General features: G+C 40.3%; 1 long non-coding RNA gene across 2 annotated transcripts; it reads left to right on the top strand.

The window, feature by feature from the left end:
* Positions 1-30,921: 30,921 nt before the first annotated feature.
* LOC137152833 (uncharacterized) lies at positions 30,922-53,957 on the top strand. Of its 2 annotated transcripts, XR_010919618.1 has the most exons (5): positions 30,963-31,027; positions 43,197-43,296; positions 48,892-48,987; positions 49,994-50,061; positions 53,779-53,957. It is a non-coding gene; the product is annotated as an uncharacterized lncRNA (long non-coding RNA). The 2 variants fall into 2 exon arrangements; XR_010919619.1 differs by lacking the exon at positions 43,197-43,296 and having other exon boundaries at positions 30,922-31,027.
* Positions 53,958-72,089: the final 18,132 nt, after the last annotated feature.

Genomic DNA, 72,089 nt, shown 5'->3' with positions numbered 1-72,089 from the left:
TCTGCAGTCCATGTATATGGATCAGGTGTCTGGCATCCTGACTGGTATCCAGTTTAAAGAATACTATGACAGTGTTTCCCTTTCTAAATATATGCTTTGTTCCATATAGTGTTATATCCCTCCTAGACAAGACTGAGGTTGGAGCTAAATATCCGGCCACTACAAATCAATATAACACCATTAACGGTAGTGGAGGATCCAACCCTTAATTCCTATTTCATCTGCAGACCTCAGCTGTAAACTTAGATCTCAAAATCTAGTCAAGATGAGTTCCATTTCAGTTCAACAGCAGCACAGTGGCCCACCTTAATAACAATGGCAGCAAAGGAGCAACCGAGAACCAAATCTGAACTTTTTTCGACTTTCTAAATAAGCTCGGTTCTGTTAGCTCTGATGCCCATGCCAGCTGCAACCCCTTCCAACACATTACACACACTATTCAATGCACAATTCAGGTCTGCTCTTTATTTTTAAACTCCCAGGCAGATAAAAATAGAGCCAATCCTTTTCATTCTGTGTTATAAATAAAGAGCACGTTTTAATAATGTACTAAACAGCAGGCTTCAACCTTTTTTGAAATGGCTCTGCATGGTGTGCGTCAAATGGCAGAGTCCTCAGGAGCCCCCACCCACACAGAAATTGGGTGAATTAAGAGTAGCCTGTTAATGTATTAAAATGCAGGAAGTAGATAGGGCTATAGAATTTCAAGTTAATAGCCTGTAGTACTTATTAACTAAATATGTGTATTGAAAAAAACCTCAAAGACCGGGAAGTTTTGTTTGGATCAACAAATATGCAGAAGGTCAGTGGGAATGACTGGGATTTTCAAATGCCCATGCAATTAGGTGGCAACTTGCATTTTTAGGCACCTAAATGCTTTCGAAAATCTGGTCGTTAAGTCACTTTTGAAAATGGGACACAGGACAAAGTATCTTTGAAAAATCTTACCCTAGGTCTCTGCACGTGGGAAATTGTTTTCCCTTTAATTCAAAGCCAAGCAAAGTTCCCGTTGATGCCACATCAGCCAGTGCCATATAAATGCTTACAATAAATAATGCTAGGACAAAGCAAAATGGTGAATTGTTCAGCTCAAAACAATATTCACAGCAGATGCGAGCACAGAAACAAGCAAAGGGAAAGGACAGCAGCATTGAATTTTAGAATCATCAGAAAGGTTTTTTGTCTGAATCAAAATAAAGAGTAAATAATGTGAACCTTTCCCTGGAAACTCTGAAAGCCTCTTTTATAGCAGTGACTCCTTCAAATTGAAATGTCAGACAACGCATATTTGGACCAATTATTGAAATCTAACTAAGATCTTTTTCCAAAGGTTGTGGGTATATATATTTACTTTGTAATGTAGCGCTGTGTGCATAGCGTGAATTGGTCCTTGTTCTGCCAAAAGCCAATCTGAAACTCAGCTGGACCAATGTAATTAGAGACAAAAGCAAAATATGAAAACATTCTGATAACACAGTCCCGCCCACTAGTTAAATGGATTTGATAGCCATATGATCACTTTTAAAATCACCACATTCACATAAATGGACTGTGTTAAACAAGACTAATATTCAGTTTCACCTTTCACATAAAAAAACATGTACAGAAGGGGACACAATCAGCTGCACGGATGCTTATTACACTAGATGTAACCACAGTGCTAATGGGATCTCATAAATATATCAGTATTATTCATTTTCTAGAGTTGCTGCCTCCTAAATGAATGGGTATTAGGTGTTAAAAGCCCTCAGGGAGTTTTGAAAATATTACCATAAATATCTAAAGTGATATTCTCTCGATCTATTTCTAGCGTGTGAGTGTGTACATGTACACACACCAGATTCCCAGCCCCTTGTCTGCCTGCTTTGTGCAGTGAAATTCATGTAAATAAATTAAATGAGAAATATATCCGCTGCTCCTAAATTATGAGGAGTTGGGAAGAGGTTAAGAAAGAGAGAGAGAGAGAGAGGGAGAGCGAGACCCCAGTGGCATAACAAAGTCTAAAATTGAGTAGACATACAAATACTTACTTTTGCACAACTGTGATGTACTGTGGACATCATTCAGATATTAGCATTTGTTTACTCAGTTCTCTTATTAAAAAGAACTAAGTGGTAATGTGCAATAATGGCCCAATTCACAGCATCATATCTGAGTTCTATTCTAGTGTTTTGGTGATTAATAACTGATCAATTATCTCATTTGAGAGAGCATAATATTTCCCATCACCTTAAAAATATCTGCTGTATCTAAAATGTAACCATTTTGTGTTAACTGTAAATATTGACGGTCTACGCCAGTACCGAAGAAGGGCCTGAATTTTTAATGATGTAGTGAGGGCCACTTTAAACTTGATGTTTACCTTTACCATGATATCCCCTGTCTTCCCTATCCTTAGAATGGGAAATACTATCCTACCCAAGGACTGCAGTAAATTTAGCTGCTGAGACTGGTAACTGGCCAGTTTTTGTTGGCACCCACTCTTTATATGTGCACTGGTTTGTATTTCCCTGTGTGTCTTAAGTGTCTGCTTCTGTTTGTGTGCAGTTGTACACTGTAAATATAGATTTTTAACAGAGAACTCAATCCAAATCTTTTCCCCCTAATATGTTTTAAGGAGAAAAGGTCAGAGTATTCCAGTCAACTGACGCACTCTGTCTAATTTATGCAGCAAGAAGCTTAAAATTGTGCGTCATTTGACCATTTTCCATTTGTTCATGCTGAGATTAAGAGATGGGTTTATTGTTGAGCTTATAGCTGAAATTACAACTAAAAGGGGAAAGAAAGGGTTGTGGGAGATCAGTAGCTACAGCTGGGCTTTGATTTAGTGCTGCCCAATTGTGGGCAAACTAAACTGGAAAACTTGAAAAAAGCAGCTACCGGGGACTGAAAGGAGCCAAGTAATTAACCATTTGCAAGGTAATATTTTCAGAGTAGAACTGGGCACTCACAACTTGCTGTGAGGAGAATCTGCTTGCATAATTGCCAAGAAACAGCTGTGACGATGGAGGAGTGAGCCCTGCAGTGCTAGGATTGCAAAGAAGACAAGCCCAGGTGTTCATCAGAAAGAGTTTGGCCAACTGGAAAGCACAGCAGCTAGCTCATTTTATCCCACTACCTCACTTTGGAACGGAGAGATAACCAGCACTCCTAGGGTGTTAGGAGAGGTGGGACCATTACATGGCGCACTAAAAGAAGGCTGTTCAGTTACATAGCTTTCTAGGCCTTTTTTCTAATCCAGAAGTGGTTATATTAACTGGATCTATGATCATTTCAGGCACATGGGCCAGGGATCAAAGTGGTCTCATGACAAATAAATTGGAAGCCAATCCTAACACAAGTACCAATAAAACTGGTACTTATACATTAGAACCAATCAAATAATGAATATGTGTATATATTTACAAATGTAGGGCCAAATCCTCAACTGGTGTAAACTGACATAGGCTCCATTGAAATCAATGCCACTAGCTTGATTTACACTAGCTGATGATCTGGCCCACATTTGAAACTAAACACTTTGACATTGTTTTTGCTGCTATTTTTGAGATTCAATATTTGTCAGTATTCAGACAACTATTGGAAATTTATGGAACATTTGCAAATTCCAGAATGTCACAAATTCATACCATATTGCACTTATATAGTGAATTCATGATTTACTCTTCATTAGTCACTATTCTGTTAAAAAATCCAGTAACCAGTCACAAAGAGCATAAATAATGGCATGTCACTGATCTCAAACCATGAAAAACAATAGCACATCGCCAAAGTTCATGAACAACGCACTGTCGGGAGGAAAAATTGCCAAATTTTCATCAAAGGTTTGGTTCAGTAAACACTATTTCATCCAAAACAGGATTCCCTAAATACCCTATTAGAAAATAAGAGGATCTGTGTCAAAGCATTCTCCTGTTAGGATAAATACAAAAATATGACAAATCAATCTGGGCAAAACGTATCTTACAGTCTGTATAAGTAGTAAGCAAGTGAGTAGGAAATGTGGTAATAGAACCCAGTAGTCCTGTCCTGATCCTCTACCCTGGAAGTGTGGTTGCTGGTTAGAGCATTTTCATCAACGAGAATGAAGGCAGATAGTTTTTGTTTTTTTATGCTAATAATTTTGCCATTTAAATGGTGCATTTCCCCTGGGACAACTTAGCAAAAAGTTAACATTTTGCTCAATGACCTGAATGTTTTCATATTCACCACAGAAAAAGCCCAGCAGTTTCTGGATGAAAAAAGGCATTGGATTTACCCTGGAGTAAATCTGTGAATACCTGTGAAAAGTTAAAAGGTGAAAATAAATAATTTCACATAGCTTTAATGCCAAAGTCTCCATTACTGGTTAGTACTTTTGAGTTTCTGATAACTGTAAATTTCCAGACAAAGTGGGTATTTTGCGGTTCAGGGAATGGTTTATTATGAAATACCCATTACAAATATTCTTTATAATTTTGGAATAATTTATCCTGAGATTAAGCAAACAGCATTGATCATGGACTGAAGCACTATAGGGATCAAAGATGTGAAGGCTGAAAAAGACGTAACAGGTCATTTAGTTCACCCCGCAGATTGCAAAAAATTGCCTATATATTTTACTCTACCTTATCCTTTCTTATTTCAAAAGGAATTCCATTACTTCCCTGGGTAACTATTTGACTCTCTAAAGCCCCAATCCAGCACAGCATTTAGGAATGGACCTCTGATTAGACTCATTGAGTTTGATAGGACTACTTGTGCTAGCAAAATCACTCACTTGCTTACATGTTTGCACAACTGGAATTTATTTTTATTCTGTTGTGCAGCCTAATTTTTCTCTTTCAAAATTCATTCCATTATTTCAATGTTAAATAATAGAACTGAAAAGAATCAAAGATTATTTTGATTGCCAGATGTGTTTTTGATCCGCCTTTTTGTTGGATAGATCTGGCTGCTAGTGGACCATGGAAAGATGTTTCTAGCTACGGATGCACCAGTGTAAAAAAAGGATAAACTTTAGTGTCTAAACTTACAAAGACTGAAATATTATGACATTGATCACATTGTGCCAATTTTCCAACTTGAGTGAACATACTAATTGTCATTGTCTTTCTAAGAAGAAAGGATTTATTCATTTTATTTTGACTGAGGAAGATTAAGGGTAATCTCACTAAATCCTAAACCACCCCACATGTTGGTTTAAGGGTTTTTTTTAAACAGCGCTGAGTCATTGCAGAATATTACACTGAAATAATAAAGAAAATTATTTCTTTATTTGACCCCTTTTTACTTCCCTGCCAAAAAAATTCCACCTACAACTCCTCCATTTTTGCCACTCAACAAGACTAATTTGAATTTGCCATTGACTAGCAGATGGCCAAGGTCATTGTATTTTACTTTAAACACTTAAACATGTCCAAAAAGGAAAACAGCCGACAGCAAGACATTTCCTTCCTGCCTTGGCTGCAGGGTAGAAAGCCAAATTAAATTTGCCTGATTAGTCTCCCCCCGCACAAAAATACATAAATAATAGAAAAAAAATCCAAAAGCTAAAGGGCAGTTCCCCAGAACCAAAGAACAGGTGTAGCTGTATTAGCTCAAAGATGTCTTTAATTATCCTTCTTCTTGTCTTTGTGGCTGTGTAGTCCGATTGCTTCAGGAAATATCACACAAAGACAAGATTCGTTGGACAAATATCTAAGATGATAAATGATGATCTTATTACTAGAGTGCTGGGAATTTAAAAGCTATACCTTAATCAATCAAAGGAATAATCAGATTAGTTGTTTGTGCCATACAAAAACTAGTAACAAAGGAATATTCTTAATTATTATTAGGATTGGACTTCAGCCATAAAACAGGAACCAGTCAAAATTGTAGCAGATCCTTTCAGAAGGTTTGAATTAGTTTGTTTTTTTAGTTTGCCTCTCAGCTCACAGAATAGGCCAAATTGTCTACTAGTGTAAAAAAGCTCATTGAACACATTGTTTTTCCCCCATCTCTCTCCATCAGACATTTGGTCATGCTCCTACTCACGTAATAGCAAGGATTCTGCATTTCTGAATGACCTCTTTAACTTTCTTATAAAGGCCTGATTTAAAGGCTTTCAAATCTTTCCAATTTGACTTCAATGGGTTTTGGATCAGGCTCTAAATCATATCCTTCTGAAACCATAAATAGAATCAGATAGTGAGGGCTGGATTGTGGCTAGCTCTGCACAGATACACAGGGGCATTGTTGTGGTGGTAGTAGACAGCTTGTATTTTAGAACTAAATAATTTGTATTCATGCATTGCATAAAACAGAAAGCAGAGCCTGCTGCCCTGAAATCTGGAGTCCTGACTTCCTACATGGAAGATAACCTTTGGTCTCTGAAGCCAAACACCACATCCTTATACAACAGCTGCTTCCCAGAGGGTTTGGGAAAAAGAGAAAGCAAAAATCTCCCTCCACCCTGTTCATCTTCTCAGGGGCCAGCCAAAATTAAAGTTGTTGTGATCTCCAAGTGGAAAGACCACTAAAAGCTAACACCAGCAAAGGCATTAGCTACATCAAAGAAGGCAGGAAGGAGACATGCTAGGGGCACACACTTTTAAAGAGGGCAGCAGGAATCATTCTGGCCTATATTTACCCCCTGTTCCTGCAGGCATTGTAGCATGATGAGTCGAAGAGTTCCTACTCACCAACTCTATCTTATAGTGACAAGATTTTGGTTCTACCTTTAGGAATGAGAAAATGATGATTAGTGGTTACTTTCTTCACCAACCTCACTGTACCCCTGCATCACTTCTCTCCTGCCTTATCCCCCCTCCTTTCCCTTCCTTTTTTTGTTCCATTTAGCTGATTCCTTCCAGGTCCTAAGGAAACTCCCCCTGCAAAAACTCATAGAACTAACATGACATTTGTTGCCATCACATAGATTCACTCTGCATGTATGTTCTACAGCTTCCCCCATCCTGTGTCCACCTTGTCTATTTAGATTGTAAACTTTCTGGGTCAGGGACAGTTTTCTATTGTGTATTTGTAAAGTGCCTAGCACGGGGGGGGGAGGGGGTGTTCCATTCTTGGTTGACTGTTAGGCACTACTGAAATAAACATGATTAATATTAACAATACTCTCTATCTCCCTGGGGGCCCAGCAACACTGAAATTCGGGAAATACATGCAGCGAGCAGCCTTTTGGTGGCACAAATCCAGCACAATGGAATAATTAAATACAAAGGGCTGCATTCAAACGTTAGGGGCTTAGCCTATCAATATCATAACACAACAACAACAGCTATGAACATGACAATGTGAAATACCATGCAAAGACAGGTGCTATGAACTCCTGGGAAATGAGGTCAGTGCTTTTCATACACGTTCTCCTTTGACTTTGAAGGTCAGGTCTATTACTTATTTAAATACTGTAAACACCCCCTCCAAAAGCAACCTCCTTACACTTGCAGAAGTGAAGGGGGAAAAGCCAAAATCAAAACCCTCCAACAAAAATATCCCACAAAGCCCTCAAAGGTAAACTCTACCCAAGCAGAGAGTTTGTAACTCATAGAGACAGTAGAGCCAGGCACTCCAGGATATCACTACAGACCTTGCTATTTCCAATATATTTAACATAAGAGGGGTTCCCAAATATTAAGATAATGGGTATGAAACCTTAAGATAGCAAAATACTTCAAAATAAAGGGCCAAATTCTACAGTCACATACACACAGACAACTGTCCTTGACTTCAGCAGGAATTTTATATCAAGTATCTAAGGTCAAAATGTGGAGTAAGTGGCCAGTGTTTGCAGTCTTCGGTCGGAAAAGAATGGGAGTTTAGTCTGAGTTATAACTGCACTATTAGTCCAAAGGAGAAAAGTCAGTATAGAACAAAACAGTCCTAATAAAGCAGTTGCACCATTTGTTTTGTAACCGATTTATTTTATTAAATTTAAAGACTAGCAAAAAATCAACAGATGTCTATTTCTTTCCAGAGAATCATGTACTTTCCTTAAGAAAAAGGCAGCAGTAGGGAGTTCTTTCAAATAATTTAGTTTCATGTCCTATAGACATATGGTAGTTCCACACAATTTAATTAGAGTCTTTTTGTTTTATTATTTTTATTTAAAAAAAACCCTGTTTTTGCAATTACCATGAAAATCAAATGTTCCTTGGACTGAATCAGAGCTGCGCATTTTGCTAATAGTCTCCACTCTGACTACATGTAGCTTGCATTTATATGAGGCACCTAGGATACAATTTAATGTTCCCAGGTATTTCAAGCACAATGCATCTTAACTTGGTACAAATTCATTATTCTTAGAAATGTGGTAGCTTGTTATAAGCGACAGAGCATCACTTTTTTCTTTTAACTTAATTATAAAAAGAGGAATGGAAAAGTAGACTTGTACTCATCTGAGCTCATCTTCTCCGAAGTCTGACCTACAATTATCCAAAGATCTTTAAAAGAACAATGACAAGAACTGTCTTTATAGGCCTAAAATGTATATAACCCACTTTACAATGGTCATTTAATGGGGATTATCCTCTGGCTTCTAAACATCTATTTTTGCACAAAGAAACTCACACTTATATTGTGATTGTTTTATTATTGAAAGAAAAATGGTCAGTAGACATGGTCTGTGTAGGATCTAGTGTGGTCCGTGCAAAGCCTGCCACCCATCACCTTGCTTGGAGCACAAGCTATTGCAGGACTAAAGTAGTGATTGATCATTCATGATGCTGGCTAATACAGCAAAGCCTTGTCATTAGGTGCTCCATTATATGAAATAATTATTTGGTTCCCATTTGAAATCAACAGCAAAAACTCCTGCCGTCTCACCCCCCAATTTACTTCAGCTGGAGCAAGGTTGGGCCTTGTGTCTGCCCATTACCTGTAGAAAGAATAAGACAATTAAAAGGCACTAGGATTTCAAGCAAAGTATTCTTTGCTGCAACTAGACAAAGGGCAGGAGAGATGATACTTTGGGGCCTTGTCTGATTGTTTGAAATAAAACAGTCACAAACCTCTGTAAATGGCAGGTAATTTGTTTTCCTTAAAAGTTGAAGCCGCACAGCTTTCTGATTAGGTGTCCAGAGCAAGGCAAACAGTGCGGCTTTCCATCAGAAAAGAAAAGCTATCTTCATATCCTGTGTTATTTTAAACAACAACAAAAAAAGCCATTTCCTCTTAAAAGGAATCACTTCACAATACCTTGAAAATCCTGCATCCCATCACATTTAAATCATGTAACTGATGATTCACAGCCATCACATGATGGCAAACTCTTCCCTTCTGTTTATGTTTAGGAAGGGGATAACCCCCACAAAGAGATGCCTGGGTAGGAAAGTGACCTAATGTCTAGATTATATCCTCAATAACCAGGTGTTTTGTTACGGCAACAATCTCCTAATTTAGGATTCCCTGATTCCAGGGGAATAGATGTATGTTCCTGTCCTATAGGACGCCGAGCTGCATTCGGCTTTAGTGTGATTTGATGGTGATTGGCAGCTCACGAGAAGTGAGTGGGGTTTTCCAGGATGCATAGCCCAAATGAGGATGTTGCTATGTACATGCTTCTTGCTCACCTGAGCAGTCTTTACTCATGGAAGAAGCCCCATTGAGTTCAGTATGTGAATAAGCAGTCCACAGGTGAGTTCAGGATTTTCAGCATCAGACTTTATATTTTTTTGTACCTGCAAACAGCAGGTGCTCCACTGTTTTTCATAACATCCAGACATTATTTAGGTTCCTATTGGTATTGCACTGGCTTTGTTTTTCTTTTGTTATACCAATATTTGTTTTCATGGTATACAGTGTTTTCTGAAAAAGTCTGATTGCCTGTTCACCTCAGATTACACTCCTATTTTTATTGCAGGTATTTGTTTTTGCCTGCTGATATATGTAAGTTAACCTGAAGGACAAAAGCCTTATTGTAATAGCTCAGTCAGAATTTGCTACAGACACTGTGCTCAAGCTTTTATAACAGACTGTTGACCTATGCACTGAATGAAGAAGAAAGTACATTGATATTGGATTACTGTAATATGAACAACAATATATATCATAAAAAGTGCAGGGGTATCAAGAGACAGTTCACAGCTGCATATTCACCATGAATGTACCCTGCCTACAATAATAGACATCATAAATCCAGAAAGATTTGGCAACCTGGATTCAACTGGGAGATACACCCCAAAGTCTGAGTAGTCAGCCACTGAGTAGCTAACTCATCCGTGGGATCTTTGGAGCAATTCGTTCTGAATCCCACTTTATGTTAAAGATTTATTTTTATTTTAACAAAATTAAATAAATTAAAATGAGTTCAAATGCAGTAAAGACAGTTGATTACAAACACCCACACAAGTTGCTGAACACATTGGAAGAATATCATATTCATGAGCAAAAGTCAATATACACAAACACCGTAGATGAGGTAATTATGTGCCGCACTACAGACCCTATTGCTGTTTTGTGGGTTGGAATGAAAGAGAAGGAGTGGAGGATGGTGGGAGAGGGGTGACAGAAAGGGAGAAGTCAAAAGTTAGACAGGGGGGGGGGAAAAGAGAGGAAAGTTGATAGTACCAATATGGGGGATGGAGGAAAAAGAGATGTAGCTACACTTTGTAGGAGAAGCTTATGGACTGTGATATCTGAGCCTCAAAATTTGGTGTCCATGTTAGTGTCAGGATGGGGGTGGAAAACAAGAAGATACCAATAAATAGTTTAAAAGTTTTGGTCCATCTCAGTTGTACGTGATTTTTTTTTAATATATTTTTTCTAATACAGCTCAACAAATAAGCCCTAGCTGCAACCTGCTGTTTTGTGAACCAGTCCTCAGGCTCTCTGAAAGCAGCATACAAGTATATCTGCCAATTGCCATTCCTGTTGTTACCCAGTTATCTAAGGATTTGGCATCTAGGTGAGACATGGTCATCTTTACAGCCGCTCCAACTTGATTCCATTCCAGCTTAGTAAACCACCCGGATAGTTACAACGTGTTATAGGACAGGGGACTGCACGCTCAGAATGGGTCTGTGTGAGAGGGGGAAGCATTTCATGCTCATCCTATGTCGTTTCCCCATTTGCTTAGCCTTGTCTAAACACTGAAAGCAAGTGAAATTACATTGAAACTCATTATAGCCTTCTGAGTTTAATTACTTAAGAGATTCCCCATCCTCGTCAAGATTATCAGAGCAGCCTCCCTTTTATGGAGCCATTCTTGGGAACTATCCATTACGGGATTGTTTATGAACATCAGTGTCTTTAACAGGTTATATAAGGAGTAAATCACAGCCATTGCATTTCAAATTGCCTTGCTTCGGCCAGGGATTTTTTTTGTTTTTTAATAAGGGTAAAGGAACAACTGAGTAGCTGAACTGGCCCATTGCAATGCAAGTATAGAATCCGTGACCTTTAGCATTTCTGTGTTTACACATTTTGCATGACGTATTTCTTCAGAATGTGCTGCTTTGGTGAAAGGAATGCTGACTGAGAGACCCTGTGTCATGAGACCTCTGAGCTACACTAAGATGAAAAGAAGCAGTCGTTATTCTCCCCATTAAACCAGTAAAGAGGCAGGAATGAGGTTGTGAATTAAATATAAAAGAAAGAAACCAGGATCACAGGTCACAAGTAGAAGATGAGTAGTCCTGAAATTTCAGAGCTATTACTTGTGTCTTTGAGCCGGGAGACTGCTAATGTTATGTGTACAAAGGCCTTGCTTCAGCAAAGTTAGACAGGTGCCTAATTTAGAGAGACAAGGCGGGTGAAGGAATATCTTTCACTGGACCAATTTCCGTTGGTGTCTTTCTCACCAACAAAAGTTGGTCCAATAAAAAATATTACCTCACCCATCTTGTTTCTGTAATATCTTAGGACCGACACAGATACACCTACACTGCATAGTCTGAGTATGTGAGAAGTCTGATTGAAGCCAGTTAGACTACTCCTATTCTTAGAATTAGTTCTTCAGTGCCTTGGCTTAAATTGGGCCAAAGGATTATATGACCTTGATAATAACATCTCAAAAGAGAGCTGAACCCATTTTGCTCAGCACACAATTATGAAGGTTTCACTTCTTTCCATGTAGACCCTTGCTATTGGCTGTCTCCTTCTGAGACTATTTCTAGTCATACATTTTGAAGCCTTTATAAAAGTTTTTCAATATATGTGATGAACTATCAGATTCGACACTCAGCATCAGGCTGAAAGTAGCTCCTGATGGTAACTAAACTATCACATTGTGTGCCTGAACATGTGCACATAATGACAACCTCTAGTCAAATGGTTGTAATGAGAACACCGCCTGAAAACTTGCCACTTGTTCAGCTTTATGCATGCCAAAAAGAAAAAGACAACCCGCCTGCATGTGAAATACTGGACGAGCCACCAAATGATAAGTCAGATAAGCAGGGTAACTAAAAACCGCTGATAATGGGAAGTCAAACATAAAGTAGACCAATCCAAAAGCTGCAGGTTGTCATCATACATATATATATATATATATATATAAAAAACTCAGTCTAGTTACTAGCTCACAACACATCTGGCAGATAGCTCAGAGGGGAATTCATTTCAGTGAGCAAAAGAATACAGGACCGTGACATAGATAGAAATATTTCTTTCAGCTCTCTTTCTTCCAGTCTCAAGTGGCTCTGCCCAGGAACTCACTAACTTGCACTACTGTGATATAAACAACAATAATACATTTTAGTGACCTGAAGACTAGTTCCGTGTAACTCAAAAACTTGTCTCTCTCACCAACAGAAGTTGGTCCAATAAAAGCTATTACCTCACCTTGTCTCTTTAATAATATATTACACATCACTGTTTGACCCTCCCCTCATTTGGAAATAGCTTAGAAACGCATAGACTGCTGAACGACTGGAGCGAAAAGGACCATCTTGGTAAAAGACCAAGTTGTTCCCAAAGCTTCTTGGTCTCTGAAACTATACACAATGTCTCTCCTCCCTATCTATCTTAGGTACTTATATGATCCCCATCACCAAAGTATCTGACTACTTCACAGTCTTTAAGACATTTATCCTCATCATGCCTCTGAAAGGTAGGGAAGTACTATTATCCCCATTTTACAGCAAGGAAACTGAGGCACAGACACCACAAGGGCCTCATCCTCCAAGGCATCTAGGATCCTAACTTCTACTGAAATCAAATACCTTTGAGGGCCTGGGCCAGAGTGACTTGCCAATGTCCCGCAGGAAGGTCTGTGGTGAAGCTAGGAATTGAATCCAGGACTACCAAGTCCCAGGGAAGCAACTGCATGACTGGACCATCCTCCCTGAGTAGCATTTTGTCCCCTATTGCTCCCCATAGCAGAGGATACCACGTAACCCAGTTTTGTTATTCAATAATCTTAGCTAGTTTAATGGTGTCTTGTTGGTTTATATTTTGAGCCTGTCTTTATGAAGATCCTTGTTTCCCATCCATTAGGTTAAATTTCTAATAAAGAGAGAGGAAAAACTTAGGCTGTAAGAAGTTCAGGGCAGGCACTGGTCAATGCTCGAACAACTCTGCACTACCAAAATAGTAGTTAGCTATAATAAAGACATTTAGTAATAGTAATAGCAACTGACAAGTCACTTTGCAACTTCTCCAGACTGGGAAATACAAGTGATGCTTGCTATTTGGAATCTGATTCCAAACAGTCACCTACAATCCCAGCGAATGGCAGGTATCTAATGCTTTGCATTGGAACATTATAACATGTATGATATACTGTATTTAATCACTTCAGCTGGCATCACCACCCCTTGTGAAAGAACAGTCATGCAGGCTTCGGGGGATGGGAAAATCCATTTAAGCTGTGTTTATTGCTTTTTTTTGTTTGTTTAACAGATTACGGATAAATTGGTGAAGGGCCTGAAGTGAAAAAATACCCCACACAGTCAACTGATTTTTCTTTGAAACCAAAACAAAGTCTCAGATGTTGGGCTTGCCTTTATATCCTGAGTTACTATGAAGTGAGTTTGGACATAAGCTATAGGAGTTGATGGAACATAAAGTCCTGTACTAGGAGCTGGACTTCTCCCCTTTAACTGACCTGGATGGGGAGGAGCACTGAGTCTAAACTTGCTGATATGGTGTGGGGATGGATGGGCAGTAAAACAAAAGGAACTAGAAAAGAAATGCTGCCTAGAGATTGGGAGATCTTTAATCTGCTACTTAGCTGGGGATTGACCCATGGCAAAATAATATTAAAAATAAGTCTCTAAGCACAATATTTATCCCTAGATTTAAAATGACAAACAGCAACCTCATATCTGTATTGGCCTGAAAATAAAAGAATCTGTCAAAGAAGGATTAAATGGACATATCTAATATCCTCAATGATGTAAGCTAATGTCAATATCATAAAATGATTTTCTTTTTATCCCAGAGGTATAGAAGAATATGAATCCTAATAAAGATAAATAGACAAATAAAACAAAGGAAAATGAAGTTCAAAGCAGAGAGCAGGAAACACTTGACATAGAAAATCATAAATATTTTATTGCGGCACAATTGTTGTTTCACATTCAGGAAACTATTTGATACCATCAAGGGGTGAATAAAGTTGGTTGTAGGGAATGAAGCCTGACAAGCTGCGTGGATTTATTTATTATCAAAACCAGACCACTTTATCTAAATCAGCAAACACCATCCACTGAATAACATATAAGATTTTGATTTTTTTTGTCAGTGCAATATTACAGCACTGAAGTTGTTTGTGTTATAATCTGATGCACAGTATATGGTGGGGCATATTGGCTAAGATTTGTGGGGATTTAGACACACATCTTGTGTTAAGTTCAGTGGTAGATTGCTTATGGAATCTCAGCTATTACTTATGTACCAATATGTAATAATAATGCTTAGGACGTATATAGCACATTAAACCAGGAACCTCAGGTCTCTCTACATATAAAGATTCAGTTCATGCATTAGGACCAATTACCCTTGCTTGACCAATTACCCTTACACATGAAATAGTACCTATCCCACAAGGTACTAATTATTCTCTGCTACAGGTACTGTCACACTCAATTCCCTGTGACTTCACTGGGGATGGTGGGTGCTCAACACCCATCGAGATTAGATTTAATGTATTCAAGAAGCAATAATTTACCAGTTATGTAGATGGGGATACTGAGGTACGGAGATATGAAGTGGAGGATATCCTCTGGTGCAACTGGAGCCAGTTGAATGGGTTTTAAGCCACCCAGTCACCCTGTAGCCAGCATTTGGTTGGGCACCTTTATGTTTCATGCCACCTTTGAACATTACCCCCTCAGCTCTGTGCTCTGGGCACGGATGCAATAATCAAGGCTCTGCCCTATAATTTTGATGGTGTGAATGGGTGAGTTTTATGAAGGGCGCTGTCTTGTAACTTTGCTATAACAATAGCAATCATTCCCCTTGACGTGCACAGGCTCCAACAGCTGTTACGTAATAAGAAAAACACTTTGAAATGATGATATGCCAGTCGTTTCCAATCATTTACTTCTGTCACTGGTGGCCCACTCAAAGGTGAGTGAGGACTGCTCTGTGCAAATATGATCGATACCTTCTCACTGTCTTAAAAGGAGCTGTTCAAGTGACAAGACGGTTGTTTCTGAGATACTCCATGGCCCATTTATTTTTATCTTTGCTAATGTTACCACCTCCCGCAACCAGGGGAAGGGCGTTGTGATGTCAGATTGCTTAAAAATCACTTTTTAAAAAACAAAGTGGGTTGAGAAAGGAGACAAGAGCATTACTTCCCACAGATTTCACTCTCTTTATCCCACAGACTCCCATATTCTTACCAAAAGGAAAATGCTCTAATAATCAAAGTTAATAAAATTCTACACCTGTCAGAACTATTGACCATGAATAATATTCACAGTGAATTCCACCGCTTTTCAGGTTAGCAAATCATTTAAGGACCGATCTTGATTTTCTTGGGACAGAATAGTTATTTGTACGTATGCACTAGGAAGTTTAGAAAAAATCATTTTCAGCAGACCTACAATTCAAATCCACCCTCGTCACTGAATGTAATGCTGTTGAAGATATTGAACTAACTTTCCACAGTTCTGTTAATGTGCCTTACTCCTAACCTGCAGAAACTCTCACCTGTTATAATCCAGCACTGCCTCAGAGCAGAAACAGTGGTGGTTTCATGATACAAATAAGTGGGAGCTAGGAGGAGACCAGCCACATTCATTTTGTGTATCACCTTCCGTTTGACTCAAACTCTGATCTTCAGTAGTGAAAGACTGTCGGAGAAAGGACAGGTCAAACCACAATGCTAAAAAGGAACAAATCTAACAAAAAAGCTTGTGTTCTGTTTGGTTCTTTTAAGCTTGATGTTGTTCAGATACATTACTGAATAAGTAGAGAAATATTAACAATGAATATGGTAATATTCACATGGTGAATGGGATCCTTCTGCTCTCCGACTGTGAGCTACACAACTGCGGTCAGATTTCTGGCTTGCAAATTATAAGGGGCTTATTTAAAGGAAAGAATACAGGGACCTTTGCATTGTTCATAGGAACAGTAAAACAGATTACAATATGCATTATTTGTAAGTGAATGTGGATGTCTTCAGAATTTCCACAGGAATTCCGTGAGTGTTAGTATCAACGTTGCTAAAACAAAATGTCATTCAATCCTCTGGTAATTGTAATGATATGTAATCAGTCTGGAATATAAAACCAACTGCATGCTAGTTGTCAGCCTCCTGAGGTAAATCAGCCCTGTTTCCAGCATAAGGTGTGAAGGGAAATGGAAAGTGAAATTCAAGGGCTATATTTGTTGCAGAACCACTCGTGCAATGACCAATTGTACGATACAGCAACACTTTATTACAGTGGAACTCAATTAATAGGTTGGCATCATGCTCATTTTTTAAGAAGAGAACCATCAGAAAAGAAATTTGTTCTCACTTTCTTGTTATCAGAAAACTGTTCTATGGACATGGACATTCTCTATCCATTGATTATAATAGTTCAGAAAGTATATTCTGCTCTAGTTTTTAGTTCCTTAGAAAATAAAGGACAATAACGTATTATTATTTTTGTTAGTTTAGGAAATGGGCTTAAATTTTAAGGCCGGTTCTTTAGCTAGCCTACATCAGCATAGCCTCAACAGATTTGCACTAGCTGACGATCAGGCTCCTTGAGTCTTGTGGTTGCTGTTTACTGTTCAGGCGATGAAAGGCGTGACCCAGGTGTCTCCTCGGTTACTGGAAGGCTTAAGAATATGTTATATTATTTATTCAAAATGCTGACTGAGGCCAGCCTGCATTGATTTCAGAGGAGGAGGCCAGTCATTTCTCATTTTCCAAATCACAGCTATGACTCCCAAACAGAGATAATCCCTGGGATTAGGGGAGATGGATTAATGGAAGAGGGATGGGGAAGAAGTAAGTGGTGCATAATAAATGGCTCTGTTATTAATCACGTGAATATTACCTGCCTCATAAATGGCATCTGTACATCGGACATATACTCTAGGTAAAATGGTCCGAGAAAATATTCCTGATTTTGCGTATTGTGTTTATAAAGTAAGCATCTGAATCTGAATGTTAAATGAGCACATATGAGCATTGATTCTGAAAGTGCTTGTGGCGTTAGGGGAAAGAAACAGTGCCATGTGACTTATCTGACCATTTGCAGCTAATCAACAGAGTTCGAACACCAAATGACTATTTTAAGAATGAAACTGGATCCCTTGAAATGAATGGGAAAACTCTCCTGGACTTCAGTTGACACCCCCAGAGAATTGTTGATGATTGTGACAAGCTGCTGGGGGGTGAACCCCTTGTCAGCCCCTTGCCATGCTAGTTTAGATAGCTCAAGGGCAGCAGAGCGGATAGCTGGGCTGGGGCTTGATTGCCTGAGGGGATGCAGCTGTGTATAGGCACATGCTGAGCAGCCTCCCAGGGGGTTTGCTTAGGCCATGAGCTGTAGCTGCCCGGCTGGCCCAGCAGGGTTTATAAGCCAGGCCCCAGATGGTTTGGGAGGCCAGAGAGGAGAAAGGAGTTTGGGGGGAGTGCTGTGGTGTGGACTGTCTTCCTGGACCCTAAACAGCCCCAGTGACGGTTGGCCTAGGCAAGGTCCTGTTTGGTAGTGGGAGATTCCTGTGCAGGCTGTAGATAAACCACTGGTGGCTACAAGCTTGATGGTCTCCGCATCCTTTCTAGTCCAGAGGGGCACCAAAGAGAGGGATGGGGAGAGGACGCTGCCTTACAATGCACATCTAGCACACGGAGTAGCTATTAATCCAATGGTGCTTTGACGGCTGTTCATTCCACAGTTCATAACGATCTCACTGTTCTTTGTCATACATACTTGCAGTTTTGCATCTAAAATTTAGACTGTAAGCTCTTTTGGGAAAGACTGCCATTTTGTTATGTTTGTACAGTTCCCAAGCACAATGCGTTCCATGCCTGTTTGTGCTACCACAAAGCAAATACAAATACATAATACATTTATGTCGGTCTGTAGAAAGAAAATTGATTTTACAATGCAAATTGCAATTTTAAAACAAGTATTTGCATGCTCCTTCTTCTGCAATAGTCAAGCCAGTAAAGCTGGAAAAGTGAATGTACATGGAATGAAACATAAAAGGAATGTGAAATGGTCAAAATGATCACTTTTGCATCCTAATGAATGTTCATGGACGTTGATCAATACTCAAGTGTCTTCACGATTCGTACAACTGTTCTCCTATGTACCAGTCTATAGACAGCCATAGTCTCAAATTGGCATAGTTCCATGGACTTTAATAGAGCCCTGACAATTTACTCTAGGTGAGGAACTGTCCCATAGTCATTATATGCTACTGAATGTGTAGAATATGTATACTTCTGGGACCAAATCTTGCTCACTTATGTGTGTAATCCCATTTGGCCAGACCCTGAAGTTCTTACTCATTCTTACTATGGGAAAGCATCCATTTAAACTACATATACACATTTATGTGTACTGGTCAGTCAAGATTTCAAATTGCCAACACACTTTCCTTAGTAACGACTGATGGTGAAGAGATTGTACCCTCTCTGTTTTCAACCAATTAATTGAAAGAACAACTCAGATCATAGCCTTTAAGGCCAGAAGGGATTATCATGACCATCTAGTCTGACATCCTGCACATCGCAGGCCACAGAACCTCGCCCAACCACTCCTGTAATTGACCCATAACCTCTGGCTGAGTTACTGAAATCCTCAAATCTTGATTTAAAGACTAAGTTACAGAGAATCCACCATTTACCCTAGTTCAAATCAGCAAGTGACCTGTGCCCCATATTGCAGAGGAAGGTGAAAACCCCCCATGGTCTCAGCTAATCTGACCTGGGGGAAAATTCCTTCCCCACCCCAAATATGGTGAGAAGTTAGATCCTGAGCACGTGGGCAAGACTCTGCAACCAGATACCTGGGAAAGAATTCTCTGTAGTAACTCAGAGCCCGCCCCACCTAGTGTCCCATCTCCGGCCATCGGAGATATTTGCTACTAGCAGTCACGAATTGGCCATATGCCATTGTAGGCAATCTCATCATACCATCCCCTCCATAAATTTATCAGGCTCAGTCTTGAAACAAGTTAGGTTTTTCGCCTCCCCACTACTCAACTTGGAACTCTGTTCCAGAACTTCACTCCTCTGATGGTTAGAAACCTTTATTTAATTTCAAGTCTAAACTTATTGATGGCCAGTTTATACCCATGTGTTCTTTCAGGAACCTTTCAGGTTGTTTGGGCAGTTTTATTATAATCAGTGTGGTAAGGGTGTGTTGAGAACAGGAGATCGGACAATGAACACAGCTGTTGCCCTGGCAGAAAGTCAGAGGCAACCGGGGTGTTCTGGGAAATGTACTCAAGAAAGTAGTGCAAGGTTAATAAGCAGCTCATGATATTTAGATTTCCTCTGTTTAAAAGGGGTTTGCTGCCAACTGCTTCTTACGTTGCAGCATGGAACTTTTTCTTCTACTGACATTAATAGTATCATTGTGATTTCCCAAGTGGACATTTTCAGATGCAATTTATTATATTCTCTTTGATTCTGTGAAATTATTGAGACCCTTGGGACAATTCTTTTCTATGCAGTATTCCAGGAACTGACATTTGGCTGGATAATTGCAAAACTAAGTTACAAGATGAAGCAGGAAAGCGTGTGATTTGAACATCTCACCTATTTTATCAGCACTTGGTGCAGCCCTGGATCCGGATCCTGGCCTTGACGTTCAGATCCCGATTCAGATCTGGAGACCAAGTTTACTAATGTTCAAGAGGTGTGGTATCCAGGGTATTTGTTTTGCCTATTAGAGACAAAGAGGCCAAATCATGGACAGTGTCAGAAGAAAGAGTAACGTGGGGAAACAAAACCAGCTATCATTAATCTCAGATTTACAAACACTCCATATGGTCCCAAAGGGCCATTCCATCAACTGGGAGTAGCAGGGCATAGAGGTGTTCAGACACATACCTTTTCCCCCAAACATGCTCCCTGTGCCAAGGGTTGGAATTAGACTTGATAATGCACTGCTAAGGTGTCCCTATACAACCGGAGGACTCCCCCACACAGAGGCGAGACCCAAAGTACATGGCTGTTTGGAAACAGGAGGTTTTCTTCAGATTCATCTGAAGTACTGGGTTAGTCAGAATATTCCAGGTATAGAAACGGCAATACAAATTCTCCTATAGGCGAATTCTCCTCTTCCTTAACTAGAGTAAAACCAGGATAGTACTCCATTGAAGTCAGTTGAGTTGCTCTACTCTTAAACTGGTCTCTAGCTAATGTAAGTGAGAGGCAAATCAGGCATTATACATTATTTTCATTAGAGCAATCTGACAGCTAGAAACAGTTGGGCACTCTTTGTCCTCCTGTTAGGGTTAAGAGAACAAATTACACCGCCCGTTCACTAGCAAAGAGCATCAACTCTGCCATAGTTATTGGCTGCAAATCCAAGTGTGTGAGTATAGGGGGGGAGAATACAGCGCTCCGGAGTCACAATGTAAAAGTTAATTTACCAGCCATAAAAAAAGTCAAAGGTTGTACATTCAGATTCCTGCCTAAACTGAAAGCAGCACTATCAAGATAGGGCAGTAAATGAGGGTATTTTTTGCCCAGGTCAAAGTGAGAAAGCACAGGAAATCCTTATGATTGGAAAGCCATGTTTTACAATATTTCCAGCACAAAGAGACACAGAAATTCTGGTTTATCCCCACTGACACTCCAGTTCCTTTGAAGTTCACCCAACATGGCCATGTGATCAGAGCAGGGGAATGGGAGTCAGGAGAGCTGGGTTCTATTTACGGTTTTACCACTGATCACTCGGTACCTGGACACATCACTTCAAGTTGTACGTCTCAGCATCCACCTATGTAATTTGGGCATACTTTATCCACCTTTGTAAAGTGCTTTCAGCTCGTCAGATTAAAGGCATTATACATTCCAGTTCTCTATAAGAAAACAAAGTTGCAATTACTGTAAATCCAATTGCTTTGGAATGGTATGCATATGCCTGCATATACTTGCCAGGACTGTACTGCCTACCCTTTCATTCTTTATTGTATCATTTTCCAGATTCAAATTATAGCCACCACAAGATGAATGCAGGGCATGCCTGGCATAATCTAATTTTTGATAATGGGCATATTTGTGGTTGCTTTTTTTATTACCTTGTCAAAGAAAATATTCTCAGTCTTTCTCTCTTCCCTTTGACATATACACATATATTCAGAATCATGATAGTAAGGTAAATGATTGCTCATGGTGTTTTCTGATATAACTAAATGTATAAAACAGAATCAGAGGTCAAAACATTCAAATGCTCATTGATTTGATCTACTCTATAACACCATTCCTCAATAAATGCATTATATAGAGCTGGTCAAACATTTTCCATTAAAAACACTTCCCACCCCCAATTGAATACAGCTTTTTGATTAAATGGAAACTCTTGTGGAAAAAATATTTTTGTGTCAAAAAAGTTTATGTGTGGGAAAATAAAAAAAGAAATTTCCTGGCCAGCCTTATGCTCAAAACTTATAACTGAAAATCTAAAAAAAAGAAAAGAAAAGAAAAAAAATTCAGATTGAGGAGGTGGGTTTTATGTATAGCAATCTGGTTGCATATTACACCAATAAAAACACTTTGCCATTAATTATCTTGTGAAACTTTACTTTCATAATTTGACTTTTGCCCAGCTATGTGTAAAATAAATGCGAGCCTTTTTCACCGTTTTATTTCATATGATTTGAAACTCAAAATTCTGATTCTTTTAGTGTATGTGAAATACTGAGTGATTAGAAGTATTTTTATGTGGAAACATCACAGCACTTTTGCTTGAAAGCTTGCACTTACATATTTTTTGACCCCAAGTGTGTGTATTTATGGAGTTTTAAGGCCTAATTCAAAACCTGTTGAAGTTAGTAGGAGTATTTCGATTGATTTCAGTGGACTTTGGAACAGGTACTTAGGAAACACATATTCTAAGTAGACCAAACAAAAGGTTGGGGGTCATCATCCTTAATAACACTTTGTACTTATATAGGATTTTAAAAACATCATTCACTACATCCCTGGAGGTAGAATGCAGTTAGATCAGTGACCATTCATGGATTTAAAAAAAAAAAAAAAAAAAAAACCAAAAAACCACACAGGTGGAGTATTTGAACATATAGAAGGCAGGATAAGAAGAGAATTTCCCAGCATGATTCTTCATTTTGCCAAGCTCTATTATATAACATGCTTTACAAGGAATTTACATTCACATCTCCAGACACATTAAATCTTCTTCCTTACAAAGGACATAATGAACTTCTAGAGAAAATACAGACACAGCAGGAAAAGGCAGGTATACACACACTCCCTCAAAGAAATAATCTTGGAACTATACTAATTGCTACTTTCACTCCTCCTGCTTGCTTGGAGAAAACTGGAACTCATGGTTGGTTACCTTAAGGGGAAAAGGTCTAATTCTAGCTACTGCAGATTGACCTGTAACAGCTAGTGCCCTCTGGTGCCTGAAGGTACAAAACTGCAGCAGCCTTTAAAAATATTACACTGCACTGGTTTAAAAAAGCAATATGAGCTCAGGAGTGAAAATGAAACTTCCCAAAACAGGAACAGTGTGAAAAAAGTCAATAACACACGCCACTGGAAGGGACATTCATGATGAGCCAACCGAAGATTAATGGGAAACGTACATCATTAATGAAAGGGCCAGTCCTTGACCTACCAGTGGTTGGCTGATGTAGTGCATCTGTTTACTGACTTCTGGGATTTCCAGTTCTCAATACTTTTCAGTAACTTCCTTCCGGCTAAATCCTGACCATAAACAGGGATTTCCCCACACATCACATTGTGCTGAGAAATCAAGCCCCCACATTCTGGTTTGTCTTCATTAAAAAAAAGTAGTTAGTTCAAAATAAATTATGAAAGAAAGAAAACTGTGATATGAAAAATTGCCACGAAAACTCCATCTCCTCCTTAGAAACTCAGACAGCAAAACAAATGAATGATGGAGGGAGAGCCTTAGTTCTTGCGGTGCAATATTCTATTAACATGACATTACAGTAGAACCTCCGGGCCTCATCCGAAACAGCACTAGTGGCTGTAGAGACACACAGCTAGAGACAGTCCCTGCCCTGCTCTGAAGAGCTTGTAGTCTCAGGAGATACAGAGTGGGAGGAGAAACAGAGGCACAGACATGTGAAATGAAAAGGAGGCTTCAGATGTCTTGTCATCCAGAAACCCAGCACATTGCTCATCAGGAGACAATTTTAATCTAAGTGACTTGTTCAATATTAGAAAGGAAGTCTGTGGCAGGGTCATGGACAGACACCTTAGATCTCCCGACACTTGGGTCTGTGCTCTAACTGCATCACCATGTTTTGTATGCAGGCTTGCCTGTCTACAAGCCAAAGGAGCATATGCTTGCACTGGAGCACAATAACAGTGTCCATGCCTGGGGGAACAGAGACTTGCACATCAGAGAAGGTAGTACTGCCTTCTTCAACACAAATGGCCCAAACCGTGTTTTCCATTATGCCAACAGCCATAGTCCCATTGGATTCAATGGGAGGTGGGACAACAACAAAAGATGCATGAATTTTCAAGTGTCAGCATATAATCCAGACCAGGCCAATACAGAAACGTTCTGAGAATCCATTACAGCCTGACAATGGCACACAGGAGCCATTCCTTTAAGACCTCATCCATAGTGGTTATCATGTTGCAGAGTCTCTCCTTCACACTTCTGGAAGGAGTTCCCAGAATTTGAGCCTCTTCACGGCTAGTGTTTCCCCACAGAGGCATTCATATTGCTATCCATTCTTTATGGTGTGGTTCATGAAACATGGACCTTTCAGAGGCTGGGGCTGTGATGAAAACATCATCTAACCACAGTGTCATCGTAGGACATCACCTCACAATGCCAGCCCTAATATAAACAGAAAGGGATGTTGCTGGAAGAGCTGCACATCATGCAGGCACACAAAGCAGCCCTTCTCCCAAAATGTCTAAGTGAGAGAGCTGAAATTTTACCCATTCCTTTATTCAATTAGATTGAAAGCTATTCTGATCTTCTGGCAAGAACTACGGCTGCTCAAGTCTGGGAGCAGGACTATGTTTGCTAGCATCTGGTTCTAAATTTTGCCTTAGCTAAGGCTTGGCTGACATTTTTCCCTTTGTGGGTGAAACAGTCTGCCCTCATATTTCATTGAGTAGAGACACAATACCGCCCGTATCCTGAGTGCTTTGCAGAGAGCATTTCATCTACAGCAGTGCCCTTTTGGCATATGACATCAGAGCTCATTTCTCAGCATTTGGTTCAGTAGAAAATTGATTAGGCATTTAATTTTAGTTCCAGACAAAAAAGGATTTGGGGACTTTATAAACTCTGATGAATGTTTCAGAAAAGAGCTTGAGAGTTCACCCAAAGTGCTGGTACACTGAGTTCTGCCATCATAGTAGGGTGACCAGATAGCAAGTGTAAAAAATCAGGACAAGGCATGGAGGGTAATAGGCACCTATATAAGAGAAAGCCCCGAATATCAGAACGGTGCCTATAAAATCAGGAAATCTGGTCACCCTAAGTCATGGTCAACATGAACCAATGTTTGCAGATAAGCAAATAAGTTTAAAAAAATTCAACACTGCACAGAAAGTTAGCAAGACAAGTATTGCATCTCTTAGAACCCACTTTAGTCCTTCTAAATAGGTTTTGTCTTAACCCTTTGACCGGGGTATATTTCTCCTATAAAGTATTTGTGGAAGAATTTTCATGTTTCCTGACAGACACTCAAGCTTTTGTTGCTTAAGAGCCCAGTCAGGATGAGGCCCCATTATGGTTACCACTGCACAAATATATGTTAAGGGAATATGGAATGAAATATATCAATGTCTGAGTTTAATTTTCTGCTCTAACCAGAAGGTGAACATTGGAGCCTGGTACAAAAATAATCAACAAAAATAACACCTGTTTTTACCATAAAAAGGGGGTACATTTCCAAGTTGTTTTAATTTTGAAATATTCAAAATGGACCTATTTTCATGGTTTCATTAATTTGTTTGATTTTTAAAAAAAATTATTTAATCAGAAACATCAAAATGGTTTCCAAAATTGTTCATTTACTGAAAACCTGGTGTTTGGTAAACAAGAAATGTTGATATCCATTTCAGTAATTTTATGTTTTTGATAACATGTTGACAAAAAGCACTGGATGTTGCGGAAAAAACAAACAGTTTTGACACTGACATTTTTTCATGAAAAATATATGCTTTCTACTGAAAAACCTTTTCATCCAAATTTTTCAACCAGCTCCCGACAACCAAAGGCAATTGTAGTGTTCTCAAAGAAATGACTTTGTTACGCTTAAAGACAATACATGTGTTGAAATTCCAGTTAGCATTTGATTGTGATCTCTGAGGATCCGAAACACAGTCCCAGGAATATGCTGTGCCTTATTTTATGTGTCATTCTAATCACTGTTGCTTGTGGCCAGCTATATATAAAGACTTGCAGGTTGTAATAAAGAAGCCTAACTAAGCAAACAGGCACTACTCCTTAAGTAAAAGATTTCTTTGGGAAGTTAAGGGACCTGTGTGCTACGTCAACCAGCAACATTTCACACATGACAACTTAATAATCAAGCAAGGCATCTGTTTTCTTAAGGATATTGTAGATTGATTGTAGCTTCTACAATTGTTTTTAATCTAATTTGGAGATAGACCAATGAATGATTTCACTTAATTCATTGTACCTTGATACTTACAACCATCAAGGTCTTTGCATGTTGAAGGCCACAGCCCATTTTGTTTAAACCTCTGAGTGCTAGCCTACAGATCTCTCAGGTCCCAATGCTGAAGCTTATAAAGGCTTGTTGAAATCAATAGACTATTTAAAACTGATTAAGAAACAGAGTTTTCAGTAAGGCTTCAGGATAGAGTCATCATCATCATGAGAAATCCTAAAAAGGATGTGGCATTCTTGCAAATCAAGTACCACCCAGGTTGATCTCTGGCAAGGAGCTTAAGGTTGTCTGATTGTATGAGAGTTTATGTCCATCACTGGTAATCTTGTCGCATCACTGAAGCTTTTTGTGCCCAGAGGATCACCTGCCATGCAATGCCATTTCTTGGTACACAGGCTTCAGAATTTCTTGGTACACAGGCTTCAGAACTCATTGGAAAAAAAAAGCCATCAAAATCAAACCAGTGCTGACAGAGGTGGTTGCTGGGTTTAGTTTTGACTATCCTTGTTTCTGATCTTGTGCTGCCACTTGTTATGGAGCAGCTGACGAAGACGACGAGAATTGAAAACAACAATCCGGTGATCTTCTGCCTTTCTTGGTGACCATGTTTCACTTCCATACAACAGAGCTGGTATAACGGTGGTTCTATATGTTCACATCTTTTTGAGCATTCTCTAACACTGTCTATGAAGCTGCCCAAATATTGGACAGCTGCCACCTGCTCAATGTCCCATCTGGACTGAGTACTAAGTGCTACTCTATCTACATCAATATAAATGGCTGCACTGAACTGTATATGAATAGTTTTTATCGACAAGCATCCTGCATCTCATGGCCATGAACACGCCCACATTTCTGAGGTGTGCTTTTTATGCAATTTCTGTAAAAGGAGGCTTATTCATTCTTCCAGCTGAACTCTGATGTTTCGAGGAATGAATTTCAATGTCTTGATCATATTAACAGCAATTAATGTGGGTGTGTTCGTTTTCCATCCATGAAACCTTATAAATATGTGCAAATTTAATAAAACAAAATCTCCAATTGTTTTGTGTATTATGTGTATGTGTATCTGGGTTTTGCAGAAAAAATTAGATTTATTTTATTTGAGAAAAATTTAACTCAGAGAAAGTGGGAACAGGAATAGAAACGATAGAATCATAGAAATGTAGAAAGGTAGTGCTGGGGCAAGACCAAGAAAACCTACATCATCCCTGACAGGTGTTCGTCCAGTCTGCTCTTAAAAACCTCCAAAGATGGTGATTCCACAACCTCCCTGTGAAGTTTGTTCCAGAACGTGAAAGGATAAAGATGGTTAGGTCAAAAAAGTTCAGATAAAATTTAGATGTTCATAGAGTCTTGGGGTATGTCTACACTGCAATTAAACACTCGTGGCTGTTGTTATTACTTTCTCCACTAGATTAACGAGGCCTTCAACACCCAGTATTTTTCCCATGGAAGTCCTTGTACAGTAATCAAATTACCTCTCAATCTTCTTTTTAATAAAATCTCTCTCATTGTAAAGCATTTTCTCCAGCCCTCAAAACATTGGTGTCTCTTTTCTGCACCTTCTCTAATTTTTCAACCTCCGTTTATTAATGTGGATACCAGAACTGTACAACAGTATGCCTGTTTCAGTTTCACCTGTATATGAAGCCATAATCACCTTCCTATTCTTACTTCCTACTAAATATCTGTTTATTCAAAAATTATTTCCAGTTTGGATGTAGCTGAAATCTTGCAAAAACACAAGTTTTCATGAGATTTCTTCCCAAAATGTCATGTGAGAACAGTTAATAGAGTGGAATTTCCACAAGTCAGTATGTCAAACATCTCCCTGGATCATATAACACAGACACAAATTGTAGGCTTCCCCCATTAGAGCCTTGATCTCCACAGCAATCCCTAGTCTACCCTGATCCAGTTTCATATTCTGAACACCTGGCTTGAGTCTACAATACTTGCATTTGTGCGTTCATTTACCCCGTGTAACATGTAAACAGGATGGATGTAAAATGTTACGCAATCAACTCATTTCTAGTTTGAAGTTGCAATACCCATGATATTATACATAGAGATCAAAAGATGAAAAGCAGATTGGTGCTAATCCAATAGAATTTCAGACCTCTCATATCCAGTAATGTAGGTACCTCATTAGAGATGCCAGGTGGTCACCTGTATGTGATATATATCTCTAGCAAGAACTAAACAGTGTGTGTCATTAGAATAAGAATGTAAAACAAATTTAAAGTGTCCATGTTTGCAATGGGATCACTTTGTCACTGCCTGATTCTTTATCTAGTATATCACTCCTCACATTCTGCTTTTACTATTTTTCATAGGAGCTTTGGACTGTAAATGAAAGCACAATTTGATTGGCAAAGTATAGAAGAGCCCCTGGAACTGACACCATTAGATTTGTCTCATACCGTACCTGTCAAGCTCCTACAAGACTGCTTCGGGCATAATCTTTGGAATTCACCCTTTCAGAGTGACCCCTGCAATCCCTTTTTCACTTTTGGCTGGGTGCCATCTCTTCTTGACCATTTAAGGAAAATACTGCTGCCACTCTGCTTGGCTCAGAGTCAGTTGCTTTTCTTGCCATAAGGAGTTCACACAACTCCATTTTCCATCAGTTGTCTTGACGGCCTGCAAGTGGGAAGTTATATTTTGACAGACTTAAAAACATTGCAGACAGATTTGTTCCCTCTAGGAAAAAAATGAAACTGAAACAACTTTCCCCTCTAATTTTATTCCTCATTAAAAAGTTTCTGTCCTGCACTTTCCTAATTTTTTAAAGTAGCACAGTTGTTCAGGAGTGGGCAGTTGACCTTTATTTGTTTTGCCCGTAAGTCATATTTGGTTATATTCTGATCCTGTAAACGTTACGTAAAGTAGTACTTACTACCATGAACAGTGCTTATTGATAGGAATACATGTGATAGGGAGCATTACTCTTGATTTCCAGGATCACTCACTATAAGGATAGTTACATGATTTCTTATTGACCAAAGTAGGTGCTATGAGGTAAAGACTGAAATCTTTTCTTAGGGATTCGATTGTGATATACTTCTTCACACAGAATAGTACCTTACTCCTGAAATATGCCCATCAATTTCAGTGGGACTTCTTGCAGTGGAAGGGTCTATTGAGCATTAGTAAGGGCTGGAAAATCTGGCTACCAGACAATCTTTGTTTTTTCCTAAACCTTCAAATTATACACGGAGCTTAACTGGCATTGACAAAGACCTTGCTTATTTTACTTTAAACCTTCAGAGTATACCCTTGAAGTATTTTGCAGAAAATGCTGGTAAATAGTGGGCCAAAACCTATTCCTGTTACTCATGTGAGTAACTTCTCTGAGCAAATATTTTCCAGTGAAACAGCAGCCTTACAACACTGTACACTCATAAATCAGTGAAGCCATAATACCATGCACGTAAGTACTGTTGACAGTGGTAACATTCCATTGGATGGATTTTGTTCACAGTGTGCTCTCCCCTTTACGAGCCTTTTTCTATTTCTGACACACACACACTGATTAGTCAAACCTCCCAAAAGAAAACACAAGAAGATTGAGACTCAAACCAGCAATAAAAGTAAAGTCAAAACTGAGTTATAGCAATAGTAAAGTCTTAAAATCACAGGGCTAATATCAACATGAGTGAGAATTATATGTTCAGGTCAAAAGTCATCTATGGCCACCAGAAGGAAAGAGACCATGGCTTTGATTGATGGATTAAGGGCTAAATGCTCAGGTGGCTACCTAGCTCCACTGACCTCAGTGACCATGCCATGGTTCCCATTTACACCAAGCAGACATTATTATTTAATTAGGATATTGCAGTAGAGTCCAGGGACCTCAGTAAGGATCAAAACCCCATTGCACAGATACTGGACAAACACATAGAAAGTCATAGCCTCTGTTTGCCAGAAGCTGGGAATGGATGATAGGATGGATCATTTGATGATTCTGTTCTGTTCATTCCCTCTGAAGCATCTGGTATTGGCCGCTGTCGGAAGACAAGAATGGGTATACTGGGTCAGACCAATGGTCCATCTAGCCCAGTATCCTATGTCCTGAAGAGTGTAAAATCTCCGATTTACACCAGTGCAACATAGAACAGAATCAGACTTCCTTGCTCCTTCTTGTCCCAGCTGATGTCCCTGCCATTTACTTACAAAAAAGGAAAAAAGAAACATAAAAATTTCAAAAAGTTGAAAGATTAACGCTTGCCATATTTTACTACTTAAAATAGCCATTCCAAACTGAGATGAACCACAAAAGTGCCTGAAGCTGACAAATGTATAGGACTACATTTGAATGAAGACAGACAACATGTAATGAAGGTATTGTGGCCCTGATTAGGCGAAGTATTTAACCATGTGCTGCAGCCTTAATGAAGTCAGTGGGACTTAAGTATGTGCTTAAGTGCTTTGCTGAATATGGATGAGGCTATTGATGTGTGCTCTTGAATCAGAGCCATAAAGAAGAACTGGTTTTCAGAAGCGTTAAGCACCCACAACTCACATTAGTTTAATATTTTATGCTCATGTAACCTAAAAATGTCTACTTTGTGGAAATTCACAGTTCCATGGGATGTTGAATATTCTCCACTCCAAGGGAGGTCAGTGGCAGTGAATCTTAGATAGGAAATTTTAGATCCTAAGACATTAATAGCATCAGTCTTTGTGCACCTAATATTCCCATTTGGATTTTAGTCACAGATTTGGGAACCCTATCCAGGACTCACTGAAGTCAACAGAGAAACATCCACTGATTACAGCTGGAGTTGGATCAGCCCCTGGGTGAAAAAAAAATGTAAGCTTCATATAATTTTTTTTCTAGTGTCATGAAACTGATGGTATAGTAGATTTAGTCCAGCTAACCCAACCTAACCCAATTCATTGCAAGTGATGATGATATAATTCTTGGCAGCCTGCTGCAGCAACTGTCTCCAATTTCTCTTAGCAAACATTTAATTTGCAATCGGCTAATTAACTGAGTAGCTGGCATGTTTTGTAAAATGCGACAGCATGTAACAAAGGAGATTTCTAAAGCCCTTCAGGCTGGCATCTATTTTAAATCTGACAATGGAAAGTGACTGTCTCTAAGCTTCAGTAAGAAAGTGTTGAGGGGAGGAGGGAACTCCCAGCTAAGCCAGGCAGAGTGAAATTTGCCATTTCATTATGTTTACAGACGAGCAGGAAGGAATACTGTCACACAGATACATTTGCAGTCTTCAATAGCTTGTTTTTGTTGGTTGAACTTTACAGCATTCAGAAACTTGCTGCATTTTAATTTCTATATTTCTCTTGTTGAAATATGCAGTGCGCACTCTTAGATATCACCTTACATTGCCCCTTCAGTAAATATACTTCATATGTTTTCCATTAGGAAAGACAATTTAGACCAGTAGCTGAGAAATGAGTATCATTTCACTCTAGCTCTTTTTTCAAGGATCTGTCATGGAAAATGTCTGACTTGGTTTATATAGATTTGTAAAAGGTGCCTAACCAAATCCAACTAGACACTCCACATTTTAATTGGCAATTTTTGCCCTGAGAGGTTATTTCTAGTTCTTACTCTCCTAATAATTTACCTTTGGGGTTGTACATTATTTGATTGAAGATTAATCCAGTTATTATATAACACGACTAAACATGAATTATCCTCTGAATTAAAGGTGGGTGGCAGCACTTTTGCCCCTGATCGGTTTTAATGAACATCTGACATGAGTCCTCGGCACTGCTGAGTCCCTTCACTTCCCAGTTAGCAGAAATAACTGGGAATGAAAGAGGACTGGTTTCAGTCTTCCACATGTTTTCTGGCAGCAAATCCATATTCACAGCACAACCTGGGATCTATGGCTTTTTTTCAAACTGTAAAGACAGAAAAAAAATTGAAATGGAAATTAAAAATATGCGAAAAAATGTAAATGAATTTGTTGAGTATTTTGGCACAGGAACACTGAAAAGAAGAAGCATTTATATTAGAAACCAATTGTCCTTGCCAAACACTTTCTCTGTTGCCTTTGTTATTTCAGCTATCTCTGCCTGACTAAGAGCGTTCTCTCTCATAGCCCAGCCTCACCCAGCAGCGAAGTTGTATAACCCTGAACTTGTGGTTTTAAACACTCCTGCCATGTATATAGCAGCTTTCATCAAAAGTTCTCAACACGTATCACGCTTTTTAAATGAAGCCCCTCTGGAAAGTGGGCAAGGTTAGCTCGTTTTACAGATGAGGAAACTGCTGCACAGGAAGGGTGAATGGCTTGCTCCTGGTCAGAGCAGGAATGGGACACAATATCTGACTGTGAGACTTATGCTGTAACTCCTAGGTTCAAGGGCTACTTTAGGATTTCACCATCCTTTTCTGCTGTCTAAAAGGCCCAGGGGATGCCCAAGTCTGAGACCATTTAGGCAGAGATGGCATTGAATGCAATGGGTACAGGCTATATCCATGCTTAGGTTATCATAGGATTGGTGTAGTTCCCTGACAATGGGAGAACTTATCTCCTTGCAAAGGGAACCCTCAAAATACAGCTTGCATCCACACTCTGAGGAGGAGGTCAGCCATCTCCACAGCATCTTCTTTCCCTGCCATCCCACCCTGGCCACAGCAGAGAACTTTCTCTAGGTCTGGGGACCTGCATGTAGGAATTGGGTAATCGCTCTCATCAGTGACCGGACTAAATGTACTAAAAAAAAAAAAAAAAAAGGGAATGCAGCCTGAGGTTTTTCCATTGGCCCCTTTCCCTGCTGAGGATCTATCCCGTAAAGGGGGAATGTAGTGGTGGTTGTGGATAAGGGAAAGCCCCACATTGCCAGGGGACTTATGGAAGGGGGCAGAGACCTAGAGTAGGGACAGAGACCAAGAACCCTTGTAAAATCTGCAAGCTTTGGGGGCTGACATGCTCCCCATCCCAACCCTAACTTTCCCGGAGATAACCACTCCCCTAAAAGCCGAGTTGGTATTGTCCCTTTCAGACACTGAACAGAGTGGAAGCAATTAGAGAATGGGACTGTGAACCAGGCATACATGGTACTATTCCCAGCCCTGCCATTTTGTGACCTTGGAGAGAGCAGAAAACGGGTTCCATTTGCTCAAATGCTAACTGAGGCGGTGTGAGAATTAATTAATCCACGTTAGCAAAGTGATCTGCGATGCTCTGATGAAAGGCGCTATGAGTGCAAGAGATCATTCGTAGTGACCACAAGGTCATACTACACTGTCTGTGGGTACTCAGAGACTTCAGAGACCAATAGAAAAGCAGCTAAATTAGAATGGATTAGGCACCAAATTTCGTATGCGAGGAACAGCGTGACATCTGCACCTCACCTCCCTCTGCATCTGCCACAGGGGACCTATGCCAGTCTATGTTATTCACTTTCTGTGCCTGAGTAAATAAACACAATACCTATAAATATACTATATGCTAATTGTCCTGGCCTTTTAGGTCAGTTAATAGCTGTGTGTGTCATTATCATATAACTATAAATCTGATTGGATTAAAAATTGGGATTCATTCATCAAGCAGCACTGATTGCACCTGTTCATTTAACTGCTGTTGCAAATGTATTTAAAAGGGTTAGCAGCTTGAACTGGAGGCGGCTATCAGTGTCTGAAAGGGAGATGTGCTATCTCCTTCCACCTCACTTCTGGCAACTGAATCCAGGGCTCCTCTAACCGTAGGCTGATTTCACTTCATTGCAAAACGGTCTTAATTGTGAATGCACCTAACGGACAAGCTAGTCAGTAATGATTAGCCTAAGTATAATGGAACGGCTAAAACAACAAAATAATTGCCTTGTTACCATTCACTCATCTGAACTGAACTGGGTTTCTGTCACATTACTGTATGCAGGTACAGAACTGAATTTAAGTATTAACGTTTGGATAATTGGAGAAATGTGGTGATTTTTTCCATGTAAATGGATTCATTTTTTAATTCAGAGCCAAGGAAATAGGGTGACCAGATATCCCGATTTTATAGGGACAGTCCCGATATTAGGGGCTTTTTCTTATACAGGTGCCTATTATCCCCCACCCCCATCCCAATATTTTACTCTTGCTATCTGGTCACCCTACAGAGAAATGCATCTGATTTTAAATAATTTCATCTTTATTGTGAGATGCACATAGCCTTACCGTGCCTTTCTTCTCCACTTATGAAACTTCCTTTCTACCACCCTGTGTCTGTCTCATCTATTTTGATTGTAATCTCTGTTGGAGAGGGAGCGTCTCTTGCTATTGGTATGTATAGCACCTAGCACAATGAGACCCCGAACTCAGCTGGGCCTTCGAGGAGCTACCACAATGTAAAAAATAACAAGGTGATTTCATTTGTGCAAAGGAATCTTATTAGATTTAGTGAGAGTAACAGACTTCCATTCACTCAGTGCTTTAAATGTTCGGATGCTAGCATTCCAAGCTGAGATGCCCAACGAAGAATAAAACAGACTGATGCCCAGATGTATTGCTGAGCCTCATTCACAGCTGGAGCAAGTCATGCTGAGCAAATCTAAATGTAGATTTGTGGGTCTCCAAGTGACAGCACACACAGAAACCAACTGTGGTTTTGGGTGTTTTTTTTTTAAACCAGTGCATTACCTTTTCAGGCAGTGATAGTCTATACCTTCAGCAGCATTAAAGTAAGATAAATCCTTCTCCCACTGAGCAACTAGTAATAGGATTTAGACAGAGTTATTGCCAGTGAGGACTTAGGTTCAGATCCAGATGCTTAAGAAAGTAACCAGCCCTGCAGTGCTGTTAACATTGGAAAGATCTCAGTGGAAAACTCCCTTTTTTATTTTCTTCACTCTAACACAAGAGAACTCCAACTGATTTATTTCACTATACAGTTATATACTAGTCCAGTGAACTTTCTGGGGAACGTACTCAAGCATTTGTTTGTGGTTCATAAGAGGAGCGTAGGGAAATTCCTCTTTTGTAATTAGGTGTTAGTCAGTCAGTCAGTCTGCAGACTGACATATAGAGTTGCCAGTCTGCTGAGTAGTATCAGATGTCCAGGAGCTTAATAGGACAGAGGAGAAATCAGTAATGCAGTCTCAGTATGGTCTAGCTGTAACTTGTTTTATTTACCCATGTACACTAGTCTCAGAACAGAGATGATCACAACCAACATGTAGGCAACTCCTTCTTCCAGGATTTCAGCCCAATGCTTAGTTCCTAGACAGCACCTCTGCTTCAAAAATTGCCTTCAGCACTTGTACAACCAAGAGCTAACAACAACACGTGTGTCTTCCCAAGACGGAATATTTGCTCACACATTAAAAACAAAGAACATGGAAGACTATGTGTAACACCACCACTGGGTGATGGCTGCTGTATCACTATGGATTATTCATTGTTTGTATTGTTTCTTGCTGACAAGGCCAGGTATTATCTCACTAGAGAACACTCTCTAGGGGCAGTACAGAATTGCAGAATCTCTGAGGGAGCTCCAAGCAGGAGAAGTGTAATGGTGTTCCTCTATGCAGGTAGATCTGTGGTTCCCCTGCAGTCTAGAGCCCTACCTTCTAAAACGGCAGATGACCTTTGGTCTCTCCAGCTGCACCCACAATTTTCACACAACAATTGTAGCACAAACAAGATCACCTTAGAGGAAGATCCATAGCCAGCCGTATGTATAAAAAGTAACGTGCTTGTGATCCTGAGTGGCAGACTGTCGAAAGAACTTTAACGTCGCATCTCTGTTGATATGACTGAAAAATATGGAGAATGACCTTTAGTCTCTGCAGACACACACTAAATCATTACAGAACAATCAGAGCTGCTCCATACCCCAGGCTCAGGAGACCCCATTAGAAAATTAAGGAGCGAGAGGGCAACTAACATGATGTTAAAAATCACTCTGCAGTCAGTTTAGACAAGGACAAGCTATGTTCAGTTGGTCCTTGTTAAAAGTCTGGGTCCAGTCAATCGAAGTTTCTCAAGCTTTTCAGCTTAGAGACTCCTGATTTGAAGTCAAACAACGGTGACCCCTTTCCATTTACTATAAAAAGTAAGAGTAAGAAAAATGTACCAAAGCTCCACCCCACCACAATCCTCTGCACCAAAGTTATGGCCACACTGCAGTTATTCTGGAAATATAGTTTTCTTTGTTTTAAAATACTAATAATATTTCCAGTGACTTGCAGCTCCCCCAACTGCTTTTCATGACCTCTGTCGTCACAACCTATCAGTTGAAAAATAATGCGGCAGGTTTTCTCCCCAACCAGTTGACACAACATGTATGTTGATGGTAAAGTCCTGCTTAATGTCATGTTAGTTAACTTGCCTCCTCCTAAATTTCTAGTTAGGGCAAGTCTATTTGGGGCTAGTCTTTAAGATGAGATTGAAAAGGAGCGATCCTTTCATCCTTTCTTGAGCATCTTTTCAGGTGCCAGACACACATGCCTATATTACAACAAGCTAATTGCCTCAGTCTATAGTTCTAAAACCATTATACAGTTCTCTGGTAAATGTCCAAGAATTTCACAGTGAATACTGTAAGAAAGAAATAATTTGGTGCCAGATTCTCAGCTGGTATATTGGCTTATATGCCTAGTTGTACCAGGAGATGATATAGCCCCATATATTTCATATTCATACAAGTCACCTGTGGCTAATGACACCTCATTAGCTCTATATACATTGTGTCTGTGCATTGCAAAAAAAAAATACAGTAAAGAAAAAAATGTGGATTAAATAAAGAAGGAAGGCAGTTTATGCAGATATTTGGTCTTTCTTCAGTTCTTTTTCTCTGTAGTTTCTAGTATATAAAATAAAAATACCCTCTGGCTTTTCTGGTTGGAAAGTCAGTTCCTGTGATGGAAATCAATGCACTTCTGGCTTAGTGAACTGGCAGCCAAAATGAATAGGGTTCCAAGTAAATTGTAAACCAGATATCCCATTCATCTCACTGGCATGCTAACAAGAGAGTGGTTCAGAACAGAAACACTCAGAGCTTGAGTCTCTGAAATACAATTAATATTTTATAATTATGTTCCATAAATACTGCTATGAACACCAGTGCCTAAACCTAACCTAAACATTTCTGGCCTCATGATATTCAAGACACTTACTTTACACTGTGTGGAGCTAATTTCTCTTGCTAGAGGCAGACTTATTGGTCATATTTTATGCAAATTCTGCCAACGTACAACAATCTAATTCTGCAAACTCCCTCCATCCCAGTCTGCTGTTTCTTTGACAAGTGACTGGAAACCGCGTAAAATTGTACCCAGTTGCTTAGACCATTTATGAGATGGAGAAGTCAAACACTACCTAAATCATTTCACTTGTGGCTGAAATTGAACATACTGTGCTTTGCAGATATATTCGGCTCCAGTGTTGTCATATTCTGCCATCTGGCTAATAATCAGATGTTCTTTTAATTTAGCATGTGACTGACAGTATGCTTTTTGATGCTACCTATGCATGAAGCATGAGCTCTAATTACAAAACGTATGGCTAGATTGTAATATTATTGACCCCAGTAAAGCGCAAGGACCTCCATTAATGACAATTGATCTATCTATCCATCTATGTTTCTATATTGTGCCCATCACTGTAGTACTAGATTCAGAGTGGAGAAATCTGAGGATGAGAAGTTGGCTTTATTTTGTTCACACTTTGCCATCCCTACATCACTGCATTAGCTGTTCTAGGTCCTAAATAAAGTCTTTCTCCACTAACCTTACTGACCTAAGAGAGATCCCATAACTGCCACATAAAACAATCTGACAAATTTATTGTCTGTATCTGCCCAGAAGAATTTCCATAAGGCTCAACTGTTGAAAATAAGCATTGATATTAGGGATGGGCAAGCAAACCAGTTCGGGGAAAAAATAATTTGTGTTCATGTCCTGAAATGAATATTTGCTAAGTTTCTCAAAGGTATTTCCCAGAACACAAGTGAAAGGGCCTGAATTCTCACAAGAAAGCCCCTGGATCTCAGATTTCCATTCCACACGGAGCCCAGTTTCCAAACTTTCTGAAGACCACCCATCACTGCTTCATGGCAGTGCCATATGTACTGCACCTGTAGATTAATAGTTAATTTAGAGAGAGACAGAGTATCTGTCTTTATCTGTATTTAACTGGTTAAATTCTTTAGAGACTAGCACAAAGACAATGGGTCAGATTCTCTACACAGTTGGCACAAAGGGACCATTCCCAAGCCACAAATGCCCAACAGAGAATTTCCCTTTGAGAAAAGAGCCCTTGTTTGCCCAAATATGTTGGATCTGGCTCAGTTCCTGTGGCCAGTGGGAGGTGTGTCTAAGGTGAGAGGTGGCATAGCACACTGGAGTTGGTTTATTTTAATCTGTCACTGCATATGGCCCATGAAAGGCCACCAAGAGACCTAAGACCAGTAGCATAACTTACGGCTGCTCACCAGCAACTCTACATTGTGATGGAGCCAGAACGAACTCTGAGAAGTAACTAGCCCCCAGATCCCCTTTTCCCACTTCTATGCCAGGACCTAATCCAAAGTTCCTGTCCCAAAGAGTTTACAATCATATGTGATTGTACAGAACTGATAGCACTAATGGAAAATAGTAACCGTGTGTAACCCAGTGACATTTGTCATTGCTGCATGGTTGAAAGGGTAACACATACATCTGTCATTTACCAAGTGCCTGGTTTACGTACTGGTTAAATCAGAAAAGTTTGGTTCTGGGGGTAAGCAAAGCTCTGGGGGTGGGAAGAAAACTTGTTTTTGCTTAATTAGTTTGTTTATTTCAGGGCTCTGTACCCACCTTGCATCCTGACTTGCTATGTGGCCTTGTTCAGGTCACTTAACCTCTCTGTACATCAGCTTACATGTCTGCAAAAATAGGGATGATTTCATTGGCCTAGGACTGGAGCCAATAATACCTACGTACTTCATGAGGGTGTTGAGAATCTGAATAGATTCTTACTTTTATTAGAGTTATGAGATTAGTGCATGAAAGGTATTAGTTACTGATGGTTTTTAAAGTGCACTGTCATTCTAAAAGGAATATTAGTTAATGTGAGGGAAATCATTAGAGCTAGTGCAAAAATGAAAAGAAGGGACACATTTTTTCACTAAAATTTGAGGAAAATTTTCCCCATTTTTGACCAGCTGTAGAAATCAGAGGATTTCAGTAAAGAAAATACCTGTAATATAACACACCACTACCAACACTATGTACCCTGCATAGAGAACGGAATGTCCTTTAAATGGACCAGTGCTCTGTCCAACATGTTCTGATGCACCACCCTAGAAAATAATGGCTTTACATTTGAAAAAGTGTGGTACTGGTCATAGAGGGAGATGGGCCCACAGGTGGTTAAAGAAGAATGCTCTGAGCTTTGGAATTATGGCATCACACACTAGGTGAACATTACTTACAGCCCATGTAGCAAATCAATATTATTGTATCCAAAGCACTTTATTCAGTAACACTGAGGGGAAAGGCAACCTTAGCATTTTAGCTGGTTTCTGCCAACTAGGGTCAGACGCTGTAAAATTTATATAGGATGAAATTTTTCAAGATCATTTTTTTCCTAGCTGAAAATATTACTCCAGGGTCTTCAAGACACAGTGTCTGTCTGTCTAGTCTATTTATTCTGTCTTGTCCCCATCACCATAATGTCCAAGCACTTCACAGATATTAAGCCCCAATTCAGGACAGCACTGAGACACTGTCAGGATGCAGTGCCATGATAAAATAATGCTTTGTATCGAGTAATTGGAGCAATATAGGCCAATTTCAGTGTTACAGACATACAAACTAATCCACCCCTGCAAAGGAACTTTTGATTCCTTTGTCATTCATTTTTAGGTTGTTCATGATTCCATAGATTGTGTTCCTCAGGTGACCTCTGTCAAGGAGAACCAGTAATCTGACTTTATATATAGTTGTAGGGTTTTATTTGCTGAAAGAAAACCATTTATGAGACTATTTCACCATCTAGAACATCAACCGAATAAGAGATGAAGTCTTATGCGGAAGCAGAATTTTGTGATGAAGGAGTGAAAAATGAGCATCAGTAATCTTTCCAAATATAGGACTGAATTTTGCTCTATCTATGTAAATCTAGACTAACTATTAGCTTCAGTGGACTAACTCTGGGTTTGTACTCCAGTAATTGAACAGAATCTAGTCCATCTGTAGCAATGTAAGTACTCAAGATACCTTGAATTTCTAAATACGAACCAGGACTGCTATAAAATAAATCTGTGGGTAAAGCAACTCCCCAGAAATAGATGATGAGGAAACTTGTATTAATTAGTGTCCTTTTTTGTCTCTCCTGGGTCAGTATCATTGCTGTTGAATGTCTTGCCTTCTAGTACATTTGTCTTGAACTGCAAAGCATTTGGCATGAAAAAGAGTGCTCACCAACTACTCTGACAATAAAAGGACACAAGGTCAGTCACTGTTTAGCCCTCCTTTGATGGCTCAGCTGGAGTTCTGTAATAAGCTGTAATGTCACCCTTTCCCACAGTGACATTTAAAAGTCCAGGTGGTGAGAATGTTAAAATCAGTCTTAAATGCCTTTCAGTACATACTTATATTTTCTTACCTGAATGTGAATAAAAAACAGCATAATCTGGCAATCATCCCTAACTTTACTGAGCTTGTAGATTGCCGCTGACCTTTGTTTCAAACCATGGACTGTTTAATTATAGAACCTCATGGGGTGGAAGCAAAGAGATGGAAGTAAGAAATGACATCAGGCTTCAGTGAGCGTAAGTGAAGTACAGACAAATTATTCTATATATTTCTATGTCTCTCCCATCTCTACATACCTTTCATGAAATGAGTTTGAGTTGAAAAAGGTGGCTGAAATCTGACCCCTAATGATTGGTAGCGTCCACCATTGAACCATGAGGCTGCATCTTTACCAAAGAGGAGCAGGTTGAGTTTACTTGTAGATTGACTTATTCTCTTCCTACCACCCCAGATTATGCCAATGACCAGGGCATTCTGAAACTTGATGTCCTTGATAAGCAATTAGGTAGAAACCAAGTAGTTTCTTTTATTATAACCATTAATCTATTATTGTTCTTATTTGCTTTTTAAATAAAGATTTAATATAGTACTCCACTGAGCTCCGATTTCTTTCCATGAATTATTTATTGCTCTGTCTTCAAATAAATGTGTTCATCTCTCTATCTATATATAGATATATATTTAAATCACTCAGTGCTTTTGAAGGTACATTCCGACCATGAATCTCAGAAACATATTAAATTTCCTTGCAATGGGATTCACACTGCAGTAGAAACGCTAAGAGAAAAACCTCACATCCAGAGCTGACCAAGCTCTTTGACTTCTGATGTTATATAACTAAGCCATTTGGAGAATGATAGTATAGTATATATTATGTGATTTAATACATTTAAATCCATCAGATTATTACATTGGTTCTCAACCTGGAACTGCAAATAGCTGTCAGGCAGACACAACCACCCTCCATTTCTTTAGGTTAGATGGTAGAGGAGGGTGTTGAAATTTAGGAGAGGGAGATTTTGAAATTCATGGAGTCATGGCTGGAAGACGCTGAGAACCACTACAAGATTGCTTGCATAGCACAGAGAAAGAATTGTGTAACTGAACACTAAGAAAGGCAAATTAATGGACAATTGTCAATGTATCCTTCTGCAAAGGGTATGAAATGTTATACATTTCTTAACATTCTCATTTTATACCATTTTAAGGTATCTAGTTCTGATATGACTGGCCAAACAGAAATTACATTAAGAACCAGTGAAAGTCCAGGAACATTAGGTTCTCACTGTCTTGGAAGAGTCTTCATGCAAATTCATAAGACTTTAGATCTTACCAAAGTGTCTGGTTTAAAAAAAAAAAGCGGAGTGAATGAAAGTTTATTTTGACAAGTTTGTTGTTTTTGGCTCTCTCTCTAGAGTGCACCTCTATATACCAGAGAAGAAGTCCCTGACTAGTAATATGAGAAGGATATTAATGCTATTAGCCATCCAGGCATACTGAGGAAATGTACCACAGGTTCCATTGCACAGCAGTATAGAAGTTGCAGAACAAAGACTTTAAAGATTTCCTGTCCTTTGTATACAGTATTTTTTTAGTCTTTACTTTGGAACATACAATCTGAATATATTTGATGTCACACAGAGCCCATTTGACAAAGGTTAACAACAACCGTTTATGCAATGCTTTTTCAAGATCTGATGTTTCTTTTAATGGTACTTAAATAAGTGCAGAAGAAATAAGAATCATACATAAAGGGAGATTATTTTGTCAGAACTGTCGTTAAATTAGCCCTCTGATCTATTTCATTTGTACTATTATTTGATTTAAAGAGGACTTTTGTAACTGAGGTCTTGATCCATTGCCCAAGTGGGAGTCTATATCTTCTTACCAGGAATATTCCATTTTTCAAAAGACTTTAACTTCCTCATCATCAATGCTAAAGTAAACTCTTGCTTTCAGTAAACTATATGCATTGCAAACCTGATATGTATCATGTTAACATGCTTCTCCCTTCATAAAGACGTAATCAAATGGGCTACTGAGCTTTTTTACCTCTAGAGCTCCAGTTTGAATCCAGCTCACCCCAGTGAGTTTGTCTGGTGGCACTGAATGATGTTGGATCCCATTCCTTTGGCTAAGACTAAAGCACATAAAAAACAGCATCATCCCATAGGCCCTGATGAACACCAAGAAGCCAAGGACTAAATGGGCCATAGAAACTCCAGTCCCATCTCACATCTGGAGCATATTCTTCTTCATCAGGATTTAGACACACCACAGGGTGGTTTCTAGGAAACCATGCATGCCAACTGTTTCTGTGCTTATACTGATTCCGAGGATAAATAACGGGCAGCGGTCTCCAGAGTCTTAGTCTGGCATATTTCAATAGCACTAATTCTCCTTGAAATGGCTTTTTTTGTAAAGAATATAATCAGTTCAGTGCTACTGTGGCTAAAGAGTTTCTTTCTATTCTGTGCTGTCAATGCACATGTTTGCAGTGTCACCTGGCACAACTCGCCTAAGGAAATCACCCATGTCTGGTGTGTGCAAGCCTTAGGAACAAGAACCATGGCTGAAAAACAAGTGATCGTGCGAAAGGTGCCCTTATTACTTGGCTCATTTCATACTAATCTACACTGGTAACAACCTCAGAGAGAGAGGCCTTAGTCTCTAAATAGGGATTATAGTGACGTGAGCATCTTGCATGCTTGTTAGGGTGGAATGTTGGCAAATAGCTTAGCCTGTCTAATTAGACCCTGACCTTTAAATGAAATGCAACCAGTTGGCTACCTTCAAATTCTTCAATTGCTTTTCTTCCTTTGTTTTTATTCATGCAGTTTTATCTATAAGTGTAAAAGCAAATAGTGGGGGTACTCAGTACCTTGGAAATAAATGACCTAAGAGATTTGCTAGTCCATGGGAGGGTGGAAAAAGCTGTTTATGGTGCTAAGGAGAAAGGAAGGTCAATGTGCAAAATCTTCAGACAATGTTTTTAAGTGCCCTCTGATTTTGCATGTCTCAATTTTTAAATGGAATCTCATGACCCTGAAATTCCCAATGACGTCAGCTGGAATTGTGGGTGTCCATCACTTCTGAAAATCCAGCCCAAGAAGTCTCAATCTGGGTTCTTCCTAAAAAAGGCAAGGCATCAAAAATCAGAGGCTTCTGGTGAAAATGTTGCCCTAATGTAGTGATACACAGGGATAATCACTATATACATTGGTTTCTTTGACATATTTGTAATTTGTCAGCATTTAAATTGCAACCAGAAGTATTTTAAAAGCGCAACCAATACCAAGATGTGATTGCAGTTCAGCAATATTCTGGCAAATAGAAAGAGCCTATTCAATAATGCTTCATTACAGACCCTCTCATGCAAAACTGTAGATCTGTTGACAAGCACGTATCTGTGAACGGAAGCTCAACTCACACCATTTAGTGTCATCATGATTATGAATGTGAGCAGCTGGAAAAATGTTAAAAGTTTTCATGGATCAATGAATCAGAAAGTTTTGCTCTTAACTGCTTAACCTAGTTCTATTTACTGTATATAATCCAGCATTTTGTCATGCTGGGATCCATTAAAGCCATGTCGATTTACCTGTCCAGAATAATGAATTTTTTAAAAATCTGCACTAATGAACAGTGTGCTCTCTTCATATGTGAAGATTTTTAAGACCCGCATTTCTCAGTTCTCCCGAATATTTGGTTTTATTTAGCCCAAACAACCATTGCCTGAATGTTGGTGTTTGTTGTCTGGGATCACACATTTTAATCATGTTTATTTACAGTGGATGCAGTGGTGGGCTTTTTTGATTGTTTTCATTTTTTGAGGATGCCAAAAAGAATGGAGTTCAGTTCTCACTGTCTACTCCAGATGTCCACAGTAATTGGAAGCCAAGTTAGAGATGCTCACAGACAAAACTAAGAAGCTCTCTTGCTACTGTAAATGGAGAAATGGGGACTCTGCCCAGGACAGTGTGTTTAAATGAAATATCAGGCCACAGCACTGTAGCCAGTGTTGTTTGTCAAGCAACAGGTAATCCTAAAAGGACATACTGAATTATCTGGAAATTTTGTTTTGTTGCTTGACCAAGGCCTTATGAATTTAAGGATAGTGAGAATATTGTTATCAGTTGCTCTTTTAATAAATAGTTAACTATGCACAGCATGTTGCACTGCATTATTTCTATTTTAACACACTATAAATTAATACATACTGCAAGTTATCCATTCATCTGCATTCTGCCAAATAAAGATGTGTTTGTGGATGTTTGAGAGACAAGAAGCACGGTCTAGCAGATAGACCAGGAGACATAATCATGACTTCTGGGTAGTTTGTGCAATCTACCACTAGTGCATTGGGTAACACCTAACCTCTCAGTTTCCTCATCTGCAATAATATTTATCTGAGAAGCAGGCTGGGAGGATAAATTAATTAATATTTTTTAAATGTTTTCAGGGTGAAAGGTTTGAATAATGAGAATTCAGTATGGTTCTGAGAACTTCTCCTTATACTGTTTCTTCTTGGAAAAGCTATGAAGCTAAGAAATGCCCTTACTTTATCTCTCTGTCCCCTTATGTTCTCAGTGATTGAATTTAGCAGAAGCTTCATGCACTTTTTTTTTTTTACTCATCCTATCATTACTGCTCTTCAATTGTATATATGATTTGCTTATGGCTGTCACCCCTAAAGGTTTAGCATCTCATGCTACCAAGATTAACTGGAATATAGATGTGTCCAGTGCACTTGTGGACATAGTATGTGAGGAGCTGTTTCCTAAACTGCTTTCAATTAGTAGTATACACATGCAAGATAAATAAGATCAAGTTTGTGCTTACAAAAACATGTGCTTACATGACAACAGGGGATGGCTGTGTGTGTCCTCTTTCAATCCATTTGGACAAAACATAAAAATGGTTTATATTACATATTGGCCTGCCCATTGCCACACATAGCTTTCTTCTCTGGATAACCCCATTTCAGCGTATCCTTTAACAAGCTATATCAGTTAGGTGCATATTATGAATGCCTCTCTAACCCTATCAAAATGTTTAATTTGGATACTGAATGGTTTTTGGTCTCTAAGATCATTTTCACTTAAATTTCATTTGTCCCAAACTCAACTCCATGCCATATTTCTATTTGCATACCAAACTCCATCAACAGATCAACTTCTGTTTCTCAGAGCTTAGCTTCCTTTCAAAGAACCCCCCCCTAGTGTTTTCACACTGTTGACAATGTGAAAAGAGGTTAAGTCTGCTTTCTGTCCCTCTGCACGTTTTCATCCAGGCCTTGTGTACCATCAGCTCACAACTTGACAATAGTTGTTGAACTGTGCATATGAAGGAAAAAGACAGATGAGGAGGCCTATTTTCTGATTCCCAGTTAGAGAATAAATCACTGTTAATCAATACACATGGATCTTTTCTATTATTCTGCTTTTGGGGACAGATACAGCGCCCACTGAAGTCAATGAAAGACTCCCACTGACTTGTATGGCCATAATGGGAGGTGGGAAGGAAGGGGAGACAAAAGAAAACACAGGTAAAAAAATACTGCTATAGTAATTAGAAATCAGGTACACAACTAAGAACACTTGTTCCATAATCACTCTACAGAAAATGAATTGTGTGTGTGTATATTTAGGTCTAAATGCCTAATAATGTCCAATACATCCCTAAATGTATTCATAGGCCCCCAAAATACAACTAGGATACTAAGCTATACCCAAATGCTGCAAGGAGATCCAGGAAGGTATAAATCTCTGCCCAGGGGTTTGTTTCCCCCCCCCGCCTTGGATGTTTTACTAAAAGATCTGCTCTAGGAATTATTTTGGGGAAGATCTATGAGCTGGGCTATACAGGTGTCTACGAGTCTCTTGTTGCAAAACTGCAGTCTTACTTTGTATGCTCTAACACCTGAATTCTCCTGAGCTCCGTCTGCGACATAACATTGCCTAAGTCACAGTATGCAGGAGTATTGCCAGACAGGGACGTTTTCTAAATATATGTGGAAGGTTTTCCTTCCACCAGTTTATTTGTAATGATTGCAAACCCGATTCTAGAGGAACTTTACATTCTGCCTCCAATTGGATTGCAAAACAGCATCAGTTTCAATCAATCACTTGATGCAGTTTGTGCATCACCCCCTTGCAGGGTTTTATGGATTGAAAATATTGTATCTGTATTAACTCATTAATTCCCACAGCACTTGTCAGATATATTGGTATGTTATATCTCCCAATTTATAGATGGAAAAATTGAGTCGCAGAGGTTAAGTGAGTCATTTAGAGATTGATAAAGGTAGTCATATAAAAGCTTCCTCTAGAGTGCAAAGTTCCTGTCTCCCAGTCTGCTTTCCAGACCCCTAATTTCTCAAGTAGATTGAATAGTTTTCAAACCAGTTCCCTAGAATTTGGCCCATTCTAGTTATCTGATCATTCATGATCCAGAAGGTTAAAGGCTTTGAATAGACTCACAAGCTCAGTCCCACCTTCAAGAAAGCTATCACTTGGGAATGTTAACTTCTGAAATCCAGCTTGTTTTCTGCTAATACACTCCAGAAGATAGAAACTTTAGCAACTGGACCAAGGATAGCCCATCACTGAATTTCTGATCTGTGCAAAGATGAGATGCATCTCCACAAGGGGAGAGGTTAACCTAGGAGGAGGATTTCCCAACCTGTGGAGAAAGAATTAAAAAGGGCATTTCTTTCTGCATAGTTTGTGGGGAATTGTCATCCTGCCACACATGGAAATACAAGGGCTAGGAGAAAGCTTGCTATCAAGCTAGGTTTTCTTTGTTTCTGGGGGACACTGAACCAATAATGGGTCAAACCAGGGAATAAAGGAGGTAGCAGCCAGATGGATTTCACTACCATAAATCAGGCATAATTCTGCTATAGTCAGTGAGATGCAACAGCTCTTCCCGAGGAACGCTGAGCTCAGAGTCCTATCCTTAACTGTAAGTTAAACAAAAAATAGTCTATGCTTTTCTTCAGGACTGCATCAACCACAAGTTTCTCTTGAAGAGTCTGGCTTCTTCATTCCAAGTTTCTCTCCTGTTCTTAGAAGGACACTCACCAACACTACCCTAGTGCCTACCCTCTTTAAAGAAACTGACTTCTCTGCCCTACCTGCTTTAATAACCTTGATGAGGAAGCACCCCCAGCTGAAGTCTGCCTAATTCCTTCAGTGCAATCCCTGAAGTGAGTGTAGACACCTGGGAACCTTCCCCTGATTAGGGAGAGAAATTTAGCCCTGTGGTCCCCCAGAGGGAGCCAGATATTCAGCTGATCTGAATTTGCATAGCTCCACTGAAATCTTTACGCTAGTTGAGAATCTGCCCCATTATCTCTGGCAGATTAAATAAAGAAGCCAAGGAAATAAATAGACAGCTGAATAGAATAATCTTTGTGCAGACTATGGGTTTACTGTCTTTTGTTCAGTCAAGCTCATGCAAGTGCTGATTTATGACTTTATCTTTGACATTCTTTCATAATAATAATCATTCTTGTGCAGACTTTACCAGCAAAACTGGTCACCTCGACTGACATCCAGCTAACAGAACATTAATGTGAGATGTGAAAAACTTGGTTTCTATTCCCACTTCTACTTCATGATTATCACCCAGCTCACTGTGAATAACTTACATGACATTAGGTGATGTTTCTACGTTTCACTGCAGCCAGGGAAAAGTTTGTCATGCTTTCCTTATTCAAACTTTATGTCCATTTCAGAGAACATAAGCTTCCTTGCTATTATTAGTTTGGGGTCTCAAGGACTGCCAGACAGAAGGAAAGCCTATGACACAGAGATATAGAAGGGAAATAGGGTAAAATGTTAACCATTTCCATAAACCACAAAGGAAGAACTCCTTCCATACACAGCAGAAATGCAAAGAACAAGAGTTGCATGTGAAGCAGTGTATCCCAGTGGATAGCACCCAGTATTAGCACTTAGGGGCACTGGGTTCCACTCCTGGCTCTGCCAGCACCCTGCTAGGTGATCTTGGATAAGTCAATTCTCTTCTGTAAAACACAAAAAATTACATTGGCTTCCTTTGTAAAGTGCTTTGAGAACTACTGCCCTAAAGCGTTAGATAGGAGCTAAGTATTTTTATCTTCACAGTGAAAGCAAACAATCAAAATTCATGACACTGTTCATTTTTTTTTTCATGACAATGGATCAGTTTGGGACCCTTGGGACAAGAATAACATCAGTCATTCTCTGCAGTTCCAGTAATTTTTTCAAGGAAGACACTGGTACTGTGAGTAGGAACATAAAGGCAAGTAAGAGAGAAAGCTCACCCTAAGGGCAGGGACAGTTTGATAAGGAAATGTTTGCGCAAATTAAAATCCACATTGCGAATCGTGACTATTTCTTCTCCCGTGTTAAAGCAAGACTTTATATTTTATAATCTGGCATAGAGCAAGCAGGAGCGACCATGCAACGAACGTGTCTGTTGGAGACATGCTCAAAATAACCCCCCTGCATGAAAGAAAAGAGGGAGTGCAGGCTCCTATTGTTTAGTCACATGAAACAAATATGTGGGTAGAGTCAAACAGATCAAGACTGAAGGAAAAAAGAGAGGCTGACCCAAAAAGACCTGATGAGATGTCAGAAAGGAAGGCATATTAGCATGTGACGTGATAGAGGATATGGCACCAAAGAGAGCACTTTGGACAAAGAGGACTCATAGAGAGAGGGATTAATGCACAAAAGAGTCCTCACGCATAATTTCAGTGAGTTCTCAAAGCACAGGAGAGAGACAAAACTGATATGAACAGAAACTGATGGCATCAGGGAATACAGATCTGCACCACTACGTACTGGTCATGTCTCCAGCTGTGGCAAGCAGGAATAGAATCATAAACACAAGAGGCATTCAGTGGTGCACCAACTATCTTACTCTATAGGACCTGAAGAGCCTGATGTTTTAAGACATATGTGTGTTGAGTTCAGGAGTCGGGATGCTAAATATTCTGGCTTTGTTGAGCTTCATCTTGACCATAAATCCTTAATCCGGAATATTACTTTCTGTAATTTGATTATTTTTTTAAACAACCACCATTTCTTTTCTTGCTGTTTGCTTTCCCACAGCTCCTTTTCTATTAGATTTATTACCTCAATATTATTCCAAAGTAATTCAATGCATGTCTCATTCTGGAATAAATATGATAAATGTAGAGTCAGTCTATGAGCTTCCAATGCTGCATTTTGGAAAACATCTACTTGAACAATCTGATCATGTAGTCAATATTTTCTAATCCAAGCTCCTATATACATTTTAGCAACTAAATCAAGTCCAAACACCAGAAGAGAAAGGAAAAGAAGAGCTCCAAAGTTCTCCCGCTTTAAGGTATTCAATTGCAAATTTACCTATATGATGTTTTTCATTTTCTAAATTGGTGGAAACTGCCCAAAAATGTTAATTTCTGAACTACAAATGCCTACTTAGTATTTTTAGCTGTACCCACTCTCTGCCCACCTCTGCACATTGCAGAAATAGCTGTGCATTTATTCACTGACACCCAAATCTGCATCCAGAGATGAGCACAAGAAAGAAAATGTAGAGATGGGAGTAGATCTGGATTTCAGACCTCATATTATGGAGGTTTTTGGTTCAGAGGTTTAATGCGGAGCATTAAGGTGATAGGTCCACTTGTAATACTTACATCTAGCTCTGGGTCAGGATTTTAATTGTCACTAGCAACCATTATGGTCACCATCATCACCAGAGTCATGGGTGTTTCAAACTGGGGGGTTTAATCAGGCTCATGCTATGCCATCTGTGGCTATGTATGCATTGCACACAAGTAGCAGCAGCATATGAGGTATGGATAGCACACACTGCAGTGAAAATCAGGCTATGTTCACACTGCATTGTGTAGCTACACCGGCTAGTGAAAGGCTCTGGTGGGGAGGAGACAGCAGGTAAAGGTTCCAGCACTGTGGAGACAGCGGGAGGGTACATTACACATCACAGGATAGACAGGGAGGCATTGCTTGGTTGAATGGAGAGCCATATAGGGTATACACTTGACCACAGACTTCAGACTGTCTTTGCTCGCCTAAGCTGTGCCTTGCTATTTACACTATTTATACCCTTGCTGGGGGGACCTACCCATGTCTGTACTCTACACACCACCGAAAGAAGTAGACGTACCTTGTGCATAGTTGGACACATGGATGTCTGTCTGTGGTCACATCTATGGGCACATGGTGCCTTCATGCGTATCTATACATTGGAGGCAAAATGGTACACTGGATAGAATAGTGGCCTGTGGCTTTTGAGACCCTAGATCTATTTCTAGGTCTTCCACTGACCTACTGCATGGCCTTGGGCAAGTCCTTTCCTCTCCCTGCCTCAGTTTCTGCATCAGTAAAATGGGCACAGAGTTACTGATCTTCCTTGGTAGATCACTTTGGACATGTTGTTGTCTGCTCTACAGACATCCTTTCTATACACCAATTTGACATGGACATTTTTGAAATTTTACCCTATTATTATTATTAATGTTGTAAAACACCATCACTGTGATTACTTGACTTCATTATAGAAACAGATGTCCCCACCCATTATCCTGTCCTGTTCAGGATTGTTTCCTACAGTACATTCCCAGAGAGGACTGAAACATTATCTACCCCAACATACATTAGAAAACTCATGTGTGCATGAAGGAAGGGAATAAACAAATAATTATTGAACATCAGATGCTGTGGCTGTTAAAAAGAATAATTTGGCCAGCGAAAACCCTTATAACCCTATTGTTGACTAGACTTGAATCAAAAAGATTTCCTATTTCTTCCATGAGCTCATGCCACAAATCAATGTATTTAATAAAGTAATCAAACAACATCAAACTAAAAATTCCTTTATTCCAAAACCAATACAAAGAAATTGACACTTTGGCTTTACAGAACAGTTCTTCTTTTGCAGAAGAACAGAACAACAAAACGATGTGGTTTAAGTGTTTACAATGCTGAGGAAGAACATAATTTCTTGTGGGCCAAACCATGAGGACCCAGTTGCAATCCCTTTACAAGAGTTGATAGCATACAGCACATACAGCCTGAGAGTAACTGAGTTTTTTTTTAAACTGGATATAGCAATTGAAATAGTGAGACATGCTGCAAATAGAAGAGATTTGGATTTAATTTTGCACTTGCAAATCTCTAAATGCAAAAATCTGAAATTTTAAAAATAAATCCTAAATTCTGGACATCCTGGGGTGGAGTACACTATACATGTGAACAAGAGACTGTCAAAAGACCATCACTGGTCATTCTAACATACTAGATAAATTAAGAAACTGCCTCACAGCCTTTGCCTTATTGTAGCAGCGAGACTTGTTGAAGGTTCTGAAAAGTTCCAGTTACATGGTAGGTGTACCGTTATGCTTCATCTATCACCTCCCTCTAGGGATTGTGCTAGTCCTGGAAGGGCCAATAAGCTGATCAAATGGTTATTCTTGAGGAATATACAGCCTGCATTGAAGCACAGAGAAGTGTATACAGGATGCCTGGTTTTGAATGATTCCCTGCCAAAATAGTTCAGACAACTTTTGTACAAGTTTCACCTGGATACTTATCTCACAACCAAATCTGAACCAAACTCCCGAATTTCAGGCAGCAGTAAGTAGGATCAGTCAGAGACCAGCACTGCAGAGCTTCCTCAATGTGTGAAGTTGTTTGGATTAGAGCTATGTGTTTGGAGCCACCTATGATCAGCACACTGAAAAATACCTTTCCTCGGACATTCTGCTGCCTTCTAGATATGTATATACATATTATTTTATTAATTAATAACTATTATTATTTGTACTGCAGTAGTGTCTTATGGCTCCAGTCAATGATCAGGGACCCAATGTGCTAGGTGCTATACACATATTATGAAAAGATGGTTCTGGTCTCAAAGAGTTTACAATCGAAGGCCCCAGTCCTGCAAAAACTTATGCAGGAGCTTAAAATCATGCTGTGTGAGTAGCCCCAGTGGGATACAGTGTATAAAGTTAAGCATGCTCATAAGACTTTGTAGGATTGGGGTCTAAGTATGAGAACATATATCAATTGGATAGAACAAACTGATTGATGGAACGTGCGGGAACAGTAAAACAGTAAAACTATTATGATTAGTGGAATAAGCCGTGATTAGTGATTCCATTGCATTTTCCCCCTCCCTTATTTTGATCTGAAAGTGTCCTTATAAGAATTATTTTCCTGTTTTCTTTCCATGAAATATAAAAATACCAGCTAGCTTTTTGTTTTTCCAGAGATATCTAGATTTGGCTGTATATTTCAGATAAATTCTCCCACCCATTAAACAGCAACACAGACAAAGGAACATGTTTACAACCGATTGAACCAAATGGCCAACAGTTGTTGTGCCTGAAATAGGTCTTTAATTTCAAGCCTTTAATCTCAGTGATGCACTAAAAAGGGAGGTCAGTTCAGTTAGTTCATTATTAGGATAATTATCTTTATTTCTTATAGATTAATAAAGACAAAAAAGTCATGTGACTTCCCAGTCCGCTGGAAAGCATTTGCAAGACAGGTGCCCATGTTGTGAGCATACATACAACATGCTAACACAAAAATGATTTACTCAAAGATTGTCCCATCTTGTTCCCACAGAAATCAGTGGCTGGACAGCCAACATCCATTGGGTTGGCTGGGAGATGGCTCATATTTACTTCTCAAATTATTACCCATAAAGAAAAAAATCAGACAAAGGCACAGATGGGATTCTGACAAGTTATACCTGGCTCACAATCTTTATTGTGAGCTAATGAGTGTATTAATCAGAGATCAGTTTCTTCTTAGCCGTTAGTTTCCATTCAGTAACCCGGCGGATATGTCTGCTTCCCTTTCCATCTCTTTCAAATGGCTGCCAGTCAGCTAGAAGTAGAGGAGGCCTTCGGTATATTTGGGAGGAGGTGTAAATTCCTGACCTGAAACAGGCAGGTACCCGTTAACCTTAATCCATTGGGCTGTGTAACGTAACAGGCATGCTCTGAAATGCTTGGTTTGGATTAATGTCTCCTCCTTCTCATTTAACAACCTTCTCGCTCGTCAGGAGACCATCACGCGGCACAGTTCGTCCTTCTTCATTTCAACTTGGCAGAGCCCTTGGAGGAGCATCTGAAGCTGTGGGTAACCCAACTCCTTGAATACTGGCAAAGCACATGTCAAGGAACTTTTCTCAAAGGGTGACTGGTCCATGCACTGATATTGCACAGAAAAGCATATTTATAAAGTGACCTTTCACCAGAGCCGCCTCTATTAATCTTGTGTGACAGCTGACAAGAATGCAGCACCGCGGCTGAGGGTGTTCTAGCATCTCTGTTGGGAAAGCCTCCGGCAGTAGGGAAAAACTCTGGCAGCTCCTCACTGACAGAACCTTTTCCCTCTGCGGCCAAAACCCGTCGCTGCTGCGTGTAGCTACGCACTGCGGTGTGGATATAGCCTGTTTTTCACTCTGGTATGTAGCTGCATGGACCCTACACGCTTCCAGCAGTGTAGACAAGGCCTTTGGCTCCCAGGGGGCCTGGAGCCACTATCAGTTGTCTTGGGAAGCAATTGATCAATCCCACTGCTGAGCTGAAAAAACCCCAAAGAAGCGGGTGGGGGTGTTATCAGTTATGAAGGTATTCATTTGCTGACCTGCCGTGCATCCTTAGCACAGGACACTGGGTGATAGGAATAAAACACCAAGGGTGAAGGAGAAAATTTTAAGTTCCCCTTGATTTACCCACATGTTAGAGGACAATCAAATCTAAAAACCAGTGGCAAAATCCAAACTAGTTTAGAAGATGCTGTCTAAAATAAACCACGTAGAAACTTCCCTATTATCTTGACTGGTAGCAGGACCCGAGACCAGCATGGCCACTTAGGCCAAAATCCTCAAAGGGATTGAAATCAATGGGAGTGAACCACCTAAATACCTTTGAGGATCCGGTATTAGTTATTCTTAGGAACAGCAGCACTACAGCTGCGATCCCGCTGCTTGTGTCTCCTTATCCCTTACTTGCAGAACTCAAGGAGCACCTGGCATGAAAGCAATTATTTTAAACTGAAGAGAAATTAAACTAAATGTTCAGGATTTACAAATGGTGGATTGCATGGGGGCGTAGGCAGCAAACAAGGCACCCATCAGGGCCCCTTGCACGGATCTAACAAAGGGTTGATCCCTATCATAATATATATTCTCATCTAATACATTAACTAGGCAGTAATGGTGGGTTACAGGAGGGAAGCATTCAGGGACAAACATCCAATCCTAGGCACTATTAAAGAAAGCTGAGTTCATAGGGGAGTGAAAGTTTAACAGGCTGCCCAGCTCTGTCAGAAGGGTTAATGTAAAGTCCATGGAATTGCACAGGTGATTTCATTTGAAAAAAACGGAGGTTGCAAATTGGCAGCAGGTTCTACAAGGATAGGGGATAATGGATGAATGCACAAGAAGGAAATAACCTAGCTGAACACCAGCACTGATTGCATTTGATATGAGACCCCGAGAGGGACTAGGCACCATACCCTGCAATACCATTGTCTAGTGTCACTTTCCAGGCTAGACCACCTCTTTACCATCCGATTCGTTCTGTAAATGGATGGACAATTTCTGCAAGAAAAGATGTGAGGAATAACATGGGCTAATGCTTTCCTTCACAAAGCATGCAGAAGCAATGATAGCATGGTGCCCTCTCTCGTTTAAATGGAAATTGGCAGGTACAACTTTTTCCCCTGCAAAGTGCATTTTCAAAAGCAACTATTAATTTTTCAGGCAGCTAATGTGAGACACCTTACAGAGGCCTGATTTTCCAAAAGTACTGAGCACCCACCTTCTGATGATTAGGTCCCTTTATGGTGGTGTTCCAAGGTCAGCAGAGAAAAGCTGAGGTACACACAATCACTTCTGAAAACTTAAGCCTGCATCAGTCACATTTAGCAGAGGAAAAGAAACCCCACCTGAACATGCTTGCTCTTGTCTGAGTTCTTATTAAGAGAAAGTTTTCAAGTCCTGGCTCAGGTAAACGGGATTTGCCCTACATGATCACATCCGTTCAGTATCCTGTCTCCGGTAGCAGTTGCCAATGTTAGAGGAAGGTACCAGCAAGCTAGAACCACAAAGGGGATGTAGGAGCAGTGTTGCAGTGGCTGCCCTGTGGAATTCTCAGCCCTGAGTTAGGTGCCCAGGTTCTCTATGCCACGCATGGGGAAAGTTAAGTTTCTAAGCAAGGGATTCACAAATGCCAGCACACTGAGTTGGGGTAAAGCCTGGGCTCACCAGTAGGATTTACTGAGGGCAAGCCTAAGTCCTATCCCTTAAAGAGAGTTAGGCAGTGACACCTGTCTCCACTGGGGATTCACAGCTGTGAACCTTCTCCTGGGTTTCATGGCTAAGTCAGCTCAGTCCTTTCTCACAAAAGAAAAGGGGATGGCAGTATTAGCTTTTCTATAGCCTAGTGGTTAACAGGCTCACCTGTAATGCAGGAAACCCAGCCTCAAATCCCCACTTCCTAAGTCAGAGACAGGGTATTAACCCAGCTCTTCTACCCCCTAGGTGAGTGCCCTGGACTCTGTGGGTACATTGAGGTGGGATGCTCAATTTCTTCTGGTGAAGCTGTTCCACTTAGTATCAGCACTTAACTTGTCATGAGCACAAAGATAGGAACCTGTGTTCCCACAAAAGTACCCTGGCTATAGAGACTATTCAAAATATTGTCTATAAGACCTATTACATTTCTGTAGATATCTATAGGTTTCACTCCTTTTGAAGTCTAGAGTGCTTTGTCATGAGAGTCTGGATTGATCACCTAAGGAGCCATACAGAGCATGCCTCTAAGTCAGAAGTACTGTGTGATTAGTTACTTACGTCACCCAGTAAGTTTTTTTTTGTTCTTTGATTGGAAGATCTGAGCTTTATAAGCAGAATGGAGATCAGCTGTGGATATCTTAGTGGGAGGATGGGATATGTGTGGGGAGTAGGTCAGCTATCTTATGACATTTTAGAGTATATATTTAGCACAGGAAAAATACTTTATTTGTTCACTTACCTGGTTCCCAGATTTTACAGAAAAATAGTTGGATTCCTTCCAAAATTATGAGGGGAGAAAGATATAAACCAATTTCATTGTTTCTTAGGCTTTGTATTTAACTGTCTCCTATTCCCTAATGTGTGTACAGGTAAGCACTAATAAGCTTGCTTTGCACCAGGGTATCACCTAAGTACAAATACAGGTTCTTAAATGATTGAAGGATCCTTCCCAACATTCATGCGACCAAGGATTGTATGAACGTTTGCAGAAAAACAAAAACTATGGTTTGAACAAGAGAAACTATGCAAATGATGTTAAAAGAAACACTTTGGGGTGCATCGAAGAGGCTGTGAGTTTTCTGCCTGAACAATTCCTAAGAAATCTAAATGTTTCTATATGGCGTGTTTTGAATTTCTGTGGGGAAAAGAAAAAAGGCTACAGTAGTCCTTGACTTCATTCACATCAGTTTTCGTCAGCAAACACAAAATGCCACCATGTTACCAGAAACTCCTCTTGCCCAGTTCTCAAAGTGTAGCTCCGCTCTAATTTCCAAATGTATCTAATTTTCATGATCTCAGAGCTATTTCATAGCACTAGAACGCGCCGGAGATAGGGAAGACTTATAAGGCCTTCCAGTCTAGGAGTAGTTCGGATGTATGTTGGTTTTTCCTTTAAAAATCCTTAAAATGTACCCACAGAAAGAAAGGAGGATTGAAATGGAAAACTAATTTTGTCCACTTTCTTCCCCAAAGACTCATGTGCATTGTGTCTCAAATGGAGCTTGCTCACTCCATTGATTCATAGCATCATTGAACCTTGTTCTGCTTGGCACAGCCGAGCTCTTGATTGTCATTTTACATGAAGAGGCATGGAGGCAGAATGACTGGTTACATGCTAATGATGGTTTAAGTGCTCTCAGCTAAGAACAAAAACAAGTGTCTGTTAATATGACTGAGCACAATTTCACATTAAAGAACCTCCCCCTAGACAGATCCTCATTATTATGCTAATGAATATGTGATGCAGAAACCCCAGAACATTTTTTATGCTTCTCTTTTGTTGTCTAACATTCTATTAGCATCATTTAGTCTGCAAGTTCACAATACTGAATGGATTAATTTCCCAAAATCACCAGAAACGTATCGGAATAAAACAATGCGTGGCACGTTAAACCTAAAAATGCGAAGTACTGTAAATGGCAAACTTTGAATCAGAAATTATGGACAAGAATAAGCTATTTGAATGGTTAGTGGGGGGGAGAAAAAACCCAAATAACTGGTCATTGCCCTGAACTTTATACCAGCATCTCATAAACCTGTTATATCCACGAGAGGGAGCTCTAATGACACAAATGAAATAAGTATGTGCTCTAGTCTCAGATTGACATGGTCGGGAAGAAAGCAGTGAAAAACAACAGTGATATGGTGCTACAAACATTTTGAACATTCGGTTATTTCCAGCTATTGCAAGGTTTCTTTCTTACAAAATGATCAGTGTTTCTTTTCTCTGCCTTCTCACTAAAGAACCAGAAAGTAGTCTGGGCGTGTCTGAGGACTCTCTTCCATTTCTAGAGCCCCAGGGAGCGCCAGTGGCTAAAGACTTCATCACTAGCGTGAGGTCCCTGTTTTTCTTCAGAACAGCAAAGGTGAATTCCACGCCTCAATCTTCAGGTGGTAGAAGAGGTTTGTTTTGGTTTAAGCCAGCTTCGAAAGAAGTAGAAGTTGGATGGTGCTTTCGTGACTTCATTTCAGGAAAGGACAATGAAATCTTAGTGGTACTCAAACACACCCGCTCATACACACACAGACACATCAGTGTAGCAGAGACTTTAAGGTGTTGGCACAAATAACGTGAGCAAGAGAGTCGAACACTAAACCAAACCATTCTCTTTAACATTTGCTGATTCGGTGCCTAGAAATGGCAGTGGATAATATAAAGAGCATCATGAGAGGTCCCCTGCGGGAGATAAGGCTAACGGTGTAACTATAAAACGAGCACTTACTCAGATGTCTGAACAATCATAGGCTTGCAGACTAACTCAGTTAGGACGTGCAAAACGAAGACTTGCTGGCTAGTTGGATTGAGTTGCTGGCTATTTGCTCCCTGCCTGGTTGCATTAGCCTCTTTTGCTAAGTTGGAAGAGCATTAGACTGAAGATATAAAGCTCCCTGCTCCAGTCCTGTCTCTCCTTCTGAGAATTTAGATAAAACACTGATGAACAACATAGAGAGCCTTCTGGTACATGCAATAGCAGAGTTATGTGAACCAAGAGCCTTTTAGTGTTATTTGCCTTGAGCATCTGAAGTGCAAGTAGAGACGCAAACCAGAGAAATCATTTCCACTTTTTGTTCATAAAAATACCAGGAGAATTTCAAAGCTGAGCTGAGTTCTGAGGTCGAGAAGCCAACAGGATCAAGTCACATACAAATGGACCCAAAATGTCAGACACCAGACCCACTGTTTGATGTTTTGAACATGTTTCACATTTATTTCCCCCCATGCACTTCTCCTCTTCCTAATTTTGGCCAGTATTAGAAGTAGAGCTACTGAAATGATGTGAGGAAAGGCTGTTTTATTCTGGAATTCTGTAAACTGGCTAAAACATGACCTCCCATTTGTGCTGGCAAATTTTCTAAGTTCAGTCTTAGACCAAAGAAGTTTGGGTGAGCAGAGAGAACTTTTGGTTGCTTATCCAAACTGAATGTTGATATCTTTTGACAGCCACATATTGCTACCTGAAATATCCAGATGTGGTGATCCTGCACTGTTAAGGGTTGAATGGTCCTTGAACGGTTGGCCCTGACCATGGACACACACAGCTGGTTGGGGTGGGACTGGCAGGCACCCACAAATATTTCTGCAGGGTGAAATACAATCAAAAATGCTCTTGCTGCAAAAATCATAATAATAATAATTAATAATAATTTCAGAGGGGTAATATGGGCAAAACCAAAGCAGAAGTTCCAAACTCAGAGCCTCCCTCCCTATCCCCAAAGACCCGGCTGGTACAAAAGCTCAGCACATCTTGTAGGCCATGCGTGAGGAAGCCCCAGTTCATCCCAGCTCTCTCAGCCAGGGTGGTCGTCTGCATGGAAAGCCTAAAGCAAACAAAGGCAAGCTGCAACCAGATGTGGGGAGGTTTTCAGGTTCACTTGGTGTTCCTGGGGTAGGCGGCACATGCACGCCTGTGCTCTCTACTCAGAGGACTGGGGATGGGGTGGGGGGAGAATAAATCCCAGTGACCATACCATCCCTCTTGCAAATCTTTTCCTCTGCAAGCCTACAACACCATTTTCCTTTCCAGAACCATCTGAGCAAATATGGGCGATGCTCAAATCAGCAACTGCTGATTCGTCAGGGCTTCACTAAGCAAACCCAGCTGAACAATTTACAGCTTGACCCCACATTATGCCTGGGCTCAGTAAATGGAATCTCTGAAAGGCCTTTTCATGCCAGATACACAAGGGTAAATTAGGCAAATCTACAGCCCACCCGTTTCAACCTTCTTTTAATTCTTCTGTGAAGGGGTGATCTTTGAAAGCCAGTGTTATTTAGGAGGCATTCGGAAGCCAGTGGGTGCAAGCCACACAGTTTTCCTTTCCTCTTGTTGCCAGCAAACTTCTTCCTATTGCTTATAACAAGAAAACTTGCTCGCCCTTGAATTAAAATGCAATGGTCTCTGATGTCAGTCTTCTGATGCCATTCTTGATGGGCAAGTTACTCTGCAACATAGTATGCTGACCCTGGCAGGGGGATTATGGGTTTTCTCACAGGAAATATGGTTTAACTGGACCACTAATTCTCATGGCTCCAGGACCCTATTCCAGTTGTGTGTCGCTAGGCAAGTTACAGCTTTTGGTGCCTCAGTTTCCCTATATAGAAGATTAGATTATACTTTATAATCTGTTTTGAGTTAGGAGTAGTATGTAGCTGTGATGCCCACCGAAACATAGAATACTTAATAGCGGGGAAGAATAGATGTCATTACGTTGAAGGCTAATACGAGAATATCTGAATATCAGCATGTTGAAGGGTAATAACAGCACTGTTCTTAGGGAAACTGCCATTCACTTTTTTTAAGTATTGCAGGCAACACCTCTGTTTTCATGTGGCACAATGCAATGCGCTTTGAATTTCTTGTCTGCGCAACCTATCTTCCGAAGCATTGACAGGAGATTCTGATACGATGTTTCCATATAAAACATTTGGTGTATGTAGCTAGTTCGCTGAACTAATTATCTGGCTTTTAAAGTTTCCGGCAGACTCATCGTTTGTTTCCCTAGAGCAGGCAGGACATTAATATACTATAAAAAGTGGGGAGACATTAAAATTCTTCTGATAAACAGGTGGGCTTCTGTTCTGCTATGATCTGACTACAGTGCATTTTGTAGCATGGAGAGACAGATGCATACTCGCTCTGTAGTGTGGGCTCAGTCTACCTGCCTGTGTTTGTACCCATGGAGTGTGGGTGGGTTTGCCGCCCATGCTATCTTCCAGCTATATTCCTATATACTTCATGTGCTAGCACTTCTCAGATACCCATTTCAGTGCTCATATGGCTAAAAGTCAAATAATTTATCCTCCCGGTTCAATATGAGTTGGGTGATAATAACTGGTGCATAGTTTTTTTTAAAAAGCTACTTGCTGGGACAGTGTTGGGTAATTTATTTTCTCCTGAAGCTTGGTCCCACTTTTCATTGCTGAGCACAGCAAATCAGGAGGATTAGTTGGTCTTGGTTTTGTTTCTGTCGAGACAATGATGCAAATAGGGGCTAAACACCTGCAGTATTCAAGGGGAAGAGGAGACTAGGAAGGGGAAAAAAATAGATCTTTTAAACAGCCAGTATCTATCCTCTGTTGAGACAATGCTAATTTATGCCACATGCTGTGTACAGCTCAGTAAGCTATACATCTGCTGCATTTCCTCAGCAAATGCCATGCAAGGCCAGCACTGAATGGCTCACACAGATAGTGCCTAGTGTCATGGGCATGAGAATTTCAGCCCAAGATGTGCTACTGGCATCTGAGGGGAAGGAAGATTTTGCGTCTCGTGCACTAGAAAGGGGCTGTAGGAGGGCTCCGTTCAATTCTAAGCACAGCTCCCAACTTTTTCTAGCTGAGACCTATTTGTGCCTGAATGTCCCCAGGGATGCAGTGTGGTATAAATGACTCTTGTTTGCAAAGTGCTCTGAGATTCTCACATGGATGCTGCCATAAACTAGAAAAATATTCTAATTACGGTTGCTTTTTAGCTCTTAATAAAGTACCGTATGCTGACTGCAAAGCTTTTATGAAAACCAAACGAGGAAGCTTCTGTCAGGAACGATGTAGTATAAACACTGGCATGATCTCACTGACAAGAAAGGTCATTCACTTGGTGTGGTCTATTCCTGTTCTGGCTGGCCAATCAGCGTAGAAGCGGAATGCATGGCATATTGGTGTGAACATTTCAGCCAGCTGCTAAATGCACCCCTAATTTCTGATACTAATGATGCTGCCGAGTTGACCTTTCTGCACATATTCTTTTGTGGCTGCACACACTCTTCGGTATCATCTGGAGAACAGAAGTTGGCCTCATCTGACTGGCGAAAAAACATTGTCACTTTGGAAATGTAAAGGCAGCAAATGAAACTATCGTGGCATTACTCTTCTATCTGTCCTGGGGAAAATTTTTACTTCTGTCTTGTTGGCCTGAGCTGCTAATAACTAAAGGATCTTAAGCGACAACCACAACAAGCTGGCTTCATTCCTGGCCAGTCTACGATGAGGGCAAGTCTTCACCCTGTGCCAGCTTATTGAGAAGGTATGAGAATTCAAGTGCCCCGCACACATTGCATTTGTGGGTATCAATGCCGCGTTTGACTCTGTTGACAGGGAATTGCTTTGGTTGCTCTTGAAAATCACAGTACTTCCTGGCAAGCTCTTTCGAATGTTTCATCTTCGGTATGACGACTCCTCAAGTGGTATCCTTGTAAATAGAAAAGGAATTGTCTTCTTCCAGAGCAGGCCGGGCATTCAGGGAGGTTGTGTTGCCTCTGCAGAACTCTTCAGTGCTGTTACACACTGCATGGTTGACCAGACACTAAGTAAATGCATTTTAGGCAGACACCTTCATGGTAAAAAATATTCACTGATGTTAATTTTGCTAACAATATAGACCTAGTTGTCATAGAATCATAGATTAGAGTTGGAAGGGACCTCAGGAGGTCATCTAGCCCAACCCGCTGCTCAAAGCAGGACCAACCCAACTTAAATCATCCCAGTCAGAGTTTTGTCAAGCCGCAGCTTAAAAACCTCTAAAGATGGAGATTCCACCACCTCCCTAGGTAACCCATTCCAGTGCTTCACCACCCTCCTAGTGAAAAACGTTTTCCTAATATCCAACCTAGGCCTCCCCCACTGCAACTTGAGACCATTGCTCTTTGTTCTGTCATCTATTACCATTGAGAACAGCCTAGCTCCATCCTCCCTGGAACCCCCTTTCGGGTAGTTAAAGGCTGCTATCAAATTCCCCCTCATTCTTCTCTTCTGCAGACTAAAGAAGCCTAGTTCCCTCAGCCCCTCCTCATAAGTCATGTGGTCCAGCCCCCTAATCATTTTTGTTGCCCTCCGCTGGACTCTCTCCAACTTGTCCACATCCTTTTTGTGGTGGGGGGCCCAAAACTGGATACAATACCCCAAATGCAGCCTCACCAATGCTGAATAGAGGGGAATAATCATTTCCCTCGATCTGCTGGCAATGCTCCTACTAATGCAGCCCAATATGCTATTAGCTTTCTTGGCAACCAGGGCACACTGCTGACTCATATTCAGCTTCTTATCCACTATAACCCACAGGTCCTTTTCTGCAGAACTGCTGCCTAGCCCGTCGGTCCCCAATCTGTAGCAGTGCATGGGATTCTTCCGTTCTAAGTGCAGGACTCTGCACTTGTCCTTGCTGAACCTCATCAGATTTCTTTTGGCCCAATCCTCAAATTTGTCTAGGTCACTCTGTATCCTATCCCTGCCTTCCAGGGTATCTACCACTCCCCCTATTTTAGTGCCATCTGTAAACTTGCTGAGGGTGAAATCCGTCCCATCCTCCAGATCATTAATGAAGATGTTGAACAAAACCGGACCCAGGACCGACACCTGGGGCACTCCGCTTGTGACCGACTGCCAGCTAGACATGAAGCCATTGATCACTACCCGTTGAGCCCATTGATCTAGCCAGCTCTCTATCCATTTTATAGTCCATTCATTCAACCTATACTTCTTAAACTTGCTGATAAGAATACTGTGTCAAATCAATGTACAAGCTTATTGTGACAGTTAAAGACCTGGCAAGCTCAGCGACAAAAAATTAATTGGGGTAAAACCAAAATTCTTCCGGTCAGCAATGGCAAACATGCTGGCTGTAGCATCTAGCAAACAATGTGGACTCTAGCATCTTAATGGGTAACCAATCAGCGAAGATTGTCACTACCTACCTTGTCTCTTCTGTCAATAACATGGGTGTTATCAAGAAAGAACTGAAAGTTCACACTGCAAAAGCATTGTCAGGAATGGAGTGCTTCTTTTGCAAACCAAACACCCTAATAAATATAGAGATTAAGCTGAGGATTTATGATGCTTTGGTGGTCAGTATTCTATCCTGTGGGACTGAAACCGGGCCCTTCTCTGCCAAGATTGAAAAGAAGTTGAACATCATTCAGATGAAGCACCTTCAAATAATCAAACATTTCAAATGATAGGAATAAGTTCAATGAAGAGATCCCTTTTTGTAACTAAATATGTCCCACTCTCTCAAATGGTTGCCCAACCATCTCTAAAGTGTTATGGGCATCTACTCCAAATATGTACCAACTTCCCTGTTGGAATCATTTTTTACTTTGACCCAATGAAAACAGGAAGGAAAAGCTCCTTCTGCTCCTCCTCCCCCCCTCCCCCCCAGCAGTCCTAAAGCATGATGGATGGATTGTGTCAACTGACATCTGTCCATCCCACGTATCCTACTGCATAATGATTTGGCTCAAGACAGAACATTGAGGAGCTGCATCACACATTCAGTGGTCTCTATGATGTCCAACTGACAGCATGAGAATTAACCTAACCTATTTAGCTCTTGGTCTCATAATTTATCTAGGTACTTATATGTCTCCCCCCTGCCCATGACAATGTCTCAATGCCATGACAATGTCTCCCCCCTGCCCATGACAATGTACATGCCTTCCATGTACTTAAATTAGATTTCACTCATCAGAGGAGGTGTTCATTAGCATAGGTTCCAGGTAATCTCTGCTCTCCTTGTGAGTGGTTCATAATGAAGATTACTACCACATCTGCTAGCAACGCTCAGAGCAAACAGGTGTAAATAATAACGCTTGCTATCTTTCATCCAAAGATCTCAAAGTATTTAATAAAGGAGTGTAATGATCATTCTCCTTATTTTACAGAGGAGGAAACTGATTCACTTACTTACAGCTACCTACTCCTAGGTAACTAGGTAGGCCTGGTCCTGTATTGGGTAGAGGAGGGCTGTTATTCACTAGAAGTCTGGGTGATACCTCTGAGTTAGTGAACTTGTTTTCCTCGAAAAAAATTCCAATCCCTAACACTATGTGTGATCAAGTGTGTTTCCCAACTTGCTATAAAACTTTTCATACTGAGTAGAATGAAAAAGTTCACCTCCTTTCTTGATTTTTCTTGATTTTATTAACAAAGAAGTACAATAGCATAATGAAGTTCAGCTCAATGTTTTTCCCCAGTCTTGGCTGCTCCTGAGGTTTCTCCTGAGGACTCTGCTCAGCCCACACACTAGATCCTCTCTCTCTAACAGCACTTCCACCTTTCTTATATCTAGGTAAGATGATGAGCCACGTGTCTCAGTGAGTCAGCAGAACCCATGTCACCCAGTAGGCTCAACCGCTGTTCATGTGGCAGAGTGTTTCAGGCTAACACTGACAGACTTTTACAATTTGGTGACAAATGTGCTACCCAAGAACATATGTGGTTATCAAGTTTTGAAATCAGTGAAAAAGAAGGAAAAATTACAGGCACTAAAATATATCCATGGTGGTTATAACAAAGAAGGCAATGAGGGTGTTAAATATGGAAAAGCAGGAGGCCTCTTGATTGTCAACTGTTCCTTGTTTGGAAGTGGGGAGGAGGTTGTGACCTGCTGTGAATTAATCTCCCATAAAGCATTCTCTGACATCCCAAATGAAAATCGGAAGCAGATGAATTGGATTCTGTCTTTCACAGTAGACAATGATAATATACAACTGAATACCTACCTCAATGAATCACTGCAGCCAAAGATTTTTTAATCTACCCTCAAGCCTGGAAGAATATAATACAAAATGAAAACCCCCAGCAAATCTGAATGATTAATCTGTATGTATGAAAGATGAATGTATAGATAACATTCATACCAATAAATGAATCACTTCAGCAGGCTGAATTAAAAAGCAGGGAGAAAATCGTACAGTAACTTGATTGCAAAGAGACCAGGGGCTTAGCGCTCTGATAGTTCACACTTATATTGCATAGCCATAACACCATTGACATCAATGTATTTATTGATATGTATATATGTATATATCAATGATTCCCCCTAGTAAATCAGGACTCTATAGGTGTTTTACACACTGAAACAGCCCTATGTATTGCCAGGTCTTCAGGTGGTGAATATCAGCAATTTCCACTAGAGCTGCAACATTTTATACCAGCTGCAGATCTGGCTCATTAACAACACACTGATGAGAGGCAGAAGGGAAGCTTCAAAATACAGCAAAGTGTTCAGAGGTTCCATTAATTTCCATGGACACTAACAAGAAAACCACCACAAAGCTGGGAGGCTTGTTGACAAGATTCGTATGTACTCCAGATTCATCATGGTCAAAATCTATCTTCCCACCTGCTTTCAGGAAGAGGTTATTATTATATTAGTCTGGGAATTGCCATGAATGTACTTAATAAAGGAAATCACCCTAGCATGGGGAAGATGTTGTCACAATGTTGTTTGACTAAGAAATGACAGGTAGCAATGAAGAGACAATTTTTCTTCCTTTATACTTTTTGTTATGCTTCAGCATTTGGTATTAACATGTGCTTCTCCCGCCGTAGCCTATTTCCTTCCTCCTTTATTGGACCAACTTCTGTTGGTAAGAAAGACAAACTTTCAAGTGTAGACCTTTGGTCCTATCTTTAAGTCATGGTCTTTTGCATCCCCAGATTTACTCCCTTTGGAATGCACTCCGGCCACATTTTGCTGCAACTTTAGCCCTAATGCAGGAAGGGGCCAAGTGTCTCCTGGAAGGTGCTGAGCATTAGTAACTCAATGGGATATGGTGGCTTGCAGAGCTCAAAGCTGTCAAAATGGGCTACAGGTGCTGAGGATTTCCCACTGCATGTTAACTGTAGCCAAAGCAGGGATGTTGCCTGGGAATGCAAACCAGAAAAGCACAATGTCTTTGGTGGCAAAGTTGTGTCCTGCATACCAACAGAAGCACTCAGCCCATCTGTTTGATGCTGATTTGCATCACAGAGGGGGGTTCTATCATTCAGGGCAGAAGAAAAGCAAATCAGCCGCTTTTAAGGATCTTGGGATTTTCACACCACCCTTGAGTTGCCCACCTTTTATTTACTGTAAAGGCAGAGGTTGCCATTGGCGGCATGATTGTGTATCTCCACACAATGAAAACATTGGCTCTTCTTGATTCAGACAAAGAAAGGAAGGCATTCCCTTTCTGCTGCCTGGAAGCTGGATTCAGCTGTTTGCCAAACCATAGAATCATCTGCTTGTGCCATCCAGTCCCTGACGCTTTTCCCTAGAGGACTAATATCCAGACATTGTCATTTCAACACAAGGCGCTAGATGCATTTATTAATCAAGCTTTTGCCGAGCGGAAGTCTGGTTGCTTTCTCTTAATACAGTCTAAAACCCACAGTCTGTTTCTATCCCAAGACTACACAAAAGAATATCCCCCCACCACTCGGTAATACAGAACGGGGAAGAGCTGAATGCTGCTTCTCTTTCATTGCCTGGGGTTTTGCGTGCCTGTTTCAGAAAGTTGGACATTCCCCATTGTTTTGGAAATGTGATGGATCACATTTTAATTGGCATTGAGGTTTGCAGCGGAAAGTGGTCCAACAGGAAGTTATTAGAATAACAACACTGCGCACCTGCACAAGACTTGACGCTGCATGGAGGGTATATTAACTGGCACCAAATGCTTTGGGTTTTCCCATCAATGCAAGTTCATTGATAATCTAGCCCAACACAACATGCTTTTTGATGTGTTCTTTTTAATCTTTCACTTCCAGTAAAAATGCAAGAGTTTTGATTCATTGTGTTGTACAACCCCAGCATGTTCTTATGCAGCACTTTGCAGCTGAAACTCTCCAAGCACATTACAGAGGAGGCAAGCATTATTTCCATTTTACGAATGGGTAAATTGAGGCATAGCGAGGGAAGTGATTTGCCTGAGGTATCTCAGTAGGCCAGTGACAGACTAGAAATTAGAATCTAGAGCCCTTAATTTGCAATACAGTAATCAGTTCACTAGGTCCGACTAGGAGCTGGTCAGAAGAAGGTTTTTTTCCATGGAAAATGTTGCCATTTTGTCACAAAACCTGAGAGGTTTTCAGCTGAAACCACCACCCAGTTGTGGCTTTCAGTTATATGTCAAAAAGTTTTCAAGGAAAGCAAACACTTTCTGCAAAATATTAGTTAGCTGAAAGCCCAAATTTTCCCTGGACGAGAAAAAGTTGATGGAAGACTTTCAACCAGCCCTAGTTAAAGTCACACGGCAGTGAATAAAGGACTTCCATTTGTGCTTGGAAACTTAAGTACTTCTTTTAGTTTTCACTTTATTATAGGGTGACCAGATAGCAGGTGTGGAAAATTGGGAGAGAGAGTGGGGGGTAATAGGTGCCCATATAAGAAAAAGCCCCAAATATCGAGACAGTCCGTATAGAATCGGGATATCTAGTCACCCCTACTTTATTAACCCTAACACTTCACCCTTTCTCATTTTTCCTTGACTGCTGTTGCTCTAGTACTGTACTGTATAGTACTACACAAAAACTGTGCACAGAGTACAGCAGTTGAAGGAGGCTTGTGTAGACCAGGTCCTGGCTTTCTGACCACTGTCATCTATACCTGCTTTATGCAAGTCCACAGGACATACTGGTCACATCACTGGGTCTATCTTATCAGCATCACAGTTCCCATCTTGGAACTGCCTCAGTGATAGCGATAGTAGATCATTTTAAGACAAAAAGGTTAATGTCGAGAATTTTGTTCTCAGTTTTGCCAGTTTATCACTTCACTGGATTTACTTTGCATTTGTACTGCTGAAACTGAAGGCAAAATGTAGACTTTTAAATACTGATACTTAGAACCTGATCCTTTCAGGGAGTCCTGTGAGGCCTTAAGTACCTTCAATTCCAACTGGATTTGAGAATGCTCAGCAAATTATAGGAGGTGCTCAGTTCCACCAAGGGGGCCTTAAGTATGAATAAGGCCCTTTGTTTCCCATTGTTATTTTGTTTAAAATTTCCTGGGAATTTATCAGTGTTTATTTCAAAAATTAAAGAATGGGTGAAAAATCAGTTTAAAAACAGGTGAAAATCCATGCAACATTTGAAAATCAGTGCAGAACCTAACTTCACAGTTTTTGGGTACATATCCGAGTTAAAATAGGGCGAGGGGGGGGGGAGAGAAAAAAAGCAACACATAAAGAAAAGTAAGAGTGGATTGTTTATGAAACAATTATCTGTAATCCCTGTTACAGAAGTAAAACGTCTTTTAAAATGCGATTTGTGGTTGACAACTTGCTCAATTTGATTGACGCAAGGGGTGTCAGTGCAAATTCTAAAAGTCCCGGGTACCATAGGCTCACAACTGTGTTTTCACAGTGCCGTGTTCAAGGCTCGTCCTCCTGTGGAGGACCATGTCAGTTTGGCTGTTGATGCCAAAGGGAGTAGTGGGTCAGGGTCTGAATTATGGGCAAAAAGCAATTCAAATTTCCAACCACCCATGCTCTGTGCTGCGCTGCGGGTCCCTTGTGAGGGGGAACAGGAGAAGCAGGTGTTAACAAAAAGAGGCACAAAGTGTTCATATATAAATACAGCTGGCTAGCAGGCCTGCCCTTTGACCCTGGGAAAGCCCACGGCCCTGGGGGCTCCCCTGTAACTTGGGAGAACCCAGCAATGGGAAAGACAATCTCAGCATTCATGCTAAAAGCCAGGTTTCTTGCCCCTGGCCTTTTGGGCAACCTGAAAAACACCCCACACAGCAAGGGCGGGACATTAGTCACTGATATCTCCTAGCCATCACAAGGTGCTCATGGTCCCCTAGTACAATGCCTGGTACTCACAGGGAAGCAAACGTGGGGGAAAGGGTGCCCTATGGGAAAAGGGAAGGGCTGTGTGCCCTTGGGGCCATGCTGAATGGCTGGTGTTCGGAGAGGGCCATTATTCACTGGGCAGAGCCATCTGCTCCCTGCATTCTGTCGCTGCAGTAATCGGATGGTTTTGGCATGCTGCCTGCCCTTCCCATCCCAGCTGCAGCATTCACCACCAGCAGTTACCTTCCCTGGCGTAGGTGTGCTGTGTTGTCCAGTGGGGAGTCTGCTATGGGGGGAGCCAGATCTGGGGACTTTGAGCAGTTAAAAAATCGGGAAAGATTAGGAAAAATCTGAATACTGCGCTTTTCAAACTGGGGAATTTTTCAGTGGTGGTCAGTAAAAAACTGAAAATGAAGGGCCCTAAGCATGAAGCATGTTCTTTAGGTTAAATATCAAAACTGGAAGTCGTGAGACCAGAGTTCTGTTCCCCGCCACTGACTTACTGTGTGATTTTGGGCAAGTCATATAATCTCTCTGCATTTGCTCTCCCCATCTTGAATTATTAATTTACATTCGCTAAAGGGGAAACCTGAGGATAATGTAATTAACATTAATTCATTCATTTAATTTTATTAACATTCATTCATATGATATTTACAGAGGGTTTAGAGATGTTCAGGTGAAAGGTGCTGCAGAAGTATTATGATTTCTATGATATAATTCAGTCTGACCTTCATACAGCCTTTGCCTTTGTATGCACAATTTCATTCATGCACACACTTTCACGTGTGCTCACCCGTGCATAGATGCTGTTAGTATCTGTACATTTAAAACCCACTTGGCATTAGAATCTATTCACAGCTCATGCTAGAAAACGGCGTGCAAAAGTGCCCATGTGAAATTCAGGTCCATACTATGCACTTGATCCACATTCTGGCTATTACTGGAAGAATATTCTTCTCCCACTATCCTTTTATCAACCACAGTTACTGTAGAGCAGACATGCATTTGTATTACTCACCAGATGGTACAGCAACACCTGGTGAATTATGAAAATCTCCTATATGAGACCAGCAAAATAAATATGAAGAGTTGCACTGGGAAATGGTTTATCATGTGCTGCAATACTTTAGGTGTAAAAGCCCATATAGCCCTACTCAGCTCCTTGGCTTCATTCCCAACTAAGTTCGGCTTGCAATGACACAGGTGGGATTTTAATGAAATAAAGAGCGTCATGGGGAATGTCAAACACTTGTTGATAAATTTGAGCCCAAACCTCTCCTTCCCCTGGCCTTTGTCTCCCTTCTTGCACATCCGTGACTTTGGTGTCAGACACAGAGGAAGGACACACAGCCGAGATAAAGAGATCAGAGCCAAGAAACCAGACAAGAAATATTGGTATCAAATGGGATGCAGATGAACATCTGTGCAGAGAAAAAGGAAGCCAAGATCTGGGTCCTTTCAAACTGAGAAGTCAGAGCAGAGGACATATTAAAATGGGCCTTGGGGCATTCCTTCTGACTTCCACTTAAATTGACAACCTCCTTCATTGCATGCCTATCCGTTAAGCAGTTTCTTTCAATGTCATATTTTGCATCTTGCAATTTTACAGGGTCAGTGGCATTCCTTGGATGTTGAATCTGCAGCTACGTGTGGCATTGCCAGTTAGGCTTTTTGCTCTGAGGCACAATTAAAGGAGGATCTTGCCCTGTCAGTTGGTTTCCAGGCATTACCTCAGAACAATTCTTTCTCAAATCTCCAGTGTTTTCACTGCTCAAAACCAATTGCCTTTATTTTGGAGAATAAAAGGCAGTGACACTAGATGACAGCTGCAATAGGCTCTTTTTGCTGGGCATTCTTTTTGTTCAATGTCACTGCTGAATTGTTCTCGCTGGGGGAAAATATTCAAACCACTGATTCGTGCATGCATCCCCTCTCCCTGACCTCCAGAGGACTGTGTGAAATATTGGAATCAGATCTCCAACTACAGTTTATCAGGAATTTTCCAACAAAAC

Source organism: Emydura macquarii, unplaced genomic scaffold (assembly GCF_026122565.2).
Source record: "Emydura macquarii macquarii isolate MOO-44397 ecotype Brisbane River unplaced genomic scaffold, CSIRO-AGI_Emac_v2 contig_1230, whole genome shotgun sequence".
Taxonomy (NCBI): Eukaryota; Metazoa; Chordata; order Testudines; family Chelidae; genus Emydura; species Emydura macquarii.
The sequence above is the reverse complement of the archived record's forward strand: the minus strand, read 5'-3'. Positions and strand labels throughout refer to the sequence as shown.